At 38.1% G+C, this 72,089-nt stretch overlaps 5 protein-coding genes across 8 annotated transcripts in view; 2 read left to right on the plus strand and 3 right to left on the minus strand.

Moving 5' to 3' along the window:
* The first annotated feature begins 537 nt into the window (after positions 1 to 537).
* On the plus strand, positions 538 to 28,051 carry CDC50 (cell cycle control protein 50A). 2 transcript variants are annotated; one of them, XM_067087325.1, is made up of 8 exons: positions 538 to 718; positions 13,256 to 13,401; positions 14,442 to 14,594; positions 15,377 to 15,563; positions 17,475 to 17,606; positions 19,530 to 19,723; positions 20,351 to 20,544; positions 25,025 to 28,051. In XM_067087325.1, the coding sequence occupies exons 1-8, from the start codon at positions 676 to 678 to the stop codon at positions 25,071 to 25,073; spliced, it is 1,098 nt and encodes a 365-aa protein (XP_066943426.1). In that variant the 5' UTR covers positions 538 to 675; the 3' UTR covers positions 25,074 to 28,051. The 2 variants fall into 2 exon arrangements, with proteins under 2 accessions (XP_066943426.1, XP_066943427.1); XM_067087326.1 differs by lacking the exon at positions 25,025 to 28,051 and adding an exon at positions 21,439 to 21,490 and having other exon boundaries at positions 562 to 718.
* Positions 28,052 to 34,833: 6,782 nt separating this feature from the next.
* Positions 34,834 to 50,436, minus strand: LOC136828941 (zinc finger protein 850-like). The gene is made up of 4 exons (XM_067087324.1): positions 50,377 to 50,436; positions 47,707 to 48,081; positions 42,555 to 46,529; positions 34,834 to 38,168 (listed from the first exon to the last, which is right to left on the minus strand). Exons 2-4 carry the CDS (start codon positions 48,043 to 48,045, stop codon positions 37,338 to 37,340), a joined length of 5,145 nt encoding a protein of 1,714 aa, XP_066943425.1. The 5' UTR covers positions 48,046 to 48,081; positions 50,377 to 50,436; the 3' UTR covers positions 34,834 to 37,337.
* Positions 50,437 to 56,648: 6,212 nt separating this feature from the next.
* Positions 56,649 to 65,814, minus strand: LOC136828946 (uncharacterized). The gene is made up of 4 exons (XM_067087331.1): positions 65,675 to 65,814; positions 62,535 to 62,737; positions 62,026 to 62,181; positions 56,649 to 57,157 (listed from the first exon to the last, which is right to left on the minus strand). Exons 2-4 carry the CDS (start codon positions 62,586 to 62,588, stop codon positions 56,708 to 56,710), a joined length of 660 nt encoding a protein of 219 aa, XP_066943432.1. The 5' UTR covers positions 62,589 to 62,737; positions 65,675 to 65,814; the 3' UTR covers positions 56,649 to 56,707.
* The window catches only part of LOC136828943 (uncharacterized), a 149,124-nt gene continuing 137,941 nt past the window's right edge, over positions 60,907 to 72,089 (plus strand). Inside the window, exons 1-2 of the transcript XR_010850259.1 lie at positions 60,907 to 61,119; positions 68,213 to 68,311. The gene's annotated coding sequence lies outside the window, so the exon portion shown is untranslated. The remainder of the gene's footprint in view (positions 61,120 to 68,212; positions 68,312 to 72,089) is intronic.
* Positions 71,356 to 72,089, minus strand: part of LOC136828945 (sodium-coupled monocarboxylate transporter 1-like) — a 116,385-nt gene continuing 115,651 nt past the window's right edge. For all 3 annotated transcript variants that reach the window (XM_067087329.1, XM_067087330.1, XM_067087328.1), the window contains one exon: positions 71,356 to 72,089. This exon is cut by the window's right edge and continues 593 nt beyond it. The gene's annotated coding sequence lies outside the window, so the exon portion shown is untranslated.

The following is a 72,089-nucleotide window of genomic DNA, read 5'->3' on the forward strand; positions in this document are numbered from 1 at the left end:
TCTGTTAAAAACACCGAAGATATTGCTGCAGGCGAAAGTAGTATTGCTCATTTGCGTAAGTCTCAGCAACCGACCATTTTATTTGTCTTAACAGTTTCTTAAACTATGTACCTCTGAGGCGAAACAACCGACAAATAGATGTTAAAGTCATAAAAAGAAGCAGTCGCAAAGATATTAGCGCTATGGCTTATCCTTTTAGTAATTAAAGAGGATGCGCGTGAATTGCCACCTGCGTCTACAGATATCGAGACCGTGTATATAAAATTCCATCCTTTTAGTTATGATTGGGATATCAGTTGTAATTCTAAGTCTTGTTCATTTAATACTAAGGCAGGGCGTGTGTAAGAGTCAAAGGCAATAAATCAAGTAGAGATACTTAGTAGTTCGTCCGCCAGAAAAAAAAAAGTATGCCGTCGCAAACATTTTATTTTTCACGGCCCTGTACAACTGGCACCGATGATTTGCTATTATCACACGCTGACAATATTAAGACAAAACTAACAATACCGTAAGGAAATGCAAAGAAACGAACACTCTGAGACGCCAAAATGAATGACTTGACCGACGGGGCGAATAAAGTCGATGTAGTCATTTTTAAAAGACCTTAGTCGTTCTCCTGACATTTCGAGCCACCATCAACAAGTCGATCGGATTGTAGTCGTCGTAGACGTAAAAATGATTCCTCAACCTGCAAATCACGAGCAAACGAAAACTCGACGTAAGGATTCCAGGGTTTCATTTGCGTGCAGCTTTTCATGCCCTTGTCATCTTCAATTGTATTTAGTCGGGATTAGTGATTTTAGTATGCTGGGGTCCCCGTTGTTGCCAGTGGAGTTATTAGGTTGAGGTGATTATTGCCTCCGTAAGCTGCGTCAGGCCATTTTATAGACATTCCTTACGCGAAGATGAATATGTATTTATTACCTACGTCCGAATTAAACGGTTGATCTACGCTCTATGGTCAGGTGGTTTGTGGAAACGCCATTAGAATGCTTTAATCAAAATGAGGTCGACGTGGCCTTGCGCCTCCCTTACTTTAGACGAAAATTTTCCCGTTGCCATTTTTGGGATACGCTACTGGCCCACTTTACCACTGATTACCTACACTTACCGGTTGACATTTAACAACGTTTACTAATGAGCTTTAACGTATGCCAGACCTTATTAGGCTAAAGTAAAAAGCACAGTCAATTTTTGCAAACCCCTTCAGAAATTGCCGAGTCCCATAAACGGCCCCAAAACTGATCAGATCTGGGTGCTGGGACTTTGCCCAACCCACTTTTGGGCATCACGGAATGATGTGATTATAAAGCCCCCTTTCAATAGCAATAAAAATAATATAAAATTTAGCCTAATCTTAGGCCAGTGAGCTGGGTTACTTTAGCCTACCAATACCCTAGCGGATGAGGTCCCGCAGTAACCCGCCATAGGCTAGTTTAAGAATACAGGACAGTGTGGCCACAGGATAACCAACGTTAATATGAGTCTTTCAGTCGAGAAACATGCCAAGCGCCATCCTGGGCCATTGGTATTTTTAATTTAATTTGTTATATTTTAAAAATGGCACTTGGCATGTTTCTCGACTGAAAAGCTCATATGAAACCTCCTTTTGACCGTTTACAATTAACATTTACTTTATCATGACCTATACTTCCGCTTAGGATTGCTTACTCGCGTATCTAGCCCGTTTTAATTTTTATAAGTACTCCTCCCATGGTTTCCTATCGTATAATATGCTCTGATGTCAGATATTTCCATTTGAAACCTATTTCAGTTTTCCTTATTGATTTTCATAAGAAAGTAGACTTCCATTATTTATTTAGGCTGTTATTTAAATATATATATCTCACCAAAGATCCTACTGCCATTGCTTAAGAATTTGGGTGAATTCTAATATCAGGATTCAGTGCGACTTCAAAATTCAACCGATCGGTCTGACTTGACAGGAGAATTGTTGATGGTACTAACCAAATTACTCACCAAAAACACCCAATAACATTGCTTCCCTGAGAAAACTGTAACAATTGGAAAAGGCGTAGCAGTAAATCAGACTGTCTATAGTCAAAGTTGTGGTCATGTATATAGTTTAGACATAAGTTTTCCTATAAAATTAAGTTTCCATAACTATGTTTAAAATTATTTTGCATTTCAGGTAGTATGGTATATCATTGTGTTCATGGTTTTCACAAAGATCATAACTGAATTGTATTGGATTCTGTCAAATATATCAAAGACCAGATTAGCCTATTAATGTCGGATACTGACAACTGAATTGTCATGAATTTGGAAAATTCACAGATTCAGAGAAGAGTGTATTGTCACATATAGTTTTGAGACATCTTATCTCTGTAGTTGTGTCCAGAAACTGTCTATAAAAGTATACTTTCATCTTCAGTTTTGTTTTTTATATGGCCAATGCTTTGAAAACTGTAGCAGAAAAGGTATATTTGAATTATTTAAAATGGTATTATATGAGCCTAGTATGTACATGAGAGATTCTCTCTCTCTCTCTCTCTCTCTCTCTCTCTCTCTCTCTCTCTCTCATATAGGCTATGACCATTTCGTCATGACCACAGTTTGTTTTTAAAGCCATTTTGGATTGTTTTGATGATAATTCTAAGCCGGCTGTCCGCGGTGAGCTAGATTATGGCAGTTGACGTTTTTCCATGTTATTTTACTCGCTTTACAAGAATTTAAAGTAATATTTTGTCGCCCGGTTGTAACTAAACTGTGATTGACCTTTGAAGGCTACACGACTTGAATTATCTAACGCAGGGTAGGTCTAAGCCGGCATTCTGCGGCAAGCTTTCTTCACCTCCATAGCTAATACGGCAAAATTGTAACCATTAAACACCTCTAGGGTGCGTTATGTTGGTATTTTTAGGGGTGTTTACTGGTTACAATTTTGCCGTATTAGCTATGGAGGGGTGGGGGCTTGCAGCGAATGCTGGCTTAGACCTACCCTGCGTTAGGCAAATTCAAGTCGCGTAGTCTTCAAAGGTCAATGACAGCTTAGTTACAGCCGGCCGACAAAATATTACTTTAAATTCTTGTAAAGCAAGTAAAATAACATAGAAAAGGGTCAATTGCCATAATCTAGCTCACCACGGACAGCGGGCTTAGAATTACCGTTTTGATTTCTATGAATTGGTTACACCATGAGAGCCTGCCATAATTAATAAATGTATACAGTTAGGTGACAGTACCGATTGGAATCCTTTACAGGACAAGGAATGAGTTTGCCATTATACCGTATATTTTTCCCAAGGGAATACAAAATTATTTTTTCATAATGGTGAGGTTTGCCAGACATTTTAAAATCATGAAGGTACTGATTTTACACATTTTTGGTGTGATAATTCCAGTAACTATTTATTTTATAATGTACCAACTAACTTACATCAGCTGATAGTGTTATTTAATTTAATAAATAGGGGGTCATCATATACGGCAAACATACCTCTAAACCTACACTTTTGCATGAAAAATGGGGGCCGTCTTATTCGCCGAGTCACCTCATATGTTGGCATATATGGTATATACAAATCGGATCTATATGCTGCCTTGTACTTTTTGTTTCTTGTAATTTTTGATGATCAGAAGTCAGTTTAAAAATGTAATTATACTCATGAACAAGGGAGTTTTTGTTTTATTACATCTCTCAGAAAGCTTTTAAATTAGATAAAGGCCCAAGTAAAATCCATGTGATTATTTTGATGGTTTGCTACGATCTTGGGATCGTAGTAAATCTTGAGAAGTCGGATCTCAACCCCAAGCAGAGGATAAAGTGCTGATAGATACGGCAGCAGCGAAAGTCTGTCCCTCAGGCTCTCGTATCAGCAGGTTCAGGAAGGCGGCACAGCTGTTTCTGTCTTGGCAGGAACAGCCAGTTCGGCAGTGGCAAGTCGTCATTGGTCACCTGTCGTCGTTGGAGAAGCTGGTCCCTCATGGGCGTCTTCACCCTTCGGTCTCTGCAGTGGAGACTGAAGGAGTTTTGGCCCCAGTCTCGAGAACCCCAGTCTTTTCTCATTCCTCTTTTTGAGGAGGTGAGAGAGGACCTAGACTGGTGGATGGACGACAGGAACCTCTTGATAGTAGTATGTCTGCATACTACCCCTCCAGACATGCTTCTGTCCTCAGAGGCATCGACCGAGGGATGGGGCACACACCTGGAGGAATTGCTGACTTTGGGAGTGTGGCACCAAGACGACAGGCACCTTCACATCAACATCCTGGAGCTCAAGGCAGCCTTCCTGGCTCTCCAAGAGTTCTAGGATCGAGTGATGGGACACTCCGTGGTACTGGTGAGCAACAGTACCATGGTAGTGGCATATGTCAACAAGCAGGGGGTGCCTACATGTCCCTCCCTCTTCACCAGTTGACAATGCAGGTGCATGAGCGGGCGCTGGCTAACTCGGTAGAGCTGTCAGCCAGGTACATTCCAGACAAGAGGAATGTAGTAGCAGACAAGCTCAGCTGCCAGAATCAGGTGACTGGAACAGAGTGGCCCTTCACTATGAAGTCATGGAAAGTTTGCTCGACCTATGGGGGCATCTAGTTCCTGTGTTTTCATGGCTGGAGGTTATCCACCATCTCCTGCGAGCTGGAGGCTTTTCGCGTCGCGCAACAACGGAGATAGCTGAATACCTCAGACAATCCCCTACAGCAGTATACCAGGGAAAGTGGTCCGTCTTCTGTGGTTGGTGTCATGGACGGGGTATCTCTCTGGTCAGAGCTACTGTTCAGCAGGTTGAGGACTTCCTCGTCTTTCTTCACCGAGAGAAGGTTCTCTCCCTTTTAGCAGTAAAAGGCTATCAGGCCACACTCGGCCTAGTCTTGCAGCTGAAAGGGTTAGATATCTCATCATCCTTTAAGTTATCTCCACTGATGAGAAATTTCGTGAGGTCTTGCCCACTCAGGGACCTCAGGCCCCATGCTTGGGATGTGACTGTCGTCTGCTTGCCCTGGCACCGGCGAAGAGAGTTGGTGAACTTCACGGACTTTCCTTTGATGTTAAACACTCGAGGGGATGGGGATTGGTTACACTTGACTTCGTCCTGGACTTTGTAGCGAAGACTCAAAACCCATCGGTCCCTGACACTCGGTTTGGGTCCTTCACGATCCCCTCCCTAGAGGACTGTTGGTAATGACCCAGATGAGATGATACTGTGTCCTGTTAGAGTGCTGTGGCTCTACCTGAAGAGGACTCGCCATCTCTGGCCTGACTGTCGACAACACTTTGTTAGTGCTGGCTTGACCAAGAAAGAAGTGTCCAAGAACACGATTTCTTTCTGGCTTCGTGAGACAATAAGGAGAGCATACTCTGCTGCTGGAGAAGATGACCAGTATGCTTCGCCCGAGAGCTCATGAAGTCTGCAGCATTGTTCCGTCCCTTGCATTCCAGAAGAACCTGTCGGTCTCACAGGTTTTGAAGGCGGGGGTGTGGTCCCAATAGACCACCTTCACTTCTTTCTACCTTTGGGATGTTGCCGACAAGTCCTTGGACACTTTTTCCTTGGGTCCAGTGGTGGCTGCTCGACAAGTTGTGCAGCTTACCTGGCTCCTCTAACAGGACAGGTTGCTTCTTACCTAAGATGTACGGTCGTGGACGGGAGGATGGATGCGGAGTGACTGGCCTCTCTTCCTTCTCTTCATCTCGGCTCTCTTCCTGCGGATGTGCTGTTACAAGCTGGATCTGGCGGTCGATGCAGGTAAGAAGAAGCAAATTCGCTCCTTCCTCTAGCAAGAGGAGGAATGAGATCACAACAATAAGACAAACCCAATGCTTCTATTTGCCTTAAAGTCACCGACTACAGGCACCCCCCAGTTATCAGCAGTGTTCTGTTTCTGAGGGTGTGATGATAACCAAAAATCGGCAATTTCGCTGCCTTTTCGGCGATTTTCAGGAGTTATCGGCACCAAAAAGCGCCGATTTTTGGTTATCAGCGATTCTGTGTCGCTAGACAAGCGCCATAAAGCCAGATCGCTGTTAACCGAGCCCGCCGTTAACCGGGGACTGCCTGTATCAAGTTCTTCCTAGCCTACTTTGCTTGAGCTGATGCTTCCTCATTCATGCAAAGGGACCCAGAAGTCTGAAAATTGATCTCGCACTTCTTACAACCCGATCATTTTGTCAGAGGCAGGTTTCCCTTCCTCACTCTGTCGACCAGGAAGGGAACACGATGTGGTGAACTCCAGCCAGTTCATAGAGACTCACTCAGATTCTTCCTCCAACCAGTGAGTCTTCCTAATGTAAAGGACCAACAGTTTGTATATCGTGTCGGAACAAGTCACAATTTTTCAAAGTAAATTGTATTCTTCCTGACTATACAAACCTGAGGTCGTTTACGTATTTTTCCTAACTATACAAACCTGAGGCCCTTTACATTACTTTTCATGCCCACCTTATGCCACCCCTCAATCTGACACATAGGCCGAAAGGCAAATTGGAATGTTTACATTTAGGCAGGCAGGACTCCCAACTCTCGGACGGTAGTTAACTGCCTAACCACTGTGTTCGAAGGTTCAACAGCCGTTTCCAGCTTCACTGAAAGTAATTCCTAATGTAAAGGACCTCAGGTTTCTGTAGTTAGGAAAAATACAATTTACGTTAAAAAATTGTGATTTCATGGTGCTTTTTTTTATACTGTCACAGGATAAAACAATGACAAAATAAAAATGGTCATGATAGATCATCACAGCCTGCCCAGGCTAATGCACACTTAGTGACAGTCACTGAACAGGTGGGTACAAAAGTAAGCTTAAATTGTTCACAAGCAAAAAGTTGATCAAAACAAAGTGTTTGCTGATATAACAGTACATCTATTTCACTGCAGGAATTATTAGGATATCACATGAGAAACATACCTGTACACACACATACACACACACACACATACCCACCTTCCCTCTCTCCCGAGTCATTTCTAATGTTTTATTTCTTGGTGTTTTGTCATAATTATCATTGCATAAAATTCTGAGAAACAATAAATATTATTCTAGACCACTCCCAGTCCAGGCCAATAGAGAGAGAGAGAGAGAGAGAGAGAGAGAGAGAGAGAGAGAGAGAGAGAGAGAGAGAGAGAGAGAGAGATACGTCACTAAGTAACTTTCGTACGTATCTGTAACACACCCACACCCTTTGTTCCGGGTCATTTCTATTTCTCATTTTATATGTCGTGATGTTTTTGTTATAATTTTCATTGCATAAAATGATGAAAACTATGAAAATCATAATGCTAGATAGCTTCTCCCTTACCAGGCTATTGTGCATGTAGTGCTATGCACTGCTCAATACTGTAGTGTATATATGTAACCATAATTGTTACAGGGTTTACCTACCATATTCTGCTGGCTCAGAGGAAGCTGGAGTTGTTGAATCAGATCTGATCACAGAACTCTCTAGCCACCAGCCATTCCTTCAAGCTGCTTTCTCTGCCTCAGGCCTATCAACATGAGTACAGTATTATGCTCTTTGGATGCTGAAACCTTTCCCCAACAGGTGAACTCATTCTTTGGACTAATGAACAATACCCACCCGGAACTTCTATGGGCAGAAGTAATTTCTTTCTCAGCTGCTGAAGCAGACTTTACAGAGTTGGTTGCCCTGGCTTTATTCCAAGTGTCATCATGGTTGGCCCTTATGCTTAATATCATGGCAGATTCACCTTGTCTGTTGTGTCCTTTGAGGAAGACAAGGCTATTGTCAGGAGGTTGGTATTGTTTGAGTTGTCATGAAGCCATTTGAGTTTATTCTCAAGACGGGTTTCTAAAGAAAGCAGTCCCTCTGGAATCGTTTGGTGCTGGATTTTTTCTTTGTCTTATCTTTTTTGAAGATTAAGATAGAGGCAGCAGTGGAGAAAAGGCATTCTGACACTTGATTCGCTTGAATCCATAATGCACTAACTTTCCAAGTGTCTTGAATTCTGTGAAGGCAACTGTAGCTAAGCATTTAAAGGCAGCTACACCATTGATGTTTGGCTTAGGGTCTCTCCTGCCTGACAAGAACCTTTCTTTCTTAAAGAAGGGTCAGGAGTCTTCCTGTCCCTTTCAGGGAGACAGTTTTGGACACTTACAGACTACCCTTTAAGGATTGATGCCCTCCCAGTTCTCCTCAACCAGTTGAATTCTCAGTCTGTTCTCCAGAATCATCCAAATATCTCTTCTTGTCAGCAGAGGCAAGGAGAATTCTGGAGAAAGATATGCTGAAGTAATAGGTTTCTACATTTGCCTTTTTCTAGTGAAGTTAACGTTTGGCTGGAAAATGGTCGTCGATCTCTCACCTTTGTAAGAGTTAGTCTTTCAGACTCAGTGCATGGTGGAAACTGCACATTCTGTCTCGGGTTCTATCAGAGAGTGACTTCATGCAACTGATATATCTGTTTGTCCACAACAGAACTGATGTCCCTCTCCCCACACAAAAACAAGCCTGCACACTTTCTTTAGCTGCATTCTGCACTGACTCAGGGTCATCCTATTTCAACACTATTTAACTTCCTTCTGTAAATCTGCTACTTCTCTGCCTTCTCTAACTATGCAGCTTTCACGTTCCACATAAATCAGGGCAAACCCTCATTATAGTACTGTACTTCTATCCGTAATGAGAAAGGTTCACTATTAAGAGACAGTGAACAATGACTTGAACAACAACAAACCCATCAGCTAAAATAAACAAGACATGATGCCATTACACTCTGGACTGTTGACAGCCCCACAAGTGTTCACACCAGAGTTCACTCTGATGTATGCTTGGACACATTTTCCCTGGATGTATTTGAGGGGTAAAGATGTTAAGGCTGTCGCTACATCTGTAGCTTTTATAAGGAACATGGAGGATGAGGCTAACCTAAATTGTTTTGTGGAGACCACCCAGCACCTTTGTGCAGTTTATTCAAGGGACTTGACTCGTAAGTTCTGGATGTTTTTATTCAGTTGGCCTTGTTGCAGCAACGGGCCAAATCAGACCTGCCTTAATGAGGGCAGTGCCTCTTATCTATTCACTCTTATCATCATAACGTATTCTTTCCTTTTATGAACTATAGCGTATTTGGTCTAACATTATTTTAGTCATGTGGAAAAGGAAATACAGGAAAAGAATTAAAGATGTTTAATAAATTTCAAACTCTGATCTTACTAACAATGGCACTATCCAGTTTTATAACTACTGTACTTTTAAGTCTTAAGGACTTGAGTATCCTGCCATGTTTGCTTAAGAAGCTGCTTGGTTCAGTGCCATGTTGAAAATAGACTGTTTGATAAGAATCCTCCATCTTAAGTAACTACCTGGGCATAAGGAAAGTATAAACTGATGGAATTTGTGTGAAAAACGGTGAAATTTTTAGCAGCAAAATTTTTGTAAGACAGACCCATAAGTTTTCACAGGTTACTCTCCTCATATCCCCACTCTTCCTGTGACAGGTCTAGATAGCGCTTTGTGGTTACTGTATATGCTCACCAGGTGTGCTTTGGTTCCTGAATGCTTGCCTCTCCTGTGGGGTGTGCTTTTTTTTTAGAAGTAAATTACTGTACATTGAATTACATAGCTGTTTGTTTGAATAGCATTCGTATTGTTTTTTTATGGTAGGCAACTTTTAGGATTTTCCCATGAAGACAATGCAGTACATTATTCACAATATTGTGATAAAAAATCGTTGTTACCCCTTTATAGTTAGAAAAGTTTTAGAATACGGTAATGTTTAGTAGTACTTGGATACGGCTAAAAGGACACACACACATATCAACATATTTTTTATTGTGCTTGGTTGAGTTCTCAGAGTCATGGTTAGTTCTGCTTGTTGATAATCATATAAGTACTCAAATTATAAGTTGACTGTACATCCACAATTTCTATACTATGATTAGCTTTTTTTTATTATACTTAAATATTAAATATATTTAAAGTTTCTCCCTCAACTAAGATCCTTTCTACAAGGAATCAGCATAACCTCTCTTGTGTTGCACATTCCGCATGCATAATTAATGCTAATGGGTCCAAGGGAAACTGTAAAGTGTTTAGGGAGCGCAAATGACCCGTACGTTGTAGGTCTTTTTTTTATCAGTGAAATAGAAATACTTATCAGTAGAGAGATTTTAATTATTATTAAACGAGAATTTTAATGGATTGTTGCCAGATAAGTTTTGAAGCATAGTCTTGGAACTTTGTTGATGGGTGTGGTCCTGATTCCTAATTTCATTTGAAGTTAAGTAAAACTCTGACAACAGTATTCATTTGTTTGTTGAAGTTCTCATTTCTTTTTTTCATTCATAATGCGCAATAAGATTAGCTGCACTTTAATTGGACGAGTATGCTAATTTGTCTTATGCATTTTTTAATACTGCACTGTTATGTCATTTGTTGACATTTTGTACATAGATTGATTTGTAAAGTTTTGGCTTATTTCACTTATGTCCAAGTGTTTATCTCTTTGACCTTCACTTTCTTTTCCTGATGGGGTGGTGATATTGATCCATCAAAAAATGAAAGGGCAGAGTAGGAGGGCTGAGCCGATAAGAACGAGAAATTAAGGCCCTGTCTCCTGTTGATATTTTCTGCCCTTTTGCTTTTGCAATTGTCATTTTGCTGGCTTCTTTAGCAAAGGACACGTGCCTGGAAAACATTTTAAACGTCATAATTGTAGGTTAAATTTGTGTGCATATTTTTAGAATTTCTTTATGTGCTTTCTCTATTTCATTTACTTTGGTACCTAGTATTTTGATTTCAAGTTTATTGGCAAAGGGAAAGAAACAAACAGAACTGCAAGAAGAGAGTCTCGGATAAGGTGGCAGGTTGATATTTGTGGGCTTCCGTGGCCCCTCCCATTTGCCTATCAGGAGTCATTAGGGAATGGTGGTTGGGTGTGGCTGCATGAGGGGAGGGCTAGGTCCTTGGAGTCCTTAGGGGAATTGGTAATCAGGAGTCTTGTTTGCCTAGAGCTTTCGTGGGGTGCACTGGTCGTACAAATGGATTAGCTTCATACAGTATTCTGCTTGAATTCAGAAACTGAAAATAGTTTGGTTGTGATGTTTACAGAAGTTAGAGAAGTGATAGTGTTTACGCTTGTGTGACCTTTTTTTGTGGTTAAACTGTGATCTTAATGTTTATGAAATATTTTGGATATACCTTAGTTTATCCCTTGATTTTTGTGTTTAATACAGTATTCACGGGAATTTAATTCAAATGAATGGATAGGAGTAACCACATCATTGTTGATGTAGATTCCTTAGAACTTTCATGGTTAAATCTCCACTGGAGCCATTGAAAAATTTGTTCTCCTTCAGCGACTTGTGTCTCAGTTTTGTTGGCAAAATAGTTTCGAATTTACTTCGAAAGTTTTGTACAGTTGCTATGGCGATGTAAAGAAATGGGTTGGAAGTGACTAAAGTTCTGTACATGAATGTGTAAGAAGAGATCTTTGCATAATGGCAACTATTGAGATAGAGTCTCCAGCAAATGTGAGAGTTTTGGAAAGAAAGGTGGTTATCCTTGAAAATCAGATTCATGACCTAAAATATCGCATTATTAGCAATGAGAGGAAAGTGGCAGACGAGAAACGACGTAAATTAGGTAGTTGTCTATAACATTCTCGCTTTCGTGTCCTTTTTTTTTTTTGTATGTTTTATTGATTTTAATTATAATTGCCTCATTTCATAAACAAAATTTTGATTTAGTGTGTTTATTTTTCAAGACCCTTCACAATATTGTGAGTCATCATTAATTCTTTTTAGGACAATAAGTACTGTTAAGTTAATAGTGTACAGTGCGGTGAAAGTTTTTTTTTAAATAGTAACTGTACAAATCTGAATAATTTCTTTCATCTGCTCTTGGGTAGATTTCTTTTGATACTATTTGCTGGTATTGCAGTTATAGCTAGGGTAGTATAATTCTCAATGGTTAATGGTTGAAAGAGACTGTATTGGATTATCAGAGGGCCCTGGATGGAAAGCATAAACTAAAAAAAAAAATTAAAAAGGGTAGTTAAAGGGAATCGAAGTATAGAGAGAAGTAAAGAGTATGAAATTGAATAACTGTACTGTGTTTGCAAGTTGGACCTTTGTTGTTGATAGACTAACAACCAAGTTGGAATGTTTGGTGGCTCAAGCCTTAGGATAGTAAAATAGACATCTTGAATGATATATCTGAGACCCCATTCTTTTTAGATCATTGTTAATCTAAAACGATGTTAACGTCCTGTAATGCACTACCTGTAAGGTTTGGGTTTTGCTTGCAACAGAACTCTTGGAATTTTCTGTGATTTTTGGCTCCGTAAATTGCTGATTTTTGCTTATCGGCGCCAATAGTCAGGTATTGGTGCTGATACATACCTAACAGAGGTGCAAATCTTTAGTTATCAGCGCCGATAATTGCCAACTTTCGTTTATTGGCGCTGATAATCACCAATATTCGCTCATCAGCAATTTTCGCTTGTCGTCACACTGTTGGATCGAAACCCCCGATAACCGGGAACTGCCTGTACAGTACAGTATTTGTTTTTACACCACTTTCATAAGTCAAAACTATCACTAGAGTACAGTATACAGTATACAAAATGAAGGTACATTATGTATCCTGATACCTAAGGTACTGGATGTGAGTGGTAGTAATTATGTACATAAATCAGTTTGTAATCCTTAGTAGAAAGTTTTGTATTTCTTACATATTACAGATGCTATGGGCAGTTGAGATCTGCCTTATTATTGTGCCTTGTGGCCATTGAAAGTGAACTCAGTGATGAAGTTACAAGAATTGTATACAGTATATGACATTACTTGTTCAATTATTGTTGTCCATCATTAACTTCACTTTTACTTTTCTGTTATTTTTTTACTTTTTATACTTTTGTACTCTGTTTTTGCTTTTTAGTTTTTTACTTTTCTACTTTTATTTTTATTTTTATTTTTATTTTTTTTATAAGAAGCTTTCAATCTAAGTGTAATGTATATAGTAGTGATGGTTGTACGTATGTGAGAACTGCTTTTAACTATTCCGTGGTCCAAAATCCAGGTGTACGTACTATACGTCATTTATAGCTTGTGTGTATTAAGTGTGCTCCTTCTAAATACAGTATACAGTATATTTCTCTCTCTCTCTCTCTCTCTCTCTCTCTCTCTCTCTCTCTCTCTCTCTCTCTCTCTCTCTCTCTCTCTCTCTCTCTCTCTCTCGTTGAATTTAGTGAAACGTGACGTGTCACGGGAATATTTTGCAACATTTTTTACTTGGTCTACTGATTTGTGACTGGAATTCTCCTTAATTTTTCAGACTCCAAATTCAAACAGAAATTCAAACAGCAGCGTTTACCAGCATGGCAGCCCATTCTGACAGCAGATACAGTCCTCCCTGCCTTTTTCCTCATTGGATTACTCTTCATCCCACTTGGTGTCGCGCTCTTGTACTTCTCTGAAAATGTGAGCTGTAATTTCTACACGTATCTTCACAATTGAGTAATATTATGTAATCCGATTCAGTGGCTTGGTTTTGGGAAAGATCAACATTTAAATAAGTACAGAGTGAAGGACTTTTTTGAGATGTGACTCATCATAGTTACTTTGGATGTTGCAATATCCTTATGTAAACTTAAGTAATAAAGATCATTTTTGGCTATTTCTGCAGTATTCAGTTTATATACTAGAGTCTTCTCCATTCTTCATAGTATCTTCTTTTCATCAGTGTGTAGCTGATGTATCAAGTTTCCAAAGGACATAAAAAGTTTTCTTGTAATTTCAGTTTTATTACTTCTGATGTTTCAGATGCGCTCTGGCGAATATTTTCAAAGAGTGAATGGATTGACATGCAAGTTACATGGGTATATCTAGCAAGCAGGGGTGGGTGTACAGTTGACAGGTCAGTTATTAAGCTGCGTTTTGGTTGGTCACCACAGGCTGGTGATGAAATCGATTGCGGAGGCATTGAGATCTCAACACCTCTGGAACCGATTTCGTCACCAACCTATGACCATCCAAAATGCAGCTTAATAAATGACCTGTTAATTGTACACCCACCCCCACTTGCTGATATACCCATGTAACATGCATGTCAATCCATTCACCCTTTGAATAATCGCCAGAGAATGCTTGAAACGTCAGAAGTAATAAAACTGAAATAACAAGAAAGTTTTTTATGTCCTTTGGAAACTTGATACACCAGCTACATTCTGACGAAAAGAAGATATTAAGAAGAATAGCGAAGACTCTACGTAAGCTGAATTCCGTAGAAACAGCCATTATTTTCAATGCCACTGCCCTTAGAGAAGGCCTCCCCCCTAAAGATCATTTTTGTTACACTGAAGAGGTTCTAGTTCTTGAATAACTTGCACGTGGATGGTTTTCATAAAAATTTGAATTTCTGACAAAGTGTTTTATATTTTTGCTGTAAAATAGCTTAATAATGAAATGTCTAAGAGTCTGCCAGTTACTTGTCAGCAAATAATTACTTTCATACATTTTAGGTTCAGCAGTTTGAATTGGATTACACAGACTGTTTAAGTATTGATGAAGCAGAATACAATGGAAAGCCTTGCATGGAAGTCATAAGTAAAAATGTCTCGGCTAAATGTAGTTGTCTGGAACCTTTCACACTTGATAAGGATTTTGAGAAGAACGTGAGTATAGTTTTGAACCCTTTGACGTATTGGTTAGATGTTTGTAATTGTAAGATTTTGATTTTTACTCATCTAGAAGGTTTAGTAAGCATGCACAGGAGGTATTCTGTACTTAGTTATTCTTGTTAGATTTCATAAATTATATAAAGTACAAGCTGTTGGCATACTGGAGCCTTTTACACTAGTATTGGAAATAACAGACCAGTTGCAAAAAAATGATAAGATAGCACTTTTGCCCTTTCAAGGGTAAGTGTCACCCTTTAAGTGAGATAAACCCAATTAACCATGTCCAGTTTTCTCATCAAAATGCATCAAGTACCAAATTCGACAAGTTCCGAAGCCGAAAAATACTAAGGTGTCACTGTATTCTTTAGATCTTGCATATATGAAAGCCAAATGATAGATAAATGATAAACAGAACACATATTATGACCAGCCTCACAGATTTATATGTAAAAGTAATTTAACTTATGCAAGAAATATAATGACAAACCATGTAAAGTGAATTGACCCTAACTGGAAAGCCAAGTACTGTAGATGCTGAGGAGTATCTAAAGTTAGACTCTTGATATGTTTTTTCAGTTAGTAATAACAGATAAAATGATCAGCAAACCTCTTGTTTTTTATTTGTTCAACAAACCCCATAAATTTTATGCCCAATTTTTTGTGCCACAAAGGAGAATTCTTTATTAGCTTGTTAACCACATTCATTAAAAGTTTGGAAGTCATTGTGCACTGAAATTTTCGAATGTGACTATTCATATGAATCTTGTTATTTTTAGGTTTATATGTACTATGGCCTGGATAACTTCTACCAAAACCACCGACGGTATGTAAAATCCAGATATGACTACCAGTTGCTTGGGAAAAAGGTTACGGCTGTCCCTTCAGACTGTGATCCTTTTGGCAAAGATCAAGATGGGAATATTTATGCTCCATGTGGTGCTATTGCCAACTCTATGTTCAATGGTAAGAGGAAGTTGATACGAATAGTGTAGCTGTGTAAGATTGTCTGTATTTGCAGTGTGTAATGGTTTTTCAAAGTGTATGAAATCAGAATTTTGAATTGACCCCCGAATAAAATTGTTTTGATATTTGAAGGCTGTTAAATGGTTATAATTAATCAAGACCTGTGTTGATGAAATACAAGTTAAATTTAGACTAATACAAATCCTAATATTTCATATCCCCATACACAATGCGCTGATTGTAGGGAAAGTAGACAGACACTGAGGATGTATTATCGAGGACTTTTAGTACAGAGAACAGTGCACTTTTCATAATACAGGCAGTCCCCGATTTACTACGGGCGTTCCGTTCCTACGCCGCGTCATAAGCCGAAAAATCGTTGAAAATCGTCAAAAATCCTAAGAAAACCGTACTTTTAGTGCTTTGGGTGTATTGAAAACAATGTAAACTGCATTTTTATTGAGTTTATTCATCGAAAAACCCCCAGATTTTTATTATTCTGCCGTGTTGTAGCCATATTTCTTTCGTCAGATTGGCGTCGTAACCCTGGAACATGCATCGTAAACCGGGAAATAATTTCTGATGAATATATTTGAAAAGCGTCGTAAACTCGGAATGTCATAAGCCGGACCCGTCGTAACCCGGGGACTGCCTATAGTACTGAGAACAATACACTTTTTATAACACTGTAAAATCAGTTTGTGTTTCACCTCTTCTCATTTCGCATGTTATCGTCATCTCTCTGGATTCCTAAACATTGTGATCAGAAATTTTAATCCCTTGCTTTTGCAGAGTTCCAATTCTTATTCTCTTTCCTGATTTCTTTCCCTAAGCCATATCTACCCATAACATCATTAAAACTAGCTATCTCCTGTGAGGCAATTTAGGTCTCCTATCACCATACCATCTGCATGTAGCATTGCTGTCACAGTATATGACAAGCTTTCCCAGAATTCTTGCTTTTCTTCTGGTCTTCCTGAGTGTGGTGAGTAAACCAAAAACATGCATTACCGTCTTTTCTAAGATCATCATAATACTCATTATCTTTAATTATTAACCTTGCTTCTGTCACATCTTAAGCCATTTCCTTTGACCAGTATGACTGCTGTATCATGTTTCAGGGCCATTCCATAAAAATTTACATTTTATCTTGAAGACTACCAATGGTTTTTGTGCTGTTACTTTATTTCATACCTCCTGGGCACATCAAGTGCCCATGTTTCTTCTCATCGGTATTTCAACAATTGCCCTACTCTTTCCCACCATTCTTGTCACATTGATAGTGCTTGTTTTGTGTTTGAATTGTTTCTTTATGATTTTCTTGCTTTGCAGGTACCCACTGTTATTTCTGTCATGATGTAAAAGTAATTTTGTGCAATATTCCTTCAGTCATTATCATTTCAGGATTGGATATCCAAAACAAACCTAGTGATTAGTGGGATGTAGTCATACATGAACTCTTGTCATATATTGAGGTGCATTACATTCATGTTGAGATGAATGTATGAAAATATCAACTGAGATTGTTCAGTTTTTATTTAGCTCATAATTGCAGTTACTGTACGTTCAATAAGGGACGTACTGTATATACTGTATATTACTTGAGTATAGTGGCTTTTCAAGGGAAATCACAAAAACCTCAGATAAAATAGCAAATCAGTAACAAGCCTCTTCAGAAGTCCAGAGGATGCCATTGATTCAGAATTTTACTGAGGTATTGCTGTTTGGCTCCATGAGAGCTTTCCTTTTATCCTCAAGACACAGTTTGTAATCATACGAAGGCTTGACTCTTTTGGTTCATTAAAACCTTATAAGTGTATGTTTATTTCATGTTAATGGAAATTACTCGTATAGAGATATATGTATATTGTATATAAGTATGTTTATGATATATATTTCTGTCATCTTCAGACACACTCAAACTCTACCGGAAGGCGAGCCCAGAAAATGAAGAAATCAAGTTACTGAAAAGAGGCATTGCTTGGCCCACAGATCGAACACTCAAGTTCAAAAACCCTCCTGGTGCACTCAACCAGACTGAAGGTAATTACTGAGTACATTTTGATAGTTATATTGCAGCTCATTGTCATCATCATCATTAATATTTTGATGTTGTTATCCTTTTGCAGTTAGGCACCTAGTGAATTTTGTGCACCTGCTCATTGTCTGAATTCCCATCCAGTCCAAGTTCATATCCATATCCTTTGCGGATCTTCCCACTGGTTGTTGCACTGCTATTTCAACACCTTTTCTTAACTAACTGCTTTTCATGACTTTATGTGCCAGAGTCATCTCAGTCATTGAAGTATCCTATTTTCCAATACATGAACACCAAATCTGTGAGTTGCTTATTTGTTTCCAAGCAGTCCCAGTTAGGAATCTTGGCCTTTGTAGTGAAACTTTAAAAATCTCAGTCTGTTATGTATGTCTATGCCTCTGCTACATAGAAAAGCTCTGATCTTGTATATCTCCTAAGTGTTTGTTACCATATTCGGTGATGGGTACACCAGTAGAGAAACAACATCCGTGTACGTCATCCAGGCTGTTGTTACTTTTCTTTCTTTACTTTTATTTACTTACCAACCTAGTATGTTTGCCCTTCATTTTATGGCTGTTGGCATTACTTGTAACTGTAAGTGTTAGGCATAAAAAATCTATTAGTTTCACCTTAGCATAATGAACAGCTAGGGGTGCCCTTTGGTAACAAAATCCACCAATTAATGAAGAGCAGCATATAACCTGCTTGGTAGGGTACCCTGGGACCAACTTGCATAGAGTATAGTTTAGTGCAATTCCATGCAACGTACTTAATAGTCTATTCAAATGGATTTTTGTAATAATCATTCAGTTTGAAATAGATTCACTTACTGCATTTAGATTCAGAGATATTTTGAAATATCTTCAAAATGTATTGCTTGAGAGAGAGAGGAGAGAGAGAGAGACTTGCAGATATTAGTTTTCAAATGGTTACAATTGGACAACAGCAAACAAGATCGAAATGCTACCTAATCGTTTTATATTTTGTCTTGGAATGTTATGGACATGTATCACCTGCTGTATTGCTCCCAAATACATTGAATTGAATGATTTACATTGAACCTCCTGTCCCCGAAGTTACAGGAAACGATCTGCCTCTTCTGTGGCCTTCCCATGTATCACAACAACTTTTTCCTCTGCTCCTTTTTAGACCCCTTAAGCTTTGCTTTGCTTATACTGTAGTGTGTTTCAGTCTTCTCTCCATTCCACATGTCTATCTTTTAGACATTTCCTACACTTCTTCCTCTGATTCTGCTGTTCACAGTATGTTTCTAGCATGCAGTACAGGAGCTCTCAGGGACCATCTTCTCTGTATTTTTCCATAGAATCTTCTATAACAATGATGAATAGCAGTGGCTCAGTGCTGATTTTGGATGAATACCAACGCTTATCTTAAATTTTTGTGATACACCTGTAACTTTATTCACTTAAAATCTAGCGTCACAATGATGAAACATCCTAGCTTAGTCTTTCTTGTATTCCCTTCCTTAGCTGTGAGATGTGCATAATATTCCATATGTGACAAGTGTTGACTTTCTTTTGCATTTGAATGCGTAAAAGAATATTGGAATAATATGAAATCTACCCATTTGTTGCATTTTACCATCTTTTTCTATTTTGTCATGTGCCATATTATTTATGGTGCAAAAGTTCATTTCTCATTGTAATGTGCTCGGATTCCACAATAAGCTGTAGGTCCCATTGCTAGGTAACCAATTGGTTCTTAGCCACGTAAAATAGAATCTCATCCTTCGGGCCAGCCCTAGGAGAGCTGTCAGTGGTCTGGTTAAAGTAAGGTAAACTTAACTTTTTATAGTGCAAAAGATTTATTTTATGCTATTGTAAGGGAAAGGTGAATAAAAGAGATTGTAAGCATCTTTTGATTTCATTTACAAGACCTGATAAAAACACTTCCATTTTTCCCTTCAGCTTTTGCAGGTACAGTGAAGCCTCTTTATTGGACAAAGAGTGTCTTTGATTTAGACCCAGATGATCCTGAAAACAATGGTTACCAGAACGAAGACCTGATAGTGTGGATGAGGAGCGCTGCTTTCCCAAAATTCCGCAAGCTCTACAGGAAGATTGATCATTCAGAGATTGGATACAAGTTTGGATTGCCAGCTGTGAGTAGTTTTTCTGTGTTGTGTAGTAATGCATAACAGAATTTCCTGTAGAGATACAAGCAAGTCATTGCCTTACAGTTGCCCTAGTACCAGTCCTATATGCAGCATCAAGCTTCATTGTGTTTAGAGATGACAGTGACAGACCCAGGTCTGGAGTTCTCTCTGTCTTTTGAGTCCCATATCCCATTTGGTCTCCATGAAAAGTTTTTATGTGTCAGAATCTTTCTTTCTTTTCCTATTATTCATATATCATTTTTGTTATGTTTGGCATTTTTTTTTTTTCTTCCACCACAACCCCATTAATTATGTGTTGCCATACTTCTGTGTGACAAAATCTCAGCTGCACCAGTTTGCATCATTCAAGATTGAGAGGCCTGATTATGCAAGCTGAGAGGTTGAACAATCCACTCAGCCCCAAACCTAACCTAACCTGTATCGCTTTCATATGCCTTTTATACCATTGTAATCTTATGTTATTTACTTAATGTTTTACTTAATCTTTTACTTTTACATTGTTTATTAGTAAGATGAACATAGTTTTTCCATTTCCCACATATATTTTTTGCCATTTGCTTATGATTGTACAGTAAATCCTTGGCATTATGAGAATTTGTTTTATTTTTACAGGATAACTATTTGTTAGAAGTGGAATACAATTACCCAGTTCATGCTTTTGATGGCAGAAAACGCATGTTCCTTTCTACTACCAGCTTTCTGGGAGGGAAAAACAGCTTCTTGGGAATTGCTTACATCACTGTAGGTGCCATTTGTCTGCTACTTGGCATAATTTTCCTCATCATACACATCAAGTTTGGAAAAAGGTAAGTTCATAGTATATGTCTCCCTTCTGCAGTTGTGGGAAAGTTCACAAACACCTTTTAGAATACTGCTAAGCCATTGACACTAAAATTAATTGAAAGTCAAAATTAAAAATGAGACACTTTTGGGGTAAATTTCGTGGAGCCAGATGACTGAGTACTGGTTATATGAGGGAGAAGCACTTAATTTCAAGCAGTTTCTTTGTGTGACTACTTAATCTCAAAAAGGATGAATGAAATATTTTTGTTATTCAGGTGTTCATCAAAGAAGGTACAGGTTCTCAATCCCTTCTCCGAAACCCTTGGGGCCAACTGTGTTTCAGTTTTTGGATTTTTTCAGATTTCAGAACTGAAGCTTGCTCTGTAAATAAACAAACACATTTTATCTCCAACAAAAACATTTTGTAAAGCTCAGAAACATAGACCATCAAAAAGAACGTAATTTATTTATGTACCCGTGAATTACCCAATCTTATGTGTACACACACACACACACACACACACACACACACACACACACACACACACACACACACACTCTCTCTCTCTCTCTCTCTCTCTCTCTCTCTCTCTCTCTCTCTCTCTCTCTCTCTCTCTCTCTCTCTCATGGATAATGTCACCCCTTAAAATTAGGTTCAAAGTTAGGTCTAGGAAAGTCACATGATACAAGGTCATTATGGTAAGCAGATGTATTTTCACAGTAAGCGGGGGTATTATTTTACTTTAAACCATTATTTGACGGAGTTTTATGCTGTGATTGTAAGTCTCCTTGACATGATTTATTACAAACTGATGCTCATATCTATTGCAAATTTACTGTTAATGAGATATTTTACTGCCTTATTTGAAATGAATCTTACCTGCCGTAAAGATTAGCTTATATCTTCGCACCATTAGGTGCGATGGAGGAGGAAACTGAGGGTTAACGTCACAAACGGAAGACGCTACAGGCAAGTAGATTATTACAAACAGAAGTATTGTTGCATGTCTCATATACGTACTTCATTTTGTCCCAGGGAGAAACAATGTTATTGCAGACCAAATCAGCAGGAAAGGGTAAGGTTTTTCCACCAGAATGGGCCCACCTTCCACAGGTCTGCCATAAGTCGTGGAACTTTCGGGGAAACTCAAACAATCTGTTTGCAATTGCCCAAAATACAACATTCTCAAATTACTGCCCTCCATGCCAGGATCCTCAAGAGCGGTCGAATGTAGACCTTTACACTTTCCCGATGTTTGCTTTTATGATTGTGATAGCCCCTTGGTGGCCCCAAAGGGATTGGTTTCCTGAGCTTCCTCTCCTGGTAGTAGGTGTTCCTCGCCTTCTTCCATTGAGGAAAGATCTTTTGAGACGTCAGATATTTGAGAAGATCCCACCAAAACACAAGTTCATCATGCTCCACATGCTTCATCTGACCGTGTGGAGATGGTCAATGGTCTGGTACAAACTAGAGGCTTTTATAAGTGGCAGGAAAGCAATCCTTAAGTCTAGAAGGCCCTCCACTGTTAGACTGTATCAATAACAGTGATTATAGGTCTTGTCCAGAGGGATATTCAGTACCTGTACCACTACAGTATAGATATCCAGATTAAGTTTTTCCAATATCTCGGGTAGGCAGGTGGCGGTCAAAGGATGTCACTTTATGTTGTCTTCAGTTGTGAATCATGTTCAAGATTTAGATTTGAAAGAGGTTTTCGATCCTTTGAGCTGGAAATTTCAAATCTTCCTATTATGGTTAGCGGTGAAATTGTGATGTAATCCTAAAGGATTTAATGTTATCTCAGAACTTTGAAGACTTTTTTTCTTTTTTTTTTTTTAGCCCATGCAACAGCAAGGTGTATTACGGAGCTTCAAGCCCTTTCTTGTGTACTTGGGTTTTGTTCTAATGGTTTTGTTCTTTCATTACTTAGAGAAAAGACGTAGAAGCGAAAGCCCTTCCCAGAATTTTGACCGTGCCTAGTTTAATTGCTTTAAGTAGGCAAGGAAGAAGTGGCTTTATTAGGTCCAGTTAGAACTCTTAAGGGCTTACCTGGCCAGACTTAACCTTTAAGAGGAGGAGTTAAGAATTTATGCTGTGGTGTTAGGAGGCCAAACACTCTTATGTCCAAGAATGCTTGATAAAGTGCATGCACATTAAGCTAATTCCTGAGCTTTTGCCATTTTTTAAAATACTGTAATGCGTCATGGAGTCTGTACTGTAAGCACATCTTTTTTTATTTTCTTGAAAACCTTTTACTAGAGAAGGTTGTCAGCATAGCTCAATGGAGATGCAACTCTTGTTTTTCCCTCACATTACTTGCTAAGCATTCAAATTTCATATGTGTAAAGCACTTAGTTCTATTGTTGCGGTGGGGATGCTTCTCTTGAAACCAAATGTGAGAGTGACCTTGCTTTTTTCTTTTATCGTTAGTTGTTAGGAAATCCTGGTGCTCAGTTTTGGGAGCATGAAGGCGCACAATGGTGTATAGGAACACACCTTCATATCTGAAGGTAGTTGTCTTTAGTTTTGGACTATCAGTTATGGGCTTTCGACTCAGGCACAGAAGTCACTAGTAAGGATCCACTGAAAAGTCTTGCAAGGCGCACCTTACTCCCTGCTGTGGCTCCGACGTCTGGTGACAGCACTTACCAGGAAGGACCACACAACAGGCAGGAATTTATAGAACCTTTTTCCCCTCATTAAAAAGCTTTTTGTTCTCTTGATTGAACAGTTGTTTCTTTAGCTGCACTAAGCCACCATCCTCATTCAGTGTGTAATTGTAGGTAAGATTCTTTCTAAATAATGAAGATTTTTTATGATAAAACTAATTATTTAGATACTTACCTACTGTTGAATTTGAAACCCTCTCAGCCTCCCCACATCTTAGTGGGTGGTCATGAAGAATTCTGACAGGGATGTAAACATTCCAGTGCCACCTGGTGGGAAACCGGTAATTACAGAGACTGTCCTGGTGGGTCAGACGCGTTATTTTGTTTATTTTGAATGCTGATCGCACCTAAAGGCACAAAGATGTAAGCTAACTTTAACAGCGTGTAAGTATCTAGTAATTAATTTTTGTAATAAAAATTTTCATTTACTTTGTCTCACACCTGATTGTTACTTTTTTATTCAGATCCCAAGTTTTGCAATACTTTTCCAAGGAACTTAACTTTTAGGCGATGTGAATATGAATTATATAAAAACTATTTGTTTGGGATGAAATTTACCTATTGTTAATCAGTATACATGTTTGCACCGTGAGGTGCTGTCAGCATTCAAAATAAACAAAAGAATAATGCCTGGTTGATTGAAATGCTCTGTCTATAATCACTTGTGTTCCACCAGATGGCATTGAGATGTTTACATCCTTGTCAGAATTCTTCATGCCAGTTACTTGTTCTTACATTGTGATAAGGCTGTGTTCATTTTACCTCTATTTTGGCTGATTTTCTCCTGTATGTTATTGTGCTTTTCTCTGTTTTGCATTATGCCACCTCTAGCAAGCAAGGAAAGAGTTTTTTGTAAACTGAATGTGTGTACTTATTCAGGTATGGTCATATGATGTGTGTTACCTGTAGGGGGAATTGGTGTGATTTTTCTTCTCTTTATGAAGAACACAAGGAGTGGTCTAATGAGAAAATTAACAAAATTTTGTAAAATATCAGAAGATGAAAGAGGCTTGTATATTATGTGAGCAATTAGGTCTGGCATAAGAAATAAAATGGTCACAGAATGGACGTTTTGGGTAAATTTGATATATGTGATGTCCTTCATTCCCAATATAAATACTTTAACCATATCCCCATAAATACAGATTGTCATCCTAAACCAGCCAGTTCCCTCAAAATGCAGAGCACAGTAATATGCCAGTAGTAAAACAGTAAAAGATTCAAGTAATGTTAGCTGTTACAAAAGCATTTTTTCTACATTTTCTATTAGTAATTCTTTGCTAACCTGTAAAACCCATCATCATTTTTGGTAAATGGTAATTTTATGAAATAATGCATCTCTTAGTAACAAAACATGTTAAACAGATCATTGGATTTTGGTGCACTTCAAGAAGAAAAGTCACGCTGAAGTAATATTGTGGCGTCTTCGAATTGGCCACCCTTGCTTGACCCATGAGTATTTCCTTCAGCAGTGAATCAAGACATGAAAACAAATCCTTGAAAGAAATTTGGTCATAATCTTGAACATATTTAATTGATTTAACTGTTGACTTTTCAACCTCCTTAGGGTATCTTCCACTCTCTGGTAGAACAAATTTTACTCTAGTTAAACTCTGTTGGCCATCCTATTGAATCAGATGAAAGGTTATGTACATCAGTGGTTTGTCAAGTTAAAATTATTCTAAATGTTTTTCAGTTTTTATTATGGAATTATCTTTCTTGAACTTGCATAGTCCACTTACAGAGGTTGTAGTATGTCTATCTAAAAGAGGTTGATGGTTATTGGTTGGTAACGAAAGGATCACTGAAATGCTTTTCTGTCGTTCTTTTCAGGGCTGTAGATCAACTGAACATCACCCAAAACACAGGCTACAATGATTAATTTAAGTACAGTAATTATGCTGCAAAGTCACGTATTGTGTGATATATGATTGTGAACGTTAGCTGCAGTAGTGCGCTACAGTTGAGGAGAGCAGAAAGTTTTATTTTATTTTCTTCATATAAGTGGATAATTTGACTTCTGATTCCATACCAAAGAATTATATTTAACACAGATCGTAATGAACGTATAGGTCCTATTGTAATGAAGTATTGTGTGTGTGTTTTCTGGTCAGGTTATTAAGAAAGTACTTGGTCTGAGTATGATTTTATTATGCAAGTATCATAGTGTGTTGGTTTGTCAGGAATGCTGGGAACTTTTTTAATGTCTGTTGTGCTCAAAAAATACAAGATGCACGTGATTTTAGAGTAAGCGAATACCACATGAAAATACTGGCAGACTTTCAGTGCCAAGAGCTTTCACGTTTATTGTACCCGGATGACGTGTGCATTATTGTAAACATGCAAGGTACTGAGCTTCAGACTCTCTTTATCCGGTGATGTTCACATATCTTTTGCTGTATTTGTACTCAGTGAAATGTTTTAGGATTCGAGTACGTGAGAATGTTTGAAAGTAAATAGCATTATTCCCGGTAGTTACTGCATCTTCCTCCTTATTTAGAATAAAATTCACTTTTATAAACATTATCAAACAAACATATTGAAGTACTGGATGTATATAATATAATTTTATAACCATTGTTTTATTATTGGAAAGGGTATAAATTACATATTCCTGAAAAGAATGTACTGTATCTCTTCTTGCAGGATGAAAAGAAACATACTTATTATTTGAAAAGGTATAAATTATATATTCTTGAAAAGAATGTACTATATCTCTTTTTATAGATAAGAAAACATACTAAGTTTTTATTGTCTTAGAACTTTATTCCTTGTCTTTTAAGTTGATAACTGAACGAAGATGCAGAATGAAAGCATAGGCACATACAGTATTTGATATCTGTATAAGCATATATTTGGAATTATCTGCCTTTAACTTTCATGGCCACTTTTAGAGGTCAAAGTATGTCCTTCTAAAGGACTTTGAGGGTTATTGGCGAAACGTTAAAACTACCTAATAATCATTCAAAAGTAACTAAGTTACTAGGGTGTTTAAGAGACTGATGATAGCACTGCATACAGATAAATAAGCATTTCCCCTTATTTTGTGAATGTGTAGACTTTCATTATGGGTTTAGAAAGAGAGGTGTCTCTTACCACTAGAAAATGTCACCAAACTTCTTATTGATATACAATTCATTTATCTCCATGGTACTATTGAAAGGTACAGTACTTCATCGTGTTATATTTAGGAAGAGTAAACTTGTAAGAATTGATTTCTGTTTTGAATGATTGTGCATTTATTTTTTGATAATTGGATTCATTTATTTAATAGGTTAACTGCTCCAGGACTGCGTATTAAGTCTAGTCAGTATTTTGCTTATTGCGGAAGTAATAATGATACTGTAATTTCTGGGTCTCTGAGATTGCCTCACATCTCTTTATCAGCAAATTGGGATTGTCACAACTAAGTCAATGGCCACAATCACTGGTACTGCTGGACAGCTTATGATTTATTTAATCAATAGGTAGGCATACGTGCTCTATGTCAAACTTGGGGTCAGATATGGTTGGGTGTTACGTTAGAACAGTAGTTTCATTTGGCAGTATTCCATTTATTCATGATTGAATGCTTGTTGGCTATTCTATAATAATGTCCTTCATTTATAAGTAAAGCAGATCTATACGCTGTGGATAAGGATTTTTAGAACAACTAGCGAGACTTAGATTCCTAACTTCTAGCTCTTGCGGTCATGTCATTTTCCATACTGTGTGACATACACAAAATATTTTTTGCTTATATTTTTTAGAATATTTTCCAATCCTTTTTGTTATTTTTTTCTCCCAATAGGAATATTTTACTGTGCCCCAAGTTACTGTTCACTCACAACTAAAACTTGCTTCTAGGGTTTGTTCACCCTAAAGTTGATAGTGTGAATTGAACTAATTTTAGTTTGAGCACATTGGGCTTATAACACCAGATGTTTTTGTTGTAAGTGTTACTGCCGAGCATGCATGCTCTTCCTCCCTACAGGAAATCATGAAGAAGTCTCTATTCTGTACTTATGATTCACTTGTATTATGTTAAGCTGTTAAAAATTGATGTGGTGCTTAATGGTTATTGTATAAAGTACAGTGCTGAATTGACTCCTGTAACTTTATACTGTAATGGGATACTGATAAAGTGAATGCTTCTTTCTCTGCGAGAGAGCATAATTCTCTAGTAATTTAAAAGTCTTAGTGTTTGAGAATATGTCTCTGTGAGGGGTATTCTTTTTAAGCCTTTAGGTTCAAATCACAAATTGCATTTTAATTAAAAGTAAGAGAATTATGATTAGTAATTATACATACCAGAACATTTTGTAGGGAATAGCCTCTTTTGATGCTGTATATATTTGTAGTCTTGCAAACAATTCCAGGATTTATATATCTTTAAAAGAGTTCCATTTTTCTTTTAGAGGGCCCACATTTATATTCAACAATGATGGAGAAATGTTCTGTTTTAGAGGCAATTTTTTAAGTTCCAGATTTCAGTGAATATATGTATATTTTGATCTACAGTTGCCTTTGTTCTTTTAACCAAAGTCTGCAGTGTAATTATCCAGATGTAGAATTCATGTTTAATTAAATCCACATCATGGTAACATGATAGTAATGTACTGCTGAACTTCACATTGGACTAAGGTTGCACTGTCATAGGTGTTTATCTTCATAAAACATTGTGACTGTTGTATGCCCTTGATAGCCTCATAATCTGGAATTACGTTCTGCACTTTTATTACAAAGAATTTATAAGTGACCTTATATATAGCACGATAAATTATCTTTTAAGGTCAAAAAATTGTGGATTATGTTATTCTGGTTTTAACTTGGTTTATGATGGTTTATAGTCAGAAATCTTAAATAAAACTATATCTTACATTACATGATATGAAATAGATCCTATTTATACTATATTCCACTACTTTATCTTTATTTAATTAGTCAATCCATTGAAAACTTGAAAGGAAATGCTCATTTGTTTTGACGTCCTTCATTTTATAGATGATATTGCCTACTGTGCTGTTAAAGATAGCTTATATCTCCGCACTGAGAACCGAGTCAGCATTCAAACAAAACACGATCAAATGACTGACCTGGAAGTCTGTTTAGTACACCTGTTCTCCACCAGGTGTGTTTTGTCAGAGTTCTCCTTGTCATTGTGTATAAGTGCTTGTTGGTATTTCATGGTTTTAGCAGTTTACTGCTTTCATGGTACTGTACATTTATATTTCCTAGGGTGCCTTCCACAGGAATCAAGGCTAAGAAAGTCAGGTTCTGTAGGAATGATTACTGTAGTAGCAGGATGTGGCAGTCCCCGGTTAATGGTGGGGGTTCCGTTCCTGACCAAGCGCCGATAACCAAAAATCTCCAATAATTATTGTAATAAATGGTGTTTACCACATCGTAAGCACCAATAAACTGCTTATCAGTGCCGATAACCCACTTACCGACACTGAAAATCACTTACCATCGCTGAAAATGTGTTTAATGACGTCGTTAGCCGAGCGTCATAAAACTGAAACGCTGTTAACTGACGCCGCCAATAAGCAAGGACTTCCTGTACTTAATTTGGTTAGTATAGGCAGAGAAGGAAGCAGATAGATTGTGAAAGATAGTAGTTAGGCCAGGTCAGAAACTTGTCATTTCTCTCCCTTCTCTAGGTCCTTCGTCTGTAATTATTTTTATTCAAGCTATGGTTTTTTCCGCAGCTGATGCTGTAGCTAGCACTGAGTCTTCCTCTTTAGTTCTGCCCTCCACTTCCCTTTTGGTTCAGGAAAAGTGTATTGAGAAGACAGGACAGGACATAAACCATATTGCAGTCAGTAAAAGGTGTCTGAATTTGTTGGGGAACTGTTCTGGGCACCCCCGTATTTTGCCATCTTTTGGGGGGTAGTGCCATCAGTGTACCTCATGCATTGCACGGTAGGCATTACTTTAGAGTTCTTTGCAGCATCTTCAGCCCCTAGCTTCAATCCCTTTTATTCTTTTTTCTGCACCTGTGTTCATGTTCTCTTTCCATCATACTTTCCACCCTATCCGAACAATTGTTTCGTCATTATTTACAACACTGTAGGACCTTGTAGGTAACAGTGCTTTGCCTTTGGCCTCAATGTTATATTCCAATTCCTGTAAGAGGTACTTAAGGAGTCATGATTCCTTTCAGGTTTCCCTCCACTGGCATTGTCTCCTATAGCTGTTCCTTTGTATCTTCTCCAGCAGAAGTACTGCATCTTGTTCTTCAGTAGGAGGTTGAATTAGAAAAGAATGCAATGGCACCAGTTTCTTATAATTCACTGGGATTTTATTGTTAAAGTAGACCCTGCCCATCCTCCCCACTACTTAATGGGCTATCAAGGAGAACAGGTGTACTAAACAGTTTTCCAGGTCAGCCATCTGATCTTCCTTTGTTTGAATGCCAACTCGCGCATTGGCATGGAGATAAAACCTATCTTTAACAGTAGGTAAGTTCCAAATAATCAATTTTATCATGTATATTTATGGAGCAGATAAATAAAAAGACGTCCTGGAGCTACAGAGAGGCAGTGCATTCCCCCGTGAAATCTCAAGGCACACTGATCTACCTCGACTCCCTTACTGAGCTACTACAGTTGCCAATCGCAGGGCATCTCCTGGGAGGGATGACTACAGTTTGGAACCTCGTTCCATTAATGGGTCATCTCTGGTTTGTGGTTCGCTGATCAGTACCAGAAAGACTGGTCATATACCACAATCCCAAAAGTGATCACAAAGGCATATTGGTGTGCCATCCTCTCTTGTGGGACAAAGCACCGAGGGCAGGGTTTGACATAATTCTTCTGCCTTGCTCAATCCTGTCATCTACTCAAATTATACAGCTGAGAAAGAATACCATCCATCTTCATCCTTGTTCTCTTTCTAACAGAAACCTAATTCACACTCTACACATCCCTACCCAGTCAACAAAAGGTCAGTCAATTGTGAGTGACAAATCTTGACTGACGATTAAGAAAACGTGGAGCAAGGGAAAAGGTGAGAAAGCCTCGCTGATTTGGTTGGGAGCAACCTTTTACAATCAAATTACGATCTGAACTTCAGTAATTGCTCGCTGGAGCCTATCAGATGACAATGGATGAGTAGTTCGGGGGAGTGTGCGAAGAAAGCAACCACTTGAGTAAAATGAAAATTCCCTATAAGGACAGCAAAACTTCTTAAAGACTCCACAAAGGTATGGTAGGTTAGCCTAGGCTTGAATGGTATGAATTACTATTAAAGACATGATAGGGTTATAAAGATTTTGACTACCTACATTAAAGATACAAGAAATTCTACTTGGTAATCTAAGGAAAACTTAAACAGTCTTACACTGTCATAATTACTGAATAATATTGATTTTGATTCTGGCTAATAAACTTAGTCTTTGAAATCTAACCACGTTAGTAAGTGATGGATTTAAACTCATTTCCTACAGATCACCGTATGAACTTGAGTCTTGTACATAATAAGCCCTGTTACCTGCTGTGTATATCTTATTTAGAATCCCACAGTGATGTTACGCTGAGAGTTGGTTTTAACTAAGTATTTTCAACAGACGACAGAGGATTACATGCGAAAACACAAAATATAAACATTATGAAGTATCTTTTAGACAATGTATTTTTGTTTCTAAAATGTAATTCTAAAAATGCACATACCCGAGGTACATTTTGCTTATCCTGCAACCCTTGAGTAAAATAAGAGGTATGTTTATTATACGGGTACAGTTTTTTAAATCTTATCCTAAATGAATCATTTTCTTGTTTATCTGTTTTATCGCAAATTTTAAAACAACTCCCATCTCATTTTGGGTTTGAATGAAGTTGGTGTTGCAAAGATAAATTAGCAAACACCCATGGTATTCTGATACAATGTTTAGGAATAGAACAGCTAGGAATATATAGGGCTTGCTTTGATTTATATTTCCTTCTAAACAAAATCTACAGTATATATTTTATGTACAAACATTCAATATTACATAAAATTCTGTAATTAAATTATCTACAATTTACAATAATTAAAGCTAAATTTTAAAAACTAATACAATACAGACATTCCATACTGACTATACAGGAACACTTGTCACAGACCTTAACATATACTGTATGAAAATAGGTGAAATCTACTCAAGTTTTACAATATAATGAAGTACAGTGCCTTATGTAACAGCTCTGTATTACATCATTGTACACAAACATTTCTTAATGAGACAGGTAAAATTTTTGGATAGCAAAAGTGTCTGTGCTGATATGTCATACAAATGATGGCAGTGTCATTATAAAACATCTCTTGACAATATACATAAGTTTAAAGTTTCTTGTGCACCTAGGTTCTAAGATCTTTATAAATGTCTATATATTTTGTAACATACAACCCAGTGATGCACTACTGCCCTTGAATTCTAATCACAAGTTGAACAGTCCCTTTTACAAATCCAACACTACTTGAATAAAACATAAGTTTTTAGTTGGCTGCAAACATATAAGCTAGTGCTAGGCTATCAATATGATGATATGCATACCAGCTTTAAGGAGATGAGTGAGCCTCGTCTGTAGATGGTATAAAAGTTTCTTTGCAGCATGCCACACACCCCAGCTGCTCCCTTCATCCTTTGTACTGTACTTGATTTTCAATTTCTTTAATTTTACCTTTGTCCATTTTTCACTTCAAATTTAAGAACACACCCATATGAGTCTCAAATTGGGAATCAATGGTCATACTGAACTGCACTACTGACATACAAGTCTATGAACACAAATTCTGAGGGGAAAAATGCAATGGTTTACAAACAGCAAACTAGAATATGTATTTGCTGTAAATAAAAACAGCAATATGGAGAAGAAAACATTTCCAGTGCCATGCTTCAGTTTTACAACAGATCTCGCTCGCTTCACCTATGCTGAAATTTTTGTGGACTGCATCTTTTTTTTTTCTATTGTAATCTTTTGTTTTAATCCCAACAAAAAACAAGACGGGTCTACAAAAAATTAGTAAAGTTACAAAATAAAAAGTAAATCCCAAAATGATCATGAAGAGGCTGAAAAAAAAAAAGGATTACAGTGCAGTACAGTGACACGAAAATTGTTGCTTGTGTCCTCTTTTTCTAGTGTAATCTTTTGTTTTAATCCCAACAAAAAACAAGACGGGTCTACAAAAAATGAGTAAAGTTACAAAATAAAAAGTAAATCCCAAAATGATTATGAAGAGGCTGAAAAAAAGGATTACAGTGCGGTATAGTGACACACGAAAGTTGTTGCTTGTGTCCCATGTTGCCAAGCAGTCTGGTATGGTCAAGTCCACAATCTGAGTGATATTAATACAAAGAGGTCATCAAAAGCACCTGATGTTGCAGAAGGAGTGACAATGCTTATGAAACAAAGACAAAAAGTAATAAGAGGTGGAAAAATTATTGCTGATTTGGATAATTATTGGGTGAAATTGTTTCAATGGTAAGCACAGTTTGGACGTACTAGTTCATATCGCTCTCTCTCTCTCTCTTTACTTTAGACATTCCATTGTTGTTGCGTGCAATTTTAGCCTATTACTGTTGTTATGAAAACTTAAAATATGCAATCATCTGGAGTGTGTGGAACAAACTAAGCAATTACAAATTATATCCAATGGGAAAAATAGCTTTGGCTGATGAAAAAACTGGTTCCGCAACAGCCTACTAGGATGGATTAAGTTCGTGAGCAAAGGGATCACCGTAATTTATGTTAACAATGTAATGGATGAACAATATAATTCACTGTGAAGTATTAGTCTATAGTTTAAAAAATACTAGAGACCTTTTGGAGTTTTCTGAATGGTTGGCACAGAGATACAAGTCACTACATGACAGCTGAGTAAAATTATATATATCTATGTGCCTCAGTAGAGGATGAAGGTTGTCATTGACAGTTTAACCAGACCTTCAAATTAACACTTAATTCTCACAGGCTTGGCCCTATTATGGCTGACAATTCTTCTAAAATAATTTAGAAACGTTTCAGTCTTTTTGATACCAATAACCTACAAGTGTCTGGCTTAAAGTAGTCAACTTTATACAAAGTCTTCGACCAAAACTACTACAGGGCTGAATTTCAAATAAAGAATGAATCATATTTCACGTTCCCATATATGTCAATACATGTCTTAGACAATGGTGTGGACCACACAGCAAATAATTAAGCACAGCATGCATATTTAAATAAATATATTTTTTAATCCGAGTACAAATATAGCTGAATTTCATTTATTTGTTCAAATACGTCAACGCAACGAAAACATTATACAGCATATAGTCCAAGAAGGTACTTTCTAATGATGGACAGTTGTGACAGACAGACCTCCCAACACTCATATGGATTCCATTAGATGTACTACTCTAATTGCTCGAGAGGTTATAGATGCTGCCAGTAACGAGAAGATTCGAGTCATTAAATGGACTTACATAGGAAATCACTAAAACTCAAAAGAATAAAGGATAATAGTAAGAAACGTCTTTAAATGTCCAACGATTACGCAGAGGCTAAAAAGCACCAAAATCTAGGAAAGAATTAACAGTGGATTTCTAAACTACTATAGCTCTGAGGGAGTTGACAAGAAGTAACATGTAGGAAAGCAATGAAACTGGGAACTGGGGGCTTGGAGCAAGGCTTTTAGTGCCATCTACAGCGTGCTACAAAAGGCTCACTGTAAATCCCCAGTGGGGCTCACAGATATCAACTGCCCAATTCTGACATGTGAGGGTATCTAAAATAAATGCTACCACTGGGATGTTCTACAGCCAATAAACATCAATTCACAAAAAAAAAAAAAAAAAAATGGAAAACTTAACCAGTTCAAACAGAATGGCTGCCATACATTTGATGATCATCATCACTTTAACATTATCATCCTGTTACTCGGATACTGAAGGCACCTGCAGCTCATAAAGATCACATAATACTAATGATAATAATACCTCAAGAACTTTAAATGTCAAATATAATACATAACCCGTTGCACTGATGCAGGCAGTACTACAGGTTCTTTGAAATGTCTCCTGGCTGCGTTGCTATGTCTTTCATTGTTTATCCATTTCAGCCAATCATCAGAACAGTGAAATAAAACTCATTCAGCTGGTTGAACAAATTTGCACTAATAATAATAATAATAATAATAATGATAATCATCATCATCATCAGCCTGCTTTGAACACTCACTTACTCATTCAGTAATAATAATAATATGACGCTAGAAATTCTAATAAATTACTATATGACTGCTCTTAACCTCTTAAGGCTCTCATTCCCCTTCAGATTTTCCATACATAACAGTCCAATGATTAAGCCACAGTCTCTACTTCTCACATTATAAGAGAGCCTCAAATTGGACAATATTTTCTAAATAACTCTTTCCTGACATGAACCAGTAATTTTCAACACTAAAATAATGCACTTCAGCATGAAATAAGGAAGTGCAAGTCTCTGTCATCCCTACGCAATATATCATAACAGACTAGTTTAGTTACCACCACAGAGAAATCCTGACTGTACAAAAATTTTGTAAAATGGCTAGAACATTCTAGTAGAGTAATTAAGTAATGAACATTTCTATTGTACATAAAAGTATATATTGGTATTTCATGCATTTAAGGGAAGCATGTGATATTTACTTTTCTTACATTTTGTTTAAAAGTTTTAAGATCTGGAGATTTAATTCTTACAAAAACTAATTTTAAGTTTGCCTTTTCTTTTGGGTTTAATCATAATATTCCATTTATGCTCTAATAATGGAAATCATGTTTAATTACTGGCATATCAGCAGTAAAGATAACAATTACCTTAATCAATTTCTCCATACTAAAAGACTGCTTACCAAGGAATAAGTTACCAACACTAATTAGTTATGCTAAAAACAAATAATGAATGGGTAATGTAATCTTATTACCCCTTTTTCAGAAGAGGTAGTGTAGATTCCGTAATTTCGTTCTTGTTATTTTCTCCATTTTCAATGGGTGGTTCTAATGCTCCAGGGTTTCCACTGCTTGAGTTACCATATACTGGATTATGATTTTTAAGATAACAATCATTACCATATATCACCTGTACATAATCATCAACAACAAATGGTACTGAAATTTTTCTTCTTCTCAACTTAATCCTTAGTTGGAGTTACTGTTTTTAATGAACCTCCTCCACCTTTTTCTGTCGCAAACGGCTCATTTCATAATTGGTTTTGGCAGATATTTTACAGACAGATGCCCTTCCTAACTCAAACCCTCCCAATTTTGTAAATCTTGTTATAATCCTAGAACCAAAAACCTGCATAAGACCTCACCGAACTCTTTTTCCAAATCTTGGACAGGAAAAAAGTGAGACAGTCATGTTCCAATGTTAACACGAAGCAGTTACTACCCCTTAATCAGTTAAATTTAAAGTACAGTAGTTAATTTTGAGAAAGTTCCACAGCATTAACCATGCATAGTAACCTCCACATTTTTTTGCTTTATATTCTTCTATGAGGCATTTTGACAATGATCTACAACAGAGCACCTTGTTTCTTCCCAAGAGAAGCATTAGCTTAGTGACACACATTTCTTTATACATTTGTTTACACCAATCCTAAGGGTACAAAGCTCATACAAGGTATAAGGGAGGGATGACTGCTGATTTGATTTCCATGACACATGAAAACAATAATACTTACGTTAATGTAAGTTAGGTAGCCCACCTACAGTTTCCAATTCCTGTCCTAGTAGGAGGAATGTTGCTTACAGCTTGGTTTCGCACAGCACTCTCCCACTGCTTTCTACCTTTTACAGAATTATCATTCGCTCATTTTGATCTTTCCCATCAAGAGGGCCAAGCTTCCTTCACTCTACTCTGCTTCATTTTTCATCTCTCGTGAATGAATTATTCAAACAAGCCCCATGAGTAAAAGTGAGACTCGGAGGTCTTGTTAAAATACTTTACAATATAAATGATAGTACATAATTCCATTACTGTATTCAGGTACATTACAACAGAAATATCAAAAAAAAGATGAAGTTAAAAACACTGTCAATAATTAAACCAAGATAAGCATTTCTGTCTTATTTTTATGTAACCCCTTAACTTCACATGGCGGTCCTCTGAGCCCTTGTTATTGCTTAACTGTGGCTTGCAGCGGCAGGTCTTCCGAAGTTCTCTTGAGCTAAACTTAGGAGTTTTGACATTACAGCTTCACTTATAGAAGTTCCTTTAGAGTATCTTCTGGACAACACAAGAGAATTCTCTCCTTTTCAACCTCAGTAGAAGTGTTTTGTGAATTTACCAAGTTATTCATTGATGCAAAAAGTTTCTTTCCCGATGACCATATTTGCCCACATTCAAGACCCATTTCATCTTTTACATAAATTTTTGCTGATTTGTGCAAAGAATTCTCTAAAACAAAATTACAGTAATAGTTTCTACTCATTACCATTGCACAAATATTGTGAGTTTAACACACTGATATTTTCCTTATACTCCAATGTGACAAAGACTATGATGACCCCCTTAACAACTATCAAAAACCTTTTGAAATCAACAAAATCCATCACTATGCAATATACGATACAACTGGTTATACAGTTTTTTAACTTTTTCATAAATAAAACTACATCAGAAACTACACTAATCTTTTCTGAAAGCAATCTTGGAAAGTTAAGAGTGCTGCAATATTATTGTCAGCACGTTTTCTTGAACATTTAAATTCTGTGATCCTTAGTGCCTGCATGAAGTACTGTACTGTAATTATAACAATAAAAGCAAGCTGGAAAACATAACTACAGTTATTTGGAAGCCAAAATCAAGAACTTTGAAAAAATAAAAGAGGAAATATAGTGAGATGCAAAAACACATAACATCAGATGACTATGTAAGTGCATGCAATTATGAATTCTTAAATTCTGTTCAACTTGTGATTAGACGTCTGGTGTTTTTGTAAAACGGCAACATGCATGGATGTACTAGCTGTAATGCACTGTTTACGTTAAATAGTTTTTTAAGTAACTTCAGTAAAGTATTCATATAAATTAAAAATGTCTAAATGTATTTAATAGTGCATAGGTCACTCTACAAACCAAAATGTTGCTATGAAAAGAAATATACCTACCTCACATACACACTGGTAAACACATTAACAGTACTGTACTATACTTCGTTCATTATTCCACAAACACATATGGCATAGAATAATCATCTTGCTCTAGTCGCTTGTGAATACCTTTGTGTCTGTTGAACTGGTAACGGTAAGCAAAAGCCTCACTACAAACTAGGCAAACATATGGCTTTTCTCCGGTGTGAATGCGTCGATGTTTATTCAAACTAGACATGCGGGTAAAACCTGCTTCACAGTTCTGGCATTTGAAGGGCTTTTCTCCAGTATGTCCTAACATATGTCTCTTCAGATCACTTTGCTGATAAAACTTAGTGCCACATATTTCACAAGCAAATGATCTCTCCTTTTCTTCTGTGGTAGAAGAGTTTTTCCCATGCATCTGTAACCGATGTCGAGTCAAAAACGATTTACCTGTAAAAGCCATACCACATCGAGAACACACGTGAAGTTTTTGATGCTCCGCCTTATGAGACTCGAGAAACTCGCGTGTGGTGAATGCCTGACAGCATTCTGGACAGCTGAAGAGGTCAGGATGAGATGACTGCATATGAGTAAACAATGTGTGCTTCTGGGCAAACGGTTTTCCACACACAGTGCAATCGTGAGGCTTTGCAACAACAGGATACTTTTCAGAGGGTGCGGATTCTTTGCCTTGCTCCACCTGTGGAAATAAATTCAGAACATCTCCACCAATAGCTGTATATTGCACAGGCTGAGGAGCACTGGCTTCAGTGACTTGTGTTGCTGTTGTGTAAGTGACTGTACCACTTGTAGAAGCAGCCTCAACTGTGGCTGGTCCCGTCCCTGGCGCTGTTACTGCCGCTGGTTGTAGCATCAAGGTTTCTGTGCCAGAACTGGCAACTGGAACACCAATGACCTGCAAATATTAAGATTCTTTACAACTTTCCTTATACACATCAGTATTATACTGGCTTAGAGAGGTATCACTTAGTGTGAGCACAGGGAGGAATCACTTAGTATGAGCACAGGGAGGCACCTCTTAGTGTGAGCACTGCATGACACACTGGAGATGGTTCTAGATTCTTTACATTGACCCTTCATCCCCTGTTGCAATTCTTCCTGCCCTTTATTTTTTATCCATTCTTTTTCTGCTTGGCTATCCAACTTAAACTTTACCATGCTCTAAACCTTCACTTCTCATTCAAGAAAATATTCTTCTGGCAAGTCCTACGAGTCTAAAATGTGACTAGATGGTCTAATAATAATAATAATAATAATAATAATAATAATAATAATAATAATAATAATAATAATATTCAGTACTACACTGTCAGTTTTTTGTTAATGGTAAATATCCACAAGCAATTTCAACGAAATTAATCATGCCTGGTGGAACAGATTTGTAACTCATTGTTTTGCAACCACATATTTAATTAACATTTTTTATACATGAAGTGTACAATTGCTGGTTATTGTCTCATTATTTAGGAAAAGCGTGTGAGAAAACATTTTTGGATATTCATCACAATACCTGTACTGTAATAGAAAACATTGAACAAGATATTTTATTTACTTTCTATTAATACAATGCACATGTCAATCAGAAGCAAGATGCAGATGGACATTCACTTATCTGCCAACTTGTAATCCAGTTCCTCCACTGACTCGGCACCGATTTCAAATTTCCAGGCCACTGCGTATCTTTTGGGCTGCACTAGATCTAGTTACCTGCTGGTGTGCTACCACACTCATTCTCTTGAACACACTGTTTTCCACCTATATATAATTTACTCCTATTTACCCCAAGTTATGGCTACAGTGAACAAGGGAAAATGATCCAGGACTGTGATAATCAAAATCTGTGTGTGTGTGTGGTTTATCCAAATTGCAGCACAAAATGTCTAAGCTATATTACTCATCAAAACATCAGGATACGATTCACATATCAAATTAATTATTAATATGACAATTTTTAAGCTGGATCCAGTTAAAAATAGAACAAGGGTTTGGTGGCATCTGTGTGATAGCCAATAGGGAGAGAGTACGCGGAGCCTGACCTCTCATCTTCTTGTGCAGTGTGACTTACCAGTTAACTTCCAGCCCAGGTAACTATATGAGGGGTGGCATGAGGTGGGTATTTACGTAAAGACCTCTGGTTTGTTAGTTATGAAAAATAAAAATTTATTAAAAATTTGTCATTTGTTCATATACTGAACAAACCTCATGGTCTTTACGTAGGGGAGACTTACTTTTTGGTGGGAGGATAAAGTAAGCTTCAGAACTAACTGGTGGTTTGGCTCACCTGGCCTCACTTCCCGGTCAATTGTTATAGCATAGGAAGGAGTCATATGCATCTGATCTGTTTAACGAAAGATTACTGAACAGCCATACATCTGGGCTTTGACACAATGGAAACACCAGTCTACAATGTGTCTAGGAAACAGGAAAAGAACCTGTAATTGTTGGAGAAAACAAATCTTAGGTAGACACCAACCTTGTTCTAATGTCAAACCATCTCTCCCCTTGTAAACGAGAGGGTAGGACTAGCTTCTATTTCTAGAATTTGTATTGTATAGGAAAAATTATAAGAGAAAATAGATTGGTTGCTCACTCACTTGTATCTAGCCAGTTCCAGCAAATGATGCTTCATATCTCTCTCCTGCCCACCAGAAGCAGAGAAGAAGAAAGGGAAAGTAAGATGGCCAGCCACCACATTCACTCTCACTTTCACAAACAAAATCTTAGGGGAACTGGTTGAGCTACACAACTTGTTGAGCAGCCACCACCAAACCCAAGGACAAAAGTGTCCAAGGACCTATAGGCAACGTCTCGAAGGTAGGAGGTAGAGGTCGTTTGATGAACCCATGTACCAGCCTTCAGTACCTATGAACTGACAGGTCCTTTTTGAAAGCGATGGAAGGGCCAAGGCCCTAACATCATGTGCTCTTGCATGCACTGTATTGGCATCTGCCATTGAAGGGGTACTGTATGCATTTCTAATTACTTCACGCAGCCAAAAGGAGATGGTATTCTTGGACACTTCTTTCTTGTTCTGGCCTGTGCTAACAAAGTCTTTTTTGTTAGCAAAGGAAAGTATAATAAAAAGATGTTCAATTGATTGTATTCAAACAAATGTTATGAAGTACACAGTACCATCATACAAACATACAGTAAACGCCCCGTATTCGCGGGGGATGCATAACCCACCACCCCCCCTGCGAATAGCTAAAATCCACAAACACTTAAAACCCTCTAAAAACACTTGGAACTGCATATTTTGATAGTTCAAACACAAAAAAACCCTCTAAAAGTGCTTATACCTGAGTATTTTAATAGTTTTATCACAAAAAGTGCATTTAGTCACAAAAATGATGTGAAAATACAGTAATTAGTGAATATTTCTCTATAAAAATACCACAAATAGAAAATTTTCTGTGAATAATACGTATATACGTTCCACAGAAAAATCTGTGAATAGGTGAAGTCGCAAATCCAAAACCATGAATAGGGGGGAGTCCACTGTATTAGTTGTTTAATAAGTGGTAAAATTTAAAGCAAATCCCTTCAATCATCAGACAGCAATGCTCACCTACTTTATAATGGGGCCTTATGCCATGTGCACTCCTTAAATGGAGGATATACCAGCTGCCTACCATACTGCATACTACTAATAATCACTAGTATTCAGTAATTCATAGCATGATCTCACTGTTTCCAATGGCTGAACACCAATTTGGTTCATGATCAGTTTGAACTTCGTATGAACACGATTCTTTAAACAAATTATAAAAATATTTATCATAAAATGAATCATCTGGATGCTTAATTACTGTTAAATTTAGCTTACATCTTTGTACCATTAGGTGAGATCAGTAATCACAATAAACAAAAGAAAATTGTTTGGCTAACCCAGATGGACTGTCAATATTGTCATCACCTGTTTCCTACCAGGTGGCATTGGACTGTTTCTGTTTTTCACGCTTTTATTGAACTTGACTTTTGTGTCTGCCTGTTTGTTTGTCTGTCTGTCTGTTTGGGTCAAAACTTGCAACCGATATTTTACCCACTTCTACCGGACCGATTTCGCCCAGATTGGGTGCACATGTTCAAAGTCAGTGACAATGCAATATTACAAAAAAAAAAAAAAAAAAAAAAAAGTTTAATCAAATACTACTACAGAAACACCTAGCAAGAGGATTATGTTTTCATAGACGTGAAACATGTAGTGTCAGACCTTAAATTCGTAAATTTTCAGAACGACCATGCAAACTAGCGAGGACATGGCTCTGCAGTCGGTTTAGTCACCTGGCGATGCAAACAGTATTTATTCAACTGTCAAACACTAAAAAATCACAAATAAAACTGATTAAAAAACATTTTTAAACTATGCTTTTATTTCAAAATGCACCAAAAAGTATAAAATAACACTTTCTGTAATCCACAATATTAATGGTTACTCATGTCTAAAGTGTGGGCTGCCTATTTGCCTAATCTTGCATTCTTTTCCCCTTCCTCAATAAACTCTCTGGTATGCACAACGTTTGTGCTCACTTATGCCTAAACATAACATCGTGGGTCGCTTACCCTCACTTGCATAAAATTCTATAGAGACATGTATTGTACTGTACTGAAAAACGTACTTTACTGATGCAATGTGTATATACAGACATAAGTAAAGAGAGAGCTTTATGGCTGCAAAATTTCATGTCAGTAATGCGAGTTGTCAAGCAATTCCTAACAGTGACGTGTACAGCCTACTCTTAAAGGTTCTTGAGGAAGCTTACAAAGTATGGAACCTAATTACATGCAAGTCTCTGATAACAATCACTTTATCACCGTCACTGCTGTCACAGACCTCTTCAGGTCTTAACCAGCTTTCATCATCACTAGGTACACAGCGAGATTTAATCCCACATATCCGTGCTGTGAAATCTTGCTTTCGGAAACTTCTCAATTTAAATATGTCTGTATAGAGTTGCATGGAAGTTAGGTGAGTACGCACCCCACGCTTTTATGTTTAGTGTAAGTACCCATTAATATTGTGGATCATAGAAAGTTTTATTTCATACTTTTTGGTGCATTTTGAAATAAAAGCGTTTAAACATTTTTTTTTTTTTAGTTTTACTATCAGAATTCTTCATGACCACCCACTAAGATGTGGGGAGGCTATGAGGGTTTCCACTTATCATAGTAAGCAAGTGACCAAACAATTAATGGTGCAAAAATGTAAGCTAGCTTTAACAGTAGATAAGATTCATCCCAAATAATATGTTATCGTACTGAACTGCACAACTTTTCTTACCTGTCCATCAGAGCTGATTGAAATCTGTTCATAGCTAATGAAGGTTCCTTGTCCAGGACTGATTACCACTGCTCCATTGCTTAGTACTTCACCTGCTTCAATGTAGATTGCTGCATCTGGCGCCATTATCTGACTGGCATTAACCAGCTGTCCGGTAGATAAAACTGGTGTAGTCGTTATTACAGGCTGTCCTACTATCCGACCTGTTGCTTGACTTGGAACACCAGCATGACTTACGCCTGATGACAACTGACTGATTGATGGGTCAGGCTGACAAACTGCTGTTATTCCTTGAGTTTGCTGTTCAGTCGGTGCTATGCTGACAGCATTATTAACAACTTGGGGTCCAGCTACGATAGATGATGCTTCTAATGTCATTGTTCCAGACACAGCCTGATGTGGGTAAGCGCCTGCAAGCACAGTAGGAGGGTTGTGTTGTACATTTTCCATTGATAACTGAAGCAGAGAGGCTGCGCCAGAAGTGTCTGCGCTTCGAGAAAGAGAATCCTCTTGCGACAGGCTAGTTTGCTGCTCTCCTGAGAGTTTTGGTTCGATGCTAACATGAGTATGAGGTTCATTGGGTCCATGAGGCACCTCACAGAAACACCACGATTCCATCTTTTCTTTAGCTTCAACCTTAGGAACAATTTTTTCTTTCTTGAGTGGTGACCTCTGTTTACTGTAAGGCTTTATGTCGTCCTCCTCTTCTACTATGTCGACGAAATCCCCGATTATAAAGTCCGAATTTTCCTGTTTAACTTTCTTCTTCTCTGCTGCCTCACGTATGCGCCTGCTAGTTCTGACTGGCTCCGTCGACGAAGCTTCGCTTTCTTTGCTGGACTTCTGAATCTTTTTAGGAGAATCGCTTGCAATTGGTCTCTTCTTCTTTTTCTTGCTTTCCTCTTGGGGCAATGCATCGTCATTTCCCTCTCCCTTCCATTTACCTTCCGCATGGACAGTGCGAATGTGTCTCATCAGTGAGTAATGCTTCATGAATTTACTTGAGCAATCTTTCTTTGTGCAGAGAAACTCGACCTTCTCTTTCTCATCAATTTTTGGACGTTTAGCACTGCCAGCCTCACTATCCTGTGCGCGGTGCTTTTTGGGTGGACTAGACTCTTTGTTACTTTCGTTAATTGAGTGAATTTTCTGATGTCTTCTCAGGTCGTCTTTCTGAGAAAACTTTGCACTGCATCGATCACACTTGTGGGGCTTGTGGCCAGTGTGGGTCATTGTGTGGCGCTTCAAGGCACTACGCTGCGTAAAACTCTGCGTACAAAAGCCACAACTAAATGGTCGGTCATTGTTGTGAATTCTTATGTGGGCTGTGAGGTGACTACCCTGGGTGAAAGAAGCACTGCATAAAGTACACTTGAAAGGCTTTTCGCCTGTGTGAATTCGCATGTGAACTCTCAAATTGCTTTTTTGGGTGAAAGAGGTTTCACATGTTGTGCAAACATATGGCCTTTCACCGGTGTGCCCACGCATATGAATTGTCAGGCTGTTCTTGTGGGTAAATGCTTGACGGCATACACCACACTGGAATGGTTTCTCACCTGTGTGGGTTCTCTGGTGGATAAGCAAATGGTTTTCCTTAGTGAAGGTCTTAGGGCAAGAGCGGCAGGAATGGACACGATTTTCGCTCACAGGTCGTTTAGTGTACTTCCCTTTAATGTTACGCTTTCTTTTGACCTGCGTCTCTGTTGGCGTCTGATCGGAAGAACTGGCAGGGAAGGCCTCGCTCTGAATTTGTATATCACCCGTGGCTGGATTACTGACTGTTAAACTATACTGGAAAGTGACTAAGGGGTCAACTGACGGTTGCATTTCCTCACAGTTTGCTTCCATCTCCGGATGAGACGGAACTTGCTGCTGTGAAGGCTGGGATGGAGAAGGAGGTTCAGATGAAGTAGGGTGAGATGACGGGACAGCACTAGCAAGGGATGTTTGTTGGTGCTGCTGTTGTTGGACCTGTTGTTGCTGGATATACTGCTGCTGTGGCTGGTGCTGCTGTGGCTGCGGCTGCTGCTGCTGCTGCTGCTGAAGTATTGGTTGCTGCTGTGAATCTAATTGCTGAATGTGCTGGTTTTGTGCTTCATAGTGTTGCTGATGATGTTCATGTTCTGATGTCTCTAACTCACTCATGGGGAACAACCTCTGTTCTTCAATGGAACTCATTTTTGCACTGTTCTGCTGGTTCAGCTGTTGTCGCTGATGATGACTGTCTGATGGTAAGGTTCCAGAGGCCTGAGAAGCTTCTTCATAATGATGTAAGGTGTTTCCATAATCACCATTATACTGACTAACCTGGTATTCTGACTGGTTAACTTCTTGGACTCCTACCGCCTGATGTGGCTGACTGGGAGGGAGTTCAGTGAATGTAATTTCTGGCTGTGGTGGAGCTACAGACACTACCGAGTCACTTGTAGTTGTGTGTTGGCTGACTACTGCTCCTGAAGTAACAATCATAGTATGAGATGAATCGGGAATGTTTGGAGTATCACAAAAGCACCAAGACTGCCACTGATTGTAACTGCCTTCCACAAACGTCAGCACGTGAGACTGATGATTTTGGCAAGAGTTCGCGGGACGTGCAGGCTTTGGGGGCTGCCCTGGCTGTGTAAGCAAAAGGGTGGGCATCTGTCCTGGTGCATGAGATGGTATTGTTAATATCTCTGGTAACTGCGGCTGATGAGCTGGTGCAACTGCTGTCACTTCAGGCTGTGGAGGTTGTTGAGGTTGTGGAGCAGAATTAGCTATCACCAAAGTGCTTTCTGTATGGTCTGTGTGTGGCTGTGCTAAGATCTCTTTTTTTGGCAAAGGTATGGCTGTTGCTTGGAAATTGGCACTATAGAGCTCTCCCAAAGGTTCGCCTTCATTCTTTTCTTCAGCTCTCTTTCTTGAAGCATTAGCAATATGGATATTCTCTAACTCTCTTTGATCCAAAACTACGTCAGATCCTTCAAAACGTTCTTCACCATGAACAACAACTTTGTGTCTTTTCAAGTTACGAAATTCAATGAATGTCGAATCACACTTTTCGCACTTATATGGCTTCACCCCTTCGTGCCGTAACAAGTGCCTTTTCCAACCACTCTTCTCTTTAAACGAGCTTTTGCATATGTTACAAATAAACTGACGTTCACTAGAATGAATAATCTTATGGCGCTTTAGCGTGCTGTGCTGAGCGAAAGTAGCACTGCACTGGTCGCAAGAGTATGGCTTGATTCCAGCGTGTGTCCTCATATGCGTCTTCATGTCTCTCATCAAACTGAACCCGGCGTTGCACTTTTCACATTTGAATGGCGTATCCCCTTCATGGGTCAGTTTGTGCCATCTCAAGTTATTCTTTCGACTGAAAGCTGCTTCGCACACATCGCACTTATAGGGCTTAAGCCCAGCATGAGACATCCTATGACGCTTGCAGTCGATCATTTGGGCAAACCTAGCATCGCAAGTATCACACTTAAAAGGTTTTTCACCCGTATGAGTAAGCATGTGGCGAGTGAGATTTCGCTTTTCAATAAAAGGAGCACCACAGATTTCACACTTGAAAGGTTTCTCCCCGCTATGCCTTCTCTTGTGTCGTGTCAAGCTACTGGTCTGCGAGAATGACGCATCACAAACGTCACACGAATAAGGTTTGTCTTTGGTGTGAATTCTCATGTGAGTTGTTAGATGGGAGACTTGTTTGAATCTTTGTTCACATACATCACACTGGAAGGGTTTCTCTCCAGTATGAATTCGGCGATGTATATGAAGATGACAAACCTGAACAAAGGCCATATTACAATCACTACACTGGAAAGGCCTTTCCCCCTTGTGACGTTTCAAGTGTAGGCGGAAATTATTATAATGGGGAAACTTTGCATCACATTCGGTGCAAGAAAAACTTTGGCGATGATGTTTCCCACGATGGCTCATCAGCAATCCTATACGAGGGAATACTTTATCACATTGGTCACACTCATAAACCTGGAAAAAAAATGTTAGCATAACTAAAATAAATTTCACAACACAATGAGAAGTCTGGTAACATACTGCATTCAACTTATGTCTATATAATCTGCTATACCACTGATAATACTATATAGATAGATAGATAGATTGCTAGATTTTAGGCATACATGCCAAGCACTGGGCAACTAAGGCCATTCAGCGCTTACAATATTATATAACCTTTTACCAAATTTGGTTTCATTAAAAAACAAATCTACAATTATTTATGCAATAATATACTGACAGCAATGTAAAATATAAAGCATAATTTGCATTTTTTTTTTAGCTTCCCATTACACAGCAAGTATTTACAAGCTGGAAAATTATCCTCTATAACCCTCACTGGCTACTATAAATACCCAGTTCTTTCTAACACGGCATTTCTAAAACTGGTAATAATTCACAAATTTTCAAAGAACTCTGTACTTTTCATAGGTATAAAAACCAGGGCCTTTTACGTATGACTGCATGAACCGGAATAGATTGCTGAAACTTGATAAGGTGGTTCACTGGAGGTAGGTGAGTGGGGGGAAACCTCATCTCACCCGAAGCAGCAAGCACTTTTTCAATCAGCATCAGGGGCCATGATAAAAGGCCCTGGTTTGTTTACCTATGAAATATATAAATCAATTTGAAAATTGATTTATATATTTCATAAAAGGTGGTGGTGCGTATTCCAAGAAACAAATGCACACCACCACCTTTTATGTAGGAGACTCACTTCTTATATGGGATGGTAGTCTCTCAACTGACTGGCAAGTTTAATCTCTACTTGGAAACTACATGCACAGTAATACTTCGATCTCACACGCTTCAAGTTGCACGAATTCACAGACACACAAACTTTTTATAGGAACCTAACTAACCGGCATGCGCGATTTTTTCACATACACACAAAGTGACGTGTGGAGTAACATATCAAAATTCCAGTCAACAATTCCAGTTAGGATGCCTGCACTTTATTGGGGTTAGCATAGAAATTGAGAAGCTGTATGTAGCAAGGTAATGGCTTCCTTCCTGTGTGTGTCAACTCTTAATTGATCGATAACCTACCTGATAAATTAGGAATGTCCTAAATTACTACAAAATCAAGTATACATAAAATTAAAGTTTTTTATACCGGATTGAAATATAAAAATTATAGAGTATGTACCTGATCTTCAAGATGGGATCGCTCATGACTTCTTAACTGACTCGCTCGAGAAAAGCATTGTTGACATTCTGAGCACTGGTAACTCTTCGTTGCACCGTATGTACTGTCCTTTACAGCCAGTACTACAGCATTTTCCTTGGTGTCTTCATTTACTTCCCTCTCTTCACTGGAATTCAAGGTGTCCTCCGCATGATCCTTCTTCCCGTCTTCGTCGGGTTCGGGCTCTTCTACTAGCTCTCCTTCTACAGTGAAGTCCCTGGGTTCTTCCTCTGCAGCCATTACTTTCAGCTCCTCCACCTTGACGGTGGTTGTCAGGTTAAGAGGAGGACCGGGCTCCATTTTGATTCAAGTCATGGCTACGTATTGAACAAGTACCTGCAAGACCAAGTGAATAAACATTAACGTAAAATATTTTACAGGGACAAAATGCTGCTTTTGAAAATCTATAACTTCAAGTCCCTAGAATGTGTTGTTTTTAAGCCCAAAAAACTGCAAAACTGGAAAAAATGGCTTGTTATAAACCCCACCTCAAAAGCCTGCATAACTGTAAAAAAATGTTTTAACTTAAAAACCATGGAAGATAGCCCTTTGATTTTTTAACAATAATATCCTCAATATCTATATTAAACTTACCAAATTTCATCTCGCTATAACTATACTGACAAGGATTGGTAGGCTGTCTGTTTTCTACCTTATTAATTGCAGGTACCTCAAGCAATTTTCCTGTTTTCCTCCCAACACCACATATGAACGCTTAGCCAAGCCAGAGTTTTAACTACTTGTGACTTGTCCATGAGATAGGTTTAAAAGATACTGCTCAGCTGATGAAAAAGTCCTGAGAATCTTTTTGTCTTAGCCACTGCCTCCAAACTACCCTTTCGAAAGAGGCAGCCATGTCCCTTTCTCCCAACACTAGGTTCAACCATACGAATGGAAGGGAGAGAGAGGAAGGAACCATAAGGATCTTGTGGTGTCACCAGGGGAATGCTACCCCAGGTGAGGCCAGTGAATGTTTCTTGCCCTTTGTCCTTCTACCAAACTTCTACCACCGAGGAGATGGCCCACCAACATATTCCTGACAAGGGGAAGCACAGGTGCAAGCCTTCCCCCTACAAAGAAAATGGTACTTGTAGGGTCATCCATCATGGAAGAAGTGAAACGACCAAGCACCTCACAACAGCACTGTTCATGTCTTTTTCCCCTGCAGAGGAAAAACAGTTGGGCAAAACAACAAAAATTAAAATAAATTAATCCATCTACTTGTCAACATTCACCAACAGTAGAGAGACTAGTGAGATGTCCATTCTTCACAGGAGCCAAAGAAATTGTTAGTGACAGAGGGTGAGAGTAGGATATTTTCCCTGCTCAGCCCCATGACCACCAACTAATGACCTTGTAACTAAGTTCAACAACCACTCTAGTTCACACTAATGATATTCTTATATAAATGACAGTGGTTTGTATTTCTGTAAGAACAAATGTCAGATGGAGGCCTAGGTTGCTACTCATATCTGAACAGTTCACAGTGAGTAAGCACAGTGACAGGTCAGAATGTATTCCTGCTTGCATATCAGAGGACCAAATAGTTCCTCATTGGACGGGTTGGTATCGTTCGCGGCTAGCACTCTGCTGGGCCCGCGTTCAATTCTCCAACCAGCCAATGAAGAATTAGAGAAATTTATTTCCGGTAATAGGAATTCATTTCTCGTTATAATGTACTTTGGATTCCAAAACAAGCTGTCGGTCCCGTTGCTAGATAACCAATTGGTTCTTAGCCACGTAAAATAAATCTAACCCTTCGGGCCAGCCCTAGAAGAGTTGTTAGTCAGCTCGTGGTCTTGTTAAACTAAGATATACTTAGAGGACCAAATGTCGTTTTGCAAAGAAACAAAGCACAGATTGTTTATATCATACAATTTGGTTTATAATCACTCGGTTAGCAATGGGAGTTATGGAAAGTATGCAGGCCTAGTCTATTCCTTGGGGACGAAGAAGCTACCCTAGATCAAGCCAAAACTGGCTAGTGCAAACAAGGAAATCATTGATATCAGTGTGATTCATTCCATCTTCTTCTCCGAACAAAATTGGCCATTAGTTTATAAACGTACCCACAAATCCACCATAAAATTTATGACAAGGTAGGCTAGCCTAATTGTCGTAAGTGAAAACCATAAAACATCTTTTATTCTGAAATATCGCTGGACTGAAAATGATGTAATGGAGCTCGTGAAAGCTTAACACTATACGCTATATAAAGAGAAATAAGCTCAAAACAGGTTAGGTTAGGATAAGCTCTTCGCTAAGCCACTGCCCAACGCCCGACTGGTTTTGGTCATTCAGGGTATATTCCCGTACCACGCCTGACCTGCGTTAACCCAACAATTCCCCCTAAACTCGCATTTCATCCAGAGAGGAACGAATAACAGCCCATACGCAAAATCATCAGCCGCAACATTTATTACCGAGGTCTAAACCAGAGACGACCTTCGATGTATCTGCCAGACGGAAGAGCAGCCATTTTCAGTCAATACTGAAATACACGGAAGCATTTTCGTGAAACAAACCTCCCCCCCTGAATTGCAACTACTACCCACATATGACCTGAAATACAATGAGCATCCACGAGATATCAGTTGCCCGAAATAAATACGCAGCCTGTACAAAACTTACATCAAAATTAGGACGCCAGATACTTTTCCAATGTAAACAATACCTACAAAAGCTAACATTAATCAATAAAGCAACTAAAACTTTTAGAATCAGGATCTAAAAAGTATAAATTTGAATATATGAATTCTATGATTATTTATTTACATTATTTTTTATATAAATACATTATTTTCAGCTCAAAATAATTTAAAGGATTATTCTATTAAGATTTATGATGTTGTTGTGACCATAATGGTATTTGCCAGACGTAGGGTGTGTCATTGGTTATACTTTAATGAACTTACTACTCGGCTGAAGAGAAGTGAGATTTAGGTACATAGGATACTTATACAGCTAATTGTATCGTTTATTTTAGCAATGAAAATTTGACATTTTAAAATCTGTTGATTATTTTGTATTGTACACCTGGCAGCGTGGCCCAGGAAGTAACAGTATTGTCATTCATTTCTCTTATCTTCCTTGCTATTGACTCAATCGTAAACGTCACGTAAAGGTGCCACCGAAAATTTGGCGCTAGAAATCAAATTTTCCTTACGTGGAGTATTTCCTCTCAAGCCTCGCTTTCATCCCACTTTCTCTTAAAGGCTTCATCAACAATAATCCGGCATTTTCCCCACGGTTACACATTGAATTTGTTCATGAGCGAGTTCGTTGAGGGGATCAGGTTTTACCTTATTCTTTTGTCGTCTTTGATAATTTGATTAGAAAGTGCTAAGACCAAAACGAGATGTATACCAACCCTTTTCATATATGAAACATGGGGGAATTACCCATATTTTCCTTGAGGTGTTTCATCGGAAAATGAATAAAAACGATAACTTACCGACAAAATTATGGTAATATGAGACGATCGATACAAGTCCCCTACGATCACCTTATCATTTGGATATGTTAGGATTTTTTTTTTCTTAAAAATGAACCTTCCTGCGGTTGGCCCATCACAAATGACTCACTGTCACTTACTGCCAGCTTCACAGTTCGCTGCATAAGACAAGAGTGGTATGGTGCGTTTCCAGAACCTGGTCCTATCTGTGGTATTGAACTACAGTGAGGTTTAATTATTGTTGAACTCTGTTCTTGGTCTATCTATAATATATATATATATATATATATATATATATATATATATATATATACTATATATATATACAGTATATATATATATATATATATATATATATATATATATATATATATATATATATATATATATATAGTGTGTATGAGTATAATTAGGTGGTACAAGGGTCGTGGGATAAGATGAGTCGTGATGGTAGGATAAGAGAAGAGGTTAGTCACAAAGTAGACGAGGCAAGAATAAGGAAAGTACTGTAATAAGGAGAAAACGTGGAGTATAGTCCAGGAAGCCAAGGCAGGGATGTATGAAGTGATTGTTGAACCACTCCTCTCTTTGGAAGTGGGGGTGATGCTAGGTTGGTACAAAGATTGTTCAATTCTCAGGTGTTGGAAGAAGGAGAAAAAAAAAATAAAGTGTAAAAAGGTATTTTACAGAAGGGCCTCAAAATCGAGGAGCCGGGGCGAGCATGCAAGATAGGATAAAAGATGTATTGTGGGTAGAAGGTTTTGGGGAAATGGTTGTGAAACTTCTATGTAGGTGTGTGAAGTGGCTGTACTGACTACAGATGGTTTAAAGTTATTTGAACCACGACACACTGAGAATGTTGACATTATTTTCTGAGTGTTAGGATAGCGTGCATTTGGCGATTAATATAAAATATGCCGTATGACCCTTCTCAAGTCTCAGCATAGTTGTGTATGGGGCAAATGAATTTTCTGGTTTCACAAAACAAGATACGGAAAGAAGCCAATTTTAAATTAGTAAGGCATTAGGTTGGAATAAGCAGTGATTATTGTCTTCTTTTCTCGGGAGCCACCCCTATTAGGAGACATGACCAATGTTGAAAAAATATACACTGTATAAATTAGTATTGTATGATCTGTGAATATTAACCATCCTACGCTTCATTTACAACTTACTTTTTCCATCTTGCAACTTTGCACTTACATTCGATTGCCGTTCTCTTACTTCTCCCATATACTGTATGAAGATACGAAACAGCTATAGGGAGACATAACACAGCCTTGTCCCAGGCCATTTTTACGCAGAAACCAGTCACTTTCCCTTCGGAACAATCTTACACATGGCATGAAACTACCAAAAAAAAAAAAAAAAAAAAAAACTTTGATCATTCTCAACCACTTACCTTTTATACAATCCGTGCTGAACACCTTTCACATTGCTCCTCTACGAGTTCTATCATTAGGGTTTGTAGGTAGGCCTATGCAGGAGTAAATCGCACGTTTTAAAGATTAGGCCCATTTGCATTTTTCCAAGATATAGAAAACTAAAATCGTTCGCCATAATCACACCTGTGACCAACCTAAAGATTGTCCCTCGTCGAACAACTGACGGGGCTGAAGGAGTGAGTTGGTGAGGGGCTGAGCCCACCCCACTCATCCGATGGTCACAAGAGTCACGGTCTAGGCAATAGTATTTAGATCTTGGGTCTAGGTATATACCTACACCCTGAGTATAGTTAACTGAAGTCTTCAGTATTTTATATCTGAGAAAAATGCAAACTATCTTTAACAGATTGTGATGTTTGTGACAAGACGAAATGTAATTGAGGAAAGCAAGAAGATGCGTAATAGACATTACCCTAGAGTTACAGAAATATTCGTCTCTGTACAACTGTGCAGCCGTGTCCCACATAATTGATCTAATTTTGGTCGTATTCACTTTAATGTTCGTAATTCTTCACACGTTTTATTAAGTCTTTTGTGGGAGAAGACCATCATGTCATTTTCATTTTCTCTTCGGAATAGGTACGAGGAGGAACGAACGGTCTAACCGGTCTTTCGCTGTTGCGATTTTCCCTTCTTTAAGGGAAAGACTCCTGAAAAGGTTACAGGTTTTGGGTAAGTATTCAACTTTTAGCAAATTTCATAATTTTTATTAGATCATGAACTTTTCTGGAGACTGGTTAACAACTGGAAATTTTCCTGGCCTATTCTTAGCTAACACGAACTGCATGGAGGATCGAAATTGCCAACTTTTCTTCTCCTTCTGTAATACGATTCTTGACATGCTGAGTTAAAACCGTAGTACTGTAGCCATCTTTTATGCAAACCCTAAATTCACACTAGTTTTAAAGGCTGTTCAATGGTAAGGCTTGGAGTCATTCCTTTGTGGGTAACTACATTTGAATACATTTAGCATCGAGACATTGTAGATAATTAAAAATAAGTAGTCAAACTTATACTACTGCCTTTGAATCCTTGTTTTTATTATAATTCTTACAGTAATACCCACCATGATCTTAGTTTCAAATGAGCTAAAAAGGAAATGGACGAAAGAGCCCATAAAACGCAAAAGCAGACACATGAAAATCATATATTGCGACTGTTACTCCCGCCCTGTACCCTTACACGCAGAAGAGATTTATTTGATAAAGAGAAGTGGGATAAATATAGAAAAAAGACACTAATATTATAATGAATCATATGAACACTTTCTCACTAGAAGTTTTCACAGGCAACAGTTTCCAGTTCTTACAACTGTTGCAAATGGCTTTCTTCGAATGGGTTTCCCAAGTCCACGTTCTGCATTTGGCTGTTCAAGTAGGTCGGGGGTGGCGGGTAGGCTTCCGTCGGAAAGTTCTGGGGCGGAGGTTGCTGTTGATGCCCTGCCTGAGGGGGCACGGAGGGAAATGTTTCAGGAGGGAAGGATATAGGCGTTCCTGTCAAGCCACTGTAGGAGACGTACAGTTCCGCCGCGAAAACGAAGACCAGGAGTAGGCCGAAAACGCCGGCAGCGATCCAAGGTCCTCGAGGTGACTCGGTGAAGAGGAGGATTGAGGAGATGAACGTTCCCAGGAGGTAGTAGGAATAAAACATCAGTTCCTGCGGTAAATATCGGAAGAAGGGAATTATATTTAAAGACAGATTTAAGAAATGAGATTACTAAAATCAGTGGTGCAACATCATGATACTTAATGCTATTAAAGGTCGAGATATTCATTGCTTCATAGTGCTAGATTAGCCCCAGAACTGACAAAAAAGTGGCATAGTTTGAAATATAGTATGAAAATTCAGATAAGAAGAATTACAATACAGATTGCAGTGTCCATGACCACGGCCCATGAAAGTCTTAGCCGCGTGGTGGCCTATGTTATTGGTACCTATAGCGGTGCCAGAAGTCCGGTTATGGCTAACTTTAACCTTAAATAAAATGAAAACTATTGAGGACAGAGGGCTGCAATTTGGTATGTTTGATGATTGGAGGGTGGATGATCCACATAACAATTTGCAGCCCTCTAGCCTCAGTAGTTTTTAAGATCTGAGGGCGGAAGGAAAAAGTGCGGACGGACAGACAAAGCCGTTACAATAGTTTTCTTTTACAGATAACTAAAAATGACGAATCAGTATACGATAAAGGCTAATGTGCTAATTCGGGTGTATCAGGCTACGACTTTGAGCAGCACCTTTGGCAAAAGAGTTAACGACAAGCAACTAATCTTTCAGTCTCAAATAAGAGGATCCACCAGCATGTGTGCCCACTACAGGGTGTCAGAGACAACATCGTGCCATACTCTGCAACTCAGAACAATCCTTGCAGTTTGTTAACTCCTGGATGCTAGCAAAGTGGCTGGCAAAGTTAATCTCCCGCATATTGACTGTATGCTCTCTGTCTATGGATAATGTCTGAAGCCAAGTCCCAAAAGACGAGCTGGAAAGGGAAGCTTCGGGTACGTTTGATGTAACAAAGTGAAGAAGAGAGGTAGTGATATATATTCGGTCCTTTTTAGTGATTTGAATGAACAATGGTGCTGTATGCCTCGTGGTGATTGGTTTCCTGGAATTTCAGTACATTTCGACACTTACTGAGAATATTGTTGGGTGCTCTATGCAGAAGAGTTTAGTCTGATATTCAGTGGAACAAAAATGAAATGAATCTTCTAAGCAACATACGATTTCGATATATCTAACTTTGGCTATCAAAGAAGGTGAAACAAAAACAGTTCAATGTTTACATCAAGTTATTACATTTTTCCATTTGTACAGGAAACTTTTCTCCTTCGACGGAAGTAAGTGCTGTGATTTCGGAATGGTTCTATCTGGTATTACTGCCCATGGCGCGTGCGCAACTTGTTCATTTCGCCAGGATTGTATGGTTGCTATTATCCCCATCTCCCAAAAGACCATCTCATTAGGATCTTTGGGCTGCCCACCTCAGCGAGATCTTTGTAGACCGATAGTTGCAATGGAATATACAGTACCCCTTTAGGTGAAGGCACCTCCTTCAGCAACAAGATGAGTCTGGACAGCTTTGGCTGGGACAGATTTGCAATCCTCTTTTTCCCTCCTAATATGCCTACAAGTGCGCCTTTCCTTCAGCGGGAGGTACTCTAGTCTTAGGCTGAATAGTTCTCAACGAGTCAGTGGAACTGCACCTTATTAAGGTAGCTGCAGTGCAAGTTATCCCCATTCTGGCCTTTAGCCAAAGCTTTTGCACCTGGATACAGCTTAACCTTTCGCTTCGTGAATGTTGATTTGTAACACATTAAAGTAAAACACCTTGACAAATGTCACCAGGAAAGGGTAATAAGTATTCGTAGCATCTAATCGTCTTTTCCATTTTATTTGCCACAACCAGGTACTGAGTTGGTTACAAAGGAATTTCTTATAATCATTCAACTCGTACCTTCATTAAAATAAGAGAAACGTTCTGTGCATGATGATGAGGGGTAAATTTGACTTTGGATAATTATAGAATGCACACTGAAAGAGCAAATAGTAAAATTAAGCCGGGGAATGAGCTAGACGTCGTCTAAGAAACATTCATTGAATCAAGAGCGTTTAAAAAAAATAATAGATCAAATTATAACACATAAGTACTTGATAAGACGAAGTGGCTTACACCCCTTACACTCTTGGAAAATCACTGAGGACTGAGCTCGTGAATGAGTTGGGTACGAGAATACCTTTGAACTGGAGAAATGAATTAGTGTTTCCATCATAACGCATATATTTTAAAACTAGAAAGAAGTGGCTTCAAGACAGAACGTGCAGTACATCCAGGAAATTGTTTCCTAAACAAGAACGAATGAGCTTCAAAACCAAATGTAATTGATGTTTACTGTAGTAAGGTCTTTCCAGTCTGTAAGAATGAATGGTGGGATAAAATGCACGGACCATTATTAGAGGTGCCTTTGGAATTAGCACTGTAGGGGACAAATGCAGGGAGTATGGGGTGAATGAGGTTCAGCAATACTGAGCGCATAGCGTCTTGAAAAAAAAAAAAAAACTTTTAAGGCTGGGGATGCGTGGGAGTATGCACATTCACCGTGAACATCGTTGGTAATTCCGCTCCGATATCGATGGGAGGATAATTCATCGTTGACGGATACGTGGGATTAGTATGGAAGATGTCCTCTCTTGGTGGGAGCCCGGCATCAACACTGTCAGTCACATGCTGCTGATACCCCGACTGGAATGACAAGCCAACACGGGGCTCTCTGTCGTTGCTCTGGTGACTCTGGGAAGACGGAGCTTGCTGGGCGGATCTCTGTCCTGGGAGGGACAGCTGGGGAGGGTGTCCATTTAGGCCGATGAATGCGTAGTACCAGTCGGCGAAGTAAACAAGCATTATGAACAGACAGAAAAACCCAGCGGCTATGAATGGCCCGTTTCCCGTAGAGAACAGCAGGATGGCGGAGATGAAGAGGGAGACTACATAGTAAACATAGAACATCAGCTCCTGCGGGGGTGAGAAAGATCTGTCAGACTCGAAGGTGGCGTAATTTTGCTCTTTGTTGAGGTATCATTATAAGGATATATCATTCGTTCGATATTTACAGAGTTTAATCATTGTAAGACAAAACAGGACGCTGTATAATCAAGTGGGACAAGATACGGAATTTTAAGGAATTTTGAATGTGTTATGTGAGGTGATAAATTTCTTATTCACGCAATCCGTTGACGGTTCAGCTAATCAAGACTTGCTTCCAGCCTGAAATGAGCGGTTTTGCAAAACGTAGATTCTCTAGATTTTAACACATAAAATCACACGATGACTTTCCAGAATCAGCTCTGGATAGCGAAGTGCTCTAGAAAATTCCGTATCTTGTAATCATCAACAAATAAATCATGATATCACTTACTTGCCAAAGTTAGACCGAAATTATTAGCTGCGCGCTGGGAGCGGATCACGAAAGCCAGAGGAACTATTCCTACACAAGTGACAGACTGAAATACAACCCACATTCGCGGCAGCCAGCACCCACTTGGGCGGGTCCTGGGCGGAAATGTAAGTCTTCATCTCTGGCTTACCCCCGAGATGGTATTATCAGCTGCTTGAGTCAAGTGTCAAGTATTTATTCGTTGCTTGCATCGTAGCTTGCAAAGCATGTGTCAGCTGTCTGCTGAGATCCACCGCAATGGAAGAACACGCTTGGCTCAAGCAAAGCAGGGGGTAAAGTTCAAAAGCTTCTCACAGAACCTAACACGTAGTTTCAAACTGCATCCTCTTTTTGACCAGGATTATGATAAACAAAGCTTTCTGAACGAACGAAGATTTCTCAGTATTCCCAGATTCCTGGAAAATGGTGAACAGCCGGCACTGGACTTTCTGTTTCTTGTTGCTACCGATAGAGCTAATTCTCTTGTCGTGCCGTGTTTTCGCAAGTAAACGGCAGACGAAGTGAAAACGGTCAACATTGGTGATCTCAACTGAAGTACCGGTTATCAATACATTATATACATATACATATATATTTACACAAGTATATAAAGGGAAGATGTATACGTGAATATGAATTTGTTACCTTACACAAATCGGAGAAATCGTAATCAAACACCGTTAAGTAAAGTAAAGATGCCATTCTGTTTGAAATGAAATCACTTAATAGGGTGAACGCCAATCACAGTGATAAACCACAAGTATTATGTTGACATTAACACACATCAAGATCATGTGTAACAGTTGTACACACATACGTGGATATCCATAAGGGAAGTTCCACAACAAAATATAAAAGATTTATCAAACTAAAACGGAAGTCTCACGCAGTTCGAGGTAGATTTTGATGCAATGAAATTGAAAACAGGAATAAGCGATGAGGTGTGACTGGTTTGGCTTTGAATGCCAAAATAGTAGTTAAAAGGTGAACTGTATACATCATACATACATACAAACACACACACATATTTATATAATATATATATATATATATATATATATATATATATATATATATATATATATAATGTCTTTATGTATAGGCCTACGCACACACACATATATATATGTGTGTGTACTTAAATTCCCGGTAATAGTATGAAATGTGTGAAATTCAGAAATGATTATAATTCTGTAAAAGAAAACTAGTGAGATGGCTACTTGTCTGTCCGTCCGCACTTTTTCTGTCCGCCCTCAGATCTTGAAAACCACTGAGGCTAGAGGGATGCAAATTGGTATGTTGATCATCCACCCTCCACTCATCAAGCATACCAAATTGCAGCCATCTAGCCCCAGTAGTTTTTATTTTATTTAAGGTTAAATTTAGCTATAATCGTGCGTCTGGCAACGCTATAAGATAGGCCACCACCGAGCCGTGGCTGAAAGCTTCATGGGCCGCTGTTCATACAGCATTATAAGCTGTGCAGAAAACTCGATTGCGCCGAAGAAACTTAGGAGCATTTTTTACTTGCTTACATACTAACACATACAAACCCAACAAATATTTATACGTATATATATACTGCATATATGCGCGTGTGTGTTTATACATATTTATACATGTGTTGAGTGTGTATGCGTGTTGATGTATATAAATATAAAAGTAGCTATAATAATTTCTCTGTCTCTTAATCTCACAAATCTCAGTTTAGTCCTTCCTTGCTATAATATAATGTTACTTTTCAATTCGATTTCTGTTACTTTGTCTAATTTTTTTTTTTTTTGCATTTATAAAAAAGTAACATTACCCAAACTCTTCAAAATCCCATTCAAGTCTGTAGAACGGGATTTAAATAGCTTGTGAATTCATAATCAATGTAGCATTTTTGTTACGTCATTATTTAGGGCGCACTGGACGAGGGACACGTTTGTAACAGTTTTAACAGAACGGCCGAGTTATAAAATGGAACATTTTGACTTTAAAATCTCTCTCCTGCGCAACCTGTTTCTGTCGTGCAGGGGGATGTGGGTGACTAGACATTGGAGTGTTAAGTTAATGTGGGATTACTTTTCCTTGTCTTTCTCAACTCTCAGCTGAATTGCTGTACAACTTCAGCTTTACCTATATCTAGAATTTTGATTCGACAGTGTCTATAAAAAAAGCATTTTGCCATAATAACACTACCAATAGCCTAAACTTTGGACTTTAGCCGTTTGCTTGATAAATTATGATTATCTCATTTACTTAATTTTACTCCCTATCCAAATTCCTGCTGTTGTCTAACACAGAGATTTGTTTTCGTAGGACATTAGTAGTCGAAGGTAACGTCTGAATTATACGCTTTCAAGGTGACCACCTAAGTAAATTGCGGAACAAAAATAAAAATGGTTACATTTTGCTAAAATACGTGGGTTAAAAATGATCGACTAACCCGTGAAAAGAGCTGGGGATTTATTCCATGTTTATCATACTCCGTTACCCTCGTTTACTGAAAATCTTTAAAAACCTTTATTTTCTTTCTATATGATCAAGGATAATTTTCATTACTGGCCCTTATCAAACGAAAAACTGCGGTCGAGGCTTTGCAAGTCTTGTATTACGAAAACAATTATTACCGTATAAGGTAGCATACGGCTCAAACTGCGCATGAGCAGTTATAGTATGCTGGCTGACTCCTTGTTCCCAATTGCAGTACACTATATAATACTGTCGGTCTTAACCGTTAGCCAGCCATTCTTTTGATTTTTGCGATAAGGAAGTTTTAATGTTTATATATAAATGCCATTTATTAATTCCATATATCTATGTGTATTGTATTTTCTTGTTTTCAATTGTATTTTGCCACCTGTAGCGTTGACATAGCCTATAGCCTGTGTTAGTAAAAGAGCTTGCCATACCTTTGGTTTTTCCTTGTTCATTATTTTGCAGGATAATCCGTTGATTTTCAATATTTCCATGCTCTCTGTACCGTAAAACAATTATATGCTGCTAATGAGTTTTTTATATGTATGGTTAGTCTAACTGTAGCGAGGGAATTTAACCTGGGTAATTCAATGCATGATGAGTCTAGACCTCTGTATGGTTCTTTGTACGGTATTCCCTTTCTCTCTTTAATATCACACTAATAGAAGTCAAAGAACCACGATCTTTGTATTGTCCATCATTGAGTCCACTAAGCATTTAAAAAACTTTGGTGGCCTGGCTACGTCACTGTAACGCTGCCTTACTATTGGTCAACAAATTCCACCCCACATGACAGTATCCAATCAAAGCATTTGTTTCTTTGGCTTTGAAAATCGCAATGAATGAAAGACTTGAATTCCCACGTGATTAAGCAGTGTAGAACCGATAGTGTGTGGTGTACGTACTGTGTGTGTGTGTGTTTCGGTGATGGCAGCTCAATGTCAAGATCATAACGCAACTTGGATTATTTTCACTGTTTAAATAAGTGGCATGGATTATTTTTAGCGTGTAATTACACAATTCAGGGATGTTGTGTGTGTGAGACTACCAAATTTACTGCAACGCCAACAACTTGCTGGTAAGTTTGTGGAATACTTCATTAATCCTATTTGTCGGTGTTTAGTGTCTCAATATACAACAGTGTTCTTCACAGTAAAATAGCTTGTGTATTGTTTAGCCGGCAGTAAACTCGTACGATCGCGGTAAGATATGTATGTAATCTAGACCTTGTATGTAGTGTGGCCTGGTAATAAGATTGCTTGCCAGCCTGTCGCATTGGCAGATCAGCACGTCCGAAATTTAAAAGCTCAATAGCCATCGATGTGTGAAAATGGGTTCGCTGTTGAATTTCATGGGCCCTTATTTATTAATTGGTATACATCTTCGGAAAGCTCTGCATTGAAAGTTTTATGTGCAACGTAACATTATGATAAACATTAAAATTAAGAAAATGGTCGAGGCTTGAATGTGCTGGTAATAAAGACAATCTCATGATAGTATGCAAGGGAAACAATATTTAACCTCGTATGTAGGTACTTAGGCCTAATAATAACAGAACATCCATGTTTAAATAAGGATTCATCCTAACCTAACCTCCCAGTAGCCTAACCTATCCTAGAATGCCGTGCCCTGACCTGGTTGGGAGCCCTGTTTCCCCGGACACCCCCAATTAACGTGAGGTATCGTATACCTTCATTTGTCAATCTGAGAGATGATTTAACAGCGAGTGCTGGTGTATATGATACACGGGGTGGTAAAGAAAAATAGATTCAGCCTAGCCTTAAGTACTTTTAAAAAGAAGCTTACTGATTGAGAATGGACATAAGTTAACACTGAATGCTGGTATATTTTATGGTAATCAAAGAGGGGGAAAGTAACCTAAAATGCTGGTACATAAGTCTCACTTTTTACGGTTGACCAGAAAAGAAGAACATCAGTGCAGATACCAAATGCATTATCTTAAACCCGGAAAACATTGCCTTACCAGTGGTGTATTTTGTATTTGGTTGTAACCCAGCAATCTGAGAACCAACAAAACTAAGGCGTTGAGGAAACACCCGACGAAGACGCTTGTCGCGTAGTTCATCCACGCAACAGAGAATTGGCTGAAGTACAGCGCCATGATAATGATGAGAATGACCTGGAAGGTAAAATGTGTATATATATCACGTCTCGATACATTGTGTGTGTGTGTGTGTTTGTTTGCATGCGTGTTTGAGTGTAACAAATTTCTCGCAAGCTGTAAGATTCTTATGGATGTTTTTCTTCATGGCACTCATTTTTCAACTGTTAAAACTGTAAGGGGAAAGCGTACCGAGGCATTATTCGTGGACTTATTCTCATTCATTATTTTTAATTTTTTGTGAAAGATAGCTCTGAAGTCCCCGGCATTGGAATTACGAGTAACGATGACCACGTTAAAGGTGGCATCATTATTACTGTTACGAAGGCAAAGTACTCCCATGAACACCACAAAACGAATATGATACTTACTATTTCAACCACCTTCAGGAAGGCCGAGGGATGTCTCAGGTTATTCACGTCCATTTTTGTTGAATTCCTTTCGTCTTCTTCCTTCAAATCTTCTGAGACTCTGATTCAGATGGTTTGCAAAGGACTTAATCTAAGACCGACCTTCTGACGGTAGGTTTTCAGCAATAAAAAGCTCCGGTGAGTTTCTTTTATGCTAGTTGAACCTGCGAGAGAAAAATACATGAGTCAGTTTGTAGGAAGAGTAGGGAGAATATCAAAGTCTTTCATACCACGCACTCCGTTGACAAATACCCAACAGATGATTGACGTTTACACTTATCGAACTCGGAATATTGAACTCTGAACTGCATAATCTTGAGTGCCTACCCCTTAACACAATTTCATTGTAATCTAACAATAGCGTTTAGTGATACGTTGAGGACAGGCAGACAGATATATGAACAGACGGTGTGCGCAAAATTCTGTCGCTTTGTCCTAATGCTTGTAGTACGGGTCTTTTGCCTACCTGGTAGGTCTGGTCTGCTAAACAGTGGAACGCTAGTGCTATAGGCTTGCAGATGATAGCATTCACGGTACGTTTCAACTATACGTAATGTTTGCTCAGTGGCTTCGTCAGTCACGCGGTCTAGCAGTATCTCCAAAAATGAATCATATTTAATCTCGGTTATTGTTACATATGGTTATCAGTGCTGTTTTATCTAATTAGGTGCAGTCAAGCGACTGATGATATAATTAGTTAACACGTATGCGCAAACTTTCATACTTAATGTCTATACACACAGTTACAGAATAATCATTTATCACAAATTTCGAGATATTGAATATCGTCGACGTTCATTTTAGACCGTGAGGCTGTACCGTCATACTCAGAGTGGCTGATTTATCCTTTACTTGGAAGAGTCTTGTTATTTAAAGATGTGAATGATTATAGTCGGGAATCAACAACTCGGAAATTGATCCAAATTAACTGTTACTTCTAAAAATTCTACTTACTTCTCATTCGGTGCAAAAGGGTTACCAACAAGACGGGGGAATGAACGATGCTTCATGCAGTTATTTCAAAAAAGTAGAAAATCAGTTTTTAAAAGAAACTTCAACTAAAATCACATGTGATTTGAAATTGTATATTTCTTTTATGTATTGCTGATGACAAATATTTAGGAAATTACAGTCAATGAACGGGAAAAGGATAATGGAATTAAGTGTACATCTGAACAATGTTTCTAATCAGTAGACGAGTATATACTGTATTATGACTAGGCAAGGTGATGCACTCGAAGTCTTCTCTCATCCCACATAGCCTAGCTTGCACAAACATAATTGTATATAAAATGTGCTTTTTAACGGAGCGCCTGTAGAATGTACAGTACCCCGCAAGTGACCACAAGAGGGCCACCGGATTCTTTACTGAGGTCAATGGAAGTTTGAAAGGATTCTGCGGAATATGCCTAAATTGCTCCACTACGCTAGGGCAGCACTGTGGAACTCGCTTTTGCACTTGCGGGCACAGTAGCAGATCTATCACGAATGCTTTCCTTATACTTAAGGAATGGGCAAATCGATGATTCGTTCTTCTTCTTTTTCTTAGCAGTCCTGGCAAAAGGTTTCCCTTCTGCTGCATCGCATCTAACATTTTCACCTTTTCAGCTAAAGTAGGCACATCATGGACTCTATAGGGCTTGCTCTCGCTGCCACTAGAAACACTTACAGTACTTTGGAGCCATTGCACGTCTATTATAAGAGCTGTTTTGTATCAAAGCAAAGATAGAGCGCAAAGATTCCATCGCATAGACTGCACAGGAAATATGCCACAGAATGCTACATATGAACCAAGTTTGGAGTGAAAAGCTGCATAGGGAGGCTGAGGGTGATACTTGAGTAGATCCTGAGCACAACAAAAGTGTGGGTAAAAACGGAAAAAGCACTAAGTGATGGACAGAGGACTTGACAAAGAAGAGAGTCCTTATCGATGGAAACATATCACAGAGGAAGGTCTTGTCCCTGTATGAGCATTTCAGCAGTAAGGTTGATATTAAAGAGGGAACCAAGCCGTTTGCGGCTGGTACGGGATATTTAAATTAATTTAAGTATCGATTAGACCTTAAAAACATTAAATTATAACAGTGGCATCTGCCAACAAAGAAGCCGCCAACACGTTTCCTACAGTGTTCAAAGATGAAAGCTACAATCCCAAGTAGGCTTTCAGTTGTGATGAAACTGGACCGTTCTGGAATAAAAGGCCTAGCAGCACTTACATCCACCAAAGTGCAAAGCAGGTGTCAGGCTTTAAAACATTGAAGGAATTGGTGACTCTAGTGGTATGTGGCAATGCAGCTGGCCTTATGATAAAGCCTGGGGTATCTTCCGGCGAAAAATGCCTGCGTTGTTAAGAATGAAAAAAAAAAGAGGCTTCTTGTCACAACACAGAAGCTTGGATCACTGCTATTCTGTTGACATGTGCTTAATGGTTCCATGAATGCTTTATCCCCAAAGTCAGGAGTTACTTAGAGAAGTAAGGCCTGCCTTTCAAAGGCCTGTTAATGAGGGATAAGGCTCCCGGCCATCCTCAATCCATTGCCATCAAAGACCCATTTGTGCAGGTTGTGCTTTTGCCTGCCAATATGACCAAACTTCTTTGGAAGAGAATTTTATGAAGCTCTTGGAGGGACGGGGTTTGTATATAAGAAAATTCCTCATATCTGTACTGCCCTTATCAGTAGATTGATAACTGTTTAGGCCAATGTACTGTCAAATCATTAGTATACAGTCTGATCATTTGCCATCTTCATATATGTTAATTTTAAGTACTTTCCACATATATTTTGTAGACTTTTAAAAGAAAAGAGATCTAGCATTTCTGAAGGTAAAAATCGAACCATTTTTTTAAACATACAATACACTGAATGAGAACAAGCACCAAATTATGAATCCAGTCATAATAAAATTTGTGTAAATGAACAATGCACATAGATATCTGATCAATCCACTGCTAGCTGTAAAGAGGCGACACGGCCCGTGGTAGAGCTTCCTTCTGCGAGACTGTATGATAATTTTACAATGTTTGATTTTTCAGTTCCCTGTTTGGTTAATCTCTTTGTTATAGATAGAAAAGAAACTTGGAACAAACGGAAAAAACGTACGTGGATGAAGGTCAACCATCGGCGTTATAATGTGAAATTTAAAAAAGGTTGAAGCAAGTTCCCTTCGATTCACTGACACTGCCAAAGCGAACTGGGAAGGAGGCACCGATTGCCGCAGAACATGACGCGAGGTTTTGTTCGGAGCGTTTTGGTGCGATAAGACAAGGTGATAAGAGAGCGATAAGGAGGAAGACCTCAAGGAAATGCACCAGAAAATGAAACGTAAATCGTTTGAATGTTGTTAGACGAGAATGCACCATTACGGGCTGAATATCAACAACCGATAAAACGGTTATGTTGCCACATGAAGACGAAATAGATCATTTGGCCGAGTGACTCTAATGAGGTGTCTCTCGCTCGCCCTCTCCCTACACATACACATACGCTCATATATACATACACGTATATACCTATGCATAACAGGAATATCAAGGGACCCTTCCATTCCGGTACCTCTTTCTCCCCATCTCTCTAGCCGTTTCCAGGTCTTTCATCTTCCTTCTTGCGTTACCAACTTCACCTCCATGTGACGCAAAAGGCCTCTTCTGGAATTCCGCAGCTCGTCTTTCCTGTGCTTTATCTTCCACAAGTCTCCATTCATCCCCAGCCTTCCTTCTCGTAGCTCTTATATAAGTAGGTCTAGGTCTTCCAGCCTTCGAACTCTTCTGGTGCCCACAGGAGTCCAAGCTGATGCTGTCACATAATGTTCTCCCTGCATTGTGCGAAGAACACATCCAAGCTATCTTCGTCTGCTTTTCATCGTTTTCTCCTCTACATATTGAACTTCCATAATTTCCCTTATGGTATTTCTAACCTTGTCCTCCCATCTGACTCCTAATAGTCTTCGTAAATCCTTATTCATAAATCTGCAAGATCTTTTAGATATACTGTAATATTAGACTTATATTTAATCTTACGTTCACTTGCCTTTTCAGAGTATTTGATTCCTCGTCTTATTCAGCCTGCTGATTTGTGTGATCATCTTATTTTAGTCTTTCATTAATTTTTTAGGCGCATAGGCCTATATCTGTATATATATATATATATGTATATATATAAACACACACACACACACACACATATATATATATATATATATATATATATATATATATATATATATATATATATGTATATATATATATACATATCTTTAAGTAGTCTTTATCTTGGCCAGTTTCGTTTTGAATGCCAATGCACAAGTGACCACGTATCAATTAAAGGCAACACATTTCCAGTTTGAAATCTTCTTCAAGATTAAACTTTGAAGGAACCGACGTAAATCATCGCTATTATTACTCTATATATTTAGTGCATATCGTCGGATGCAAATCTAAGGAGCAACATAGCATCGATTTTTGTTTGTTCCCTCAGTGTTTGACATTTGAAGGTAATGAAGAGATGCAGGAAATTGGAACAGTGACGTCTTGAATTGGTAGGTGTCACGCGTACACTGCCATTCAATATACACACACATATATATATATATATATATATATATATATATATATATATATATATATATATATATATATAATGTGTATGTTTGTGTATTATAAAAGGCTCCTAACACATATAAACACCGCTTTTCTGTAACCTTTTCTCATTCACTATTTGCCTGAGGAGAGAGACAGCTTGGTATCTGAAATGTAGCCTTTATTTTCCACAATTTGGCGTTTCTGTGGGCTCCCTTATATTTGATGGAATTCTCTTTTAACAGAAAATATTTCACAGTCATATATATATATATATATATATATATATATATATATATATATATATATATATATATATATATATATATATATATATATATATATATATATATATATATATATATATATAAGGCTCTGACAGAGAATGAACTTGAAAATCGTGTGAATACTTTCTGAAACCAAATGAACGGAGCGATTACCAAATTTAAAGAAAGCATCAAAGGAAGTTGTTAGTGCCGTCAGTGCACCTCATGCGGTGGAGTGTAGGCATTACTTAGGGTTCTTTGCAGCGTCCCTTCGGCCCCTAGCTGCAACCTCGTTCATTCATTTTACCGTACCTCCGTTCATATTCTCTTTCTGCCTTCGTACTTTCCACCCTCTCCTAACAATTTACTCAGTGCTACTGCGAGGTTTTCCTCCTGTTACACCTTTCAAACTTTTTCACTGTCAATTTCCGTTTAAGCGCCGAATGGCCTTAGTTGCCCCATTGCTTGGCGTGTATGCCTAAAATCTATAAACCAGTCAATCAATCATGAGTTTCCGGTTCTTGTGTAGTAGAGTTTTTACTTAGATTTGCCTCTCTCTGGCGTTTAGGTCTCCAAGTTTCGCCGTTGTGGAGCTGACCGTTTTTCTAGTGAAGTCTTTGGCTTATTTCAGATACTTTCTTTTAGAAATTTTGGATGACCCGTTAACGTTTTGTGTTTAAGTGTTTATGTTTGTGTAAGTCCATAGCCTGATTTTTATGTTATTTCGTGTTTCATAAATTCTGTTCAAGTGAAATTGACCTTATCACTAACTTCTTCTTTTGCCGTTTCTTTTTCAGAACATCTGGATCTCAACGTTCTGTACCTTTCTTAGACCTACTCACTGGATCATCAGAGATTCAGCCACACTACGCTTCAGTGGTTCTTTGTGGACGCAGGTAAATGGCTTCCCTGTGTTGCATGGGAAATTTTCATTTTCTGATTTCTAATGCTGTTGCTCATTTCACGGCTTCTCAACCTCCTTGGTTTGACGTGCGGTACCTCTAGACTAAAGGACGGGAGGGTTCACCCTAGAATTACAAATAATGGGTTTGCAGGCGTGCCATAAATAGTCCTTGGGAGATTAATAGGATTGAATTTGGTTCTTCCCTGAGTTCAGTTGTGTGAAAAGGTATGGATTTCAATAGACATTTTAGCTGCTTATAGTAGGTTGCCTTTCTTAGATGTGAAACATTTTCAGGCGATAATCTTTCAGCCTTTGATAAAGCTTTGAATTTGGTAACGCAAGTAAATCTGCAGCATTCAGCGGCCTTTTAAAATTGCTTGTATTCTAGAAAACGTTATTAGCTTTGAAATCTGATAAAGTTAAAGTCTGATTTAATAACCAGTAAAGAATCTCTTATTTCAAACAATTTACACATTAAGGATGCTGTGTTATCACTTAAAATGTGTTCATGATCTCTGGAACGAAACCAGATTCTCCAGGAACTTTTCAGTACATTTCCATAAAATAGAATATTCATTTGTGAAAAGACAGTTTCATTTGTGAAAAGACAGTTTCAGGGATAAGTGAAGAGAAATATGATGCAAGATGAAATTGAAAATTGAAAAGAAGGCAAAAGTCACCTACCATTCGAACATATGCACCGGTAGACGACAGTGGGTCTTGGTGCTTAAGTAGCCTGGCAACAGTTCCTGAACCCCAAGTGTTCAGCACCACAACACTGCTGTATGAGCAACGTGACACCAACGTCCAACTTTGAGTGCAGGGTAAATGAAGAATAAAAAGAGCAAGGGGTGTGTCACTTTAGGGGCAGATAGATGTGCCTACTAACCATGGGTATGAAGCTGACAAACCTAGCCGTGGATAAGGTCTTATTAAACTGATGAAGATGCTCGCTGACGTTCGCTCCTCTTGTGGATCAGCCAGTTGTCGATGATACATATTTAAAGGACTTTAACGAATTTTCACTTTACTTCTTCGTCTGAGTAAACATAACGTATGCCTGTGATAATGACTGTGGACTGAACAGGTAATACTGATCATTGTTTACTGGGAGCCATGATCCTTCAGACGTCGAGGACCACAGTCCTTACGACGCCAAGTTAAACAGTCGACCAATCCATACTCTTCCATGGGAACTGGTGTAAAGGTGAACGACGAAAACAACTCTTCGTACACGATACCTTTTATTGATGAATATTGATGGATCTCACATAAGAAATAGATAAGTACATCACCTACAGACGCATTTCATACTGGACAGCCATGTTCGTCCGTAAACTACGAAAAGATGTAGAGTGGGGGAAATAAAGGTCCTGAAATTGTTTCCAAGACTGTTCATCAGTGTTGCTCTGTTTACAATTGATTAGTCAAGACTAGAATAATAATAATAATAACTTTCTCTCGTGAATGAAGGGGGAAAACAAGTCCGCCAAGCAGAAATGCTCTGTGAGAACTGATTGGTCCTCTCGGCTAGAGACTAGTGCCTAGGCTCTGAGTATCAATGTAAGTACAAATCATACAAAAATAGATTTAAAAAAAAAAGAAGAAGAAGACAGTGCGTCAATCTTAAATACTCTGAACAAATAAACATTGTGTTTGCTATTGAAATTTTTGCCGTAGCTAAGTTTTCTCAGGCAAGTTTAAATTTAAGACAACAAAAATGTTCTTTCTCGCTTTGTAACACAAACATATATACTGTAACGACCAACTGAAACATCTAAATAAATACTTTTAACGGCTGAAGACGGAATAATATTTAAAAAAAAGATTTTCTTTTACAATGAATAAAGAATTTCTCGACCGTGTAACACACATACACACGGGAAATTATATATATATATATATATATATATATATATATATATATATATATATATATATATATACATATATTATATATATATTATATATAGAAATAATCAACACACAATCGCGGGTAGAACAGAAATAAATTTCTGACTCTCATCGGGATCGAACCCAGGTCTTTCAATTGAAGGCAAGGGCGCTGCCCACTAGGCCATACAGGTCATAAAAGACGTTGGAACCTGAGTGCCTTTCGATCCTGATGTGAGTCAGAAGTTTATATATATATATATAATATATATATATATATATATATATATATATATATATATATTATATATATATATATATATATATATATATATATATATGATTTCTTTAACAATACTGATGAGACACATTTATCACATTTGTTCTCTAACTACTGAGACAAATTCTTTTCATTTGTGACAAAGTAATATCTTCTAATCGGACGATTTGAGATATATATATATATTATATATATAGGCTATATATATATATATATATATATATATATATATATATATATATATATATATATATATAAATGTATGTATATATATATATATATATATTATATATATATATATATATATATATATATATATAAATGTATGTATATATATATATATATATATATATATATATATATATATATATATATATATAATATATTCCTCCATTTCTCTTCTTAAATACTCGGAGACTGATCTAGATTTAAGGACGCTGCTTAAAGGATTTTGCAAATGCAACGGCACAATTAGCAACGTTCATAGAAATGATGAAACGACACATATTCATACAAAAAAATTAATGAGTATTTGTGAAGATAGGAATAAATCATCATATAGATATTATTGAAAACTCCCATTATAGTGAATTTTTGGACAATGGAAACCCCCATTATAGTGAACATGTGCAACATGTGGAAGTATTTAAATAAGATTCGCTCCCTCTTGCAAGAAGCCACGCAGCATTAGCGGGTCCAGAAAAATTTCTAGGGGGGGCGTTGTCCCCACCAATTGTCATATACATACTGTACATATATATATATATATATATATATATATATATATATATATATATATATATATATATATATATATATACGTATATGTATATATACGTTTATAATTATTTATTTTCTCAAAATTTTCTTATTTCTGTAATAGATCTTTTCCCATTTTTATATTTCTCATGTTATCTAAAACTTCTGTATTATTATTTTGTAATTTTTTTGTGGGGGGCACGTGACCAGCTGCCCCGCCCCCCACTCCTGGATCCGTTAGTGCCACGCAGTGATTTAAAGTTTCTCAAAACCCATATTTATCGCGCGGGAGACAGGAATACTGCAATTCGGACACTGCTTTCATGTCAAGAAAATGATCACCCACGTCACTTTCCCCGGATATATGGGCTATCTTTCCATTAGACACCACTACGAAAAATAAACGTTCTGTTTACATGAATATCTACGAGATATTCATCGGTAGCGTTAAGGAGAGAACAGGAATTTGGAAATGAAGAGAAGCGGAGGATGTTGGACTTCGGGAATCAATACTAGAATGTATTGGCAAGAGGGAATAATGGACTCCATTGATACATCGACTCACAGTTCACGTAAAGTACAGCATATTACATAGACGCGGAAATATCGTCATCGAATTTCTTAACCTAAGTATCTACAGCAGTTAACCATACACAAATAGCACCATTAAACATGACTCATTCTTTTCAGCACAAATGAATCTGGACAGATTCGCAGTATAGTCACTTTCAATTTAAATAATCTGTGTTTACAATTTTCGACAGACAGTGATTTTGGTCACGCTGTGGTTCGTTGCCTGGTGTCAGCTGTCACATCAGTTTACAACTCGTTTTCTGCG

This window comes from Macrobrachium rosenbergii, chromosome 43, assembly GCF_040412425.1.
Source record: "Macrobrachium rosenbergii isolate ZJJX-2024 chromosome 43, ASM4041242v1, whole genome shotgun sequence".
Classification (NCBI taxonomy): Eukaryota; Metazoa; Arthropoda; class Malacostraca; order Decapoda; family Palaemonidae; genus Macrobrachium; species Macrobrachium rosenbergii.

Excerpts from the sequence above, each read along its gene's own strand:
- CDC50 (XM_067087325.1), top strand. The coding sequence starts at position 676 with ATGATTCCTCAACCTGCAAATCACGAGCAAACGAAAACTCGAC. Across the intron at positions 15,564-17,474 it reads TGCCAACTCTATGTTCAATG|ACACACTCAAACTCTACCGG; the intron begins GTAAGAGGAAGT and ends TGTCATCTTCAG. Across the intron at positions 17,607-19,529 it reads TGCACTCAACCAGACTGAAG|CTTTTGCAGGTACAGTGAAG; the intron begins GTAATTACTGAG and ends TTTTCCCTTCAG.
- LOC136828941 (XM_067087324.1), bottom strand. The coding sequence starts at position 48,045 with ATGGAGCCCGGTCCTCCTCTTAACCTGACAACCACCGTCAAGGTGGAG. Across the intron at positions 46,530-47,706 it reads GATCCCATCTTGAAGATCAG|GTTTATGAGTGTGACCAATG; the intron begins GTACATACTCTA and ends TTTTTTTTCCAG. Across the intron at positions 38,169-42,554 it reads CAATCAGCTCTGATGGACAG|GTCATTGGTGTTCCAGTTGC; the intron begins GTAAGAAAAGTT and ends TAATATTTGCAG.
- LOC136828946 (XM_067087331.1), bottom strand. The coding sequence starts at position 62,588 with ATGGACGTGAATAACCTGAGACATCCCTCGGCCTTCCTGAAGGTGGTT. Across the intron at positions 62,182-62,534 it reads TCCTGAAGGTGGTTGAAATA|GTCATTCTCATCATTATCAT; the intron begins GTAAGTATCATA and ends TTTACCTTCCAG. Across the intron at positions 57,158-62,025 it reads AAATACAAAATACACCACTG|GAGCTGATGTTCTATGTTTA; the intron begins GTAAGGCAATGT and ends TCACCCCCGCAG.